This window comes from Cannabis sativa, chromosome 4, assembly GCF_029168945.1.
Source record: "Cannabis sativa cultivar Pink pepper isolate KNU-18-1 chromosome 4, ASM2916894v1, whole genome shotgun sequence".
NCBI classification, from domain to species: domain Eukaryota; kingdom Viridiplantae; phylum Streptophyta; class Magnoliopsida; order Rosales; family Cannabaceae; genus Cannabis; species Cannabis sativa.
In genome coordinates, this window is record NC_083604.1 from 16,756,971 (window position 1) to 16,829,059 (window position 72,089).

Consider the following 72,089-nt stretch of genomic DNA (forward strand, 5'->3'; position numbering starts at 1 on the left):
ATAACTCAAACCGATTACAATTAAAAAACGTAGAGAAAATCAGTTCCTAAAACACTGAAACATAAATTACAAACAAAACTAGTTCCACAACAAAATACATCATAACACATAATACATCATAAAATCGATTATAATTTTTTTAAAAAAATTATGGGGATCAATGCCAAAAAATATTGAGGCATAAATATGAAAAGAATCGGTTCCCTAACAAAATAAATAAACACAAAAAATAACACACAATAACTCAAATATAGTATATTTCAGTAAAAAAAACTCAAGTATAATATAAAGAAACCGGTTATATTTAGGGAAATTTACACCCCATACTGTTTATTCCTATTTTATTTCAATTTTATTGTTGTAATAAAAATATTACATTTTTACTGTATTTTTCTATCCTATGTATGTGTACTGTTTTTTATTTATTTATTTTTTACTTTTTTAGTTTTGACAACCTTTCTATCCACATTATATATAAATATATATATATATATATATATATATATATATATATATTATATAAACTAACAAAAGTAAAAAACGTGTGGTAGTGGCACATTTCTTTTTCATTTTCTTTTTTTTTTTTAATTTTTTTGATTAAAATTATATTATATTTTAAATGATATAAAAGTGTGATGTGATTTGTGTTGTCACTTTAGTGATATATTTTTTTTTTAATTTTCTTTTAATTAAAATTAATGATAAAAATATGATACCTATATTTAATACAACCCATTCCTTTCACTTTAATCTCACTTTCCCATTATTCTCTCTTACTATTCATCATATTCTTCCTTTTTTTTCACCCTCTACTTCCTCAAGTTATCTTTATTTTTCTCCATTAACATATATTTTTTTCTTGTCCAGTTCTTCTTCATCTTCATTTTTTTTTTATTTATTTTTTGAAGTTCTTAGTCACGTTTTTGGAAAATATAAGAGTTAGTGTTGTTTTTTTTTTTGTTATAATATTCCAAAACTTTCTTGCAAATATAGTGCATCTAGTATTAAGGATGTGCAGAAAATAGTTAATTTTTTAATTATTTTTTTTATTTTTTATTTATTTTAGTGTTGTTTTACTGTTGTTTTTTATAATTTATTTATTCGATGCCGATTTCACTGCTCTTGCTCCATCTCGCTGGAATTAATAGTTATTTTCTGGGTGTTCTCGTGTTGTTGTGGTGGTTATGTCCGTGGGTGTGGAAGATGGAGGCTATAAATGCATTTCTTCTTCGTTCTCTTTGGCTATTTTTGTATTTTTTTATTCTGGTTCTCCTATAAATACATTTGACGAGCTCACTGACAAAAAAGTTTTAAGGTGTGTGGTTCTTTTATATTTTTTTAAGTGGTTATATTTGCTTCATTTGTTTTTACATTTGTTTGTTTGTTTTTTTAATCATTTTTTTCTTTTGTTTTGTTTGATTTGTTTTAGTGTTGTTTTACAGTTGTTTTGCCATGATTATTTATTTGACGTCAATTTCACTACTTTTGCTCAATCTTGTTGGAATTAATGGTTATTTTCTGGCTGTCCTGATGTTGCTGTGGTGGTTCTTCTGTGGTTGTGAAAGATGGAGGCCTCATACTTTTTTTTTTTGGTATTTACAGTATAAAAGAAAAAAAAGGGGGAGGACAGTATAAATATAATTTCTGATGTGTTATTTATTTTTATTCATTATGTTACAGAACCAGTTATATTTCAATTATAACCGATTTAAGTTATTTTGTGTTATTTGTTTTTATTTACTATGTTATAGAACCGGTACTATTTTTGTTTATATTTCAGACCTACTTCTCGTGACTTTTCCAGTGACTTTTTTTTAGCGACGGTAACTTTTTTGGTACCGGCAACTTTTCCAGCGCCGGTAACTTTTCTGGCAAAACTTATTATTATTTTACAAATATAGAATTTTTATCTTTTTTTATAAAAATATGGCATAAAAAATCTCATATTAATGTAAAAAAATAGAAACCTATAACTAAGGACGGAGCCAGGATTAAATATCAAGGAGGCCAATAACCAGCGACACATGCAAAAATAAAACTTCATATTTATGAATTTTAGTGACAAATATTTTTATTTCTAGATGGTGTTAATTATATTTATTGGTGATCCAATATATTATTCTCCTAAATTTAATTTAAAATTTTTATAAATATTATAAATCGAGATTAATATATATGAATCATTTAATTAAAAATATCATACATAAGTATCTTTAATTTATTATGTTAATTTATATAAAACCACACTTATACACATTCATTTAACTAATATTATATATATATATTGTCTTTTTGAAATGTAATTAATATTTTATTAGTATAAAAGAAAATTGTATTTCATTATATATATTAAAATATTATTTTTATCTTTTTGAAATGCACAGTTAGCAATTGAATTAATTTATTCCTATTAATTTTACTACAGTTCCATTGACTTTTTAACTTAGTTTTCTTTATTTAATATTGATTGTTAATTATTATTATATAAGACTTATATTTCACTTGTACAAAGCTAGGGGAGTCATGGCCACTATAAGTTTTAATGTACATCTGCCCCTACCTATAATCTTATAATGTTATTTATATTTATACCATAAAAAAAAAAGTAAACTCTTATAATTTTGTATAACTTCTACTATTAGAAAATGATTCATCTTCTAAGAATTTTCTAATAACACACACCTAACTATTTTTGGCCTCATGTATACCAGTCTTAATTACAATTAAAATAGACTTATTAATCTGGGACAAGCGTATAACGCGTACACCAAAAAATTGATACATCTATTCGAGAGAATTAGAGTAATATCTCCAATCAAAATATGATAAATATATTTGTTGAAAAAAAAAATTAATAAATATATATAAAATGAGTGACACATTTACATATATTATATATAATACTTTTCAAAGTCTCTATTTTCTACGAGTATACACATATTACTAATTAAGTAATACAGTTCTCAAAAAAATATTGGAATTAAAATCAAATGAACTGAGCAATATATATATAGTCAATGCATATAGGATCATATAGTTGAAATTACCGTGAAACTAGTGGAGACAATAATTAAGTAGGTGTTGACCGCCACCACTTACTCGATATATATTCTAAACTTTCTCCTCCTATACATATAATTCTAAGTTTCTTCCGACCTCTTTGATCTAGCTCTTTCGGTAATTAAGTTCCTCTCTTCTTTTAAATATTTTTCCCTTGACAATATTTGAGAATATGTATCTATATATAGGTGAAGAATAAGATTAACTTAATTAAGTATTGTGATAGTGTATAAAATATATATATATATTCTTGATATATAAATATATGTGTATATAATATATGTATAAGGTGTTACGTAGTGTTGAAGCTTTATTTATTACAATAATATTACGTAGAGGTTAATTTGAATTAACGTAGGAGTAGTTTGAATATGTGGAAGATCAAGTATGGAAGTGGAGCAGGAGAGGCATACTTGTTTAGTACCAACAATTTCTTAGGGAGACAAACATTTGAGTTTGATCCAAAGGCAGGGAGTCCTGAAGAACGAGCTCAAATCGAAGAGGCTCGTCTCAATTTCTACGCAAATCGCCACAAGGTGAAGCCTAGTAGCGACCTTATTTGCCGACTCCAGGTAATATTCTAATATCCATATATATTATAGATACTTATAGTTCCATAAATTTATGTGCATGTAGACATATATAAGTCAATATTCTAATAATATTCTTTATATTTATATATATATATATATATATTTATATAATAGTAGCAAATACTAAAATAGTTTCTATACCTACTTTGATTTTAGCTTTACATATTAAAATGTTGGGTTAATTTATTAGATAGAACTTTTTTTATCATATATGTATATATATATATACTAGGTGTTAAAAACGTTTTGGCACTTAACTCCTGTTAAAATTAATGGATTAATCATAGTTTTTATTTTTATCTATTGTATTTAAATAAAGACAGATAAAATATCTAATTAAATTAGCATTTGATTAGATGTAAAAAAAAAAAAAATTCTAATTAAAGTTACTAAAGATAAGTACATATTAATATTAGTGCTAATTAATTATTGGCTACCAGAACAATATAGTATTGAACATCTTAAAGTGTCACATAGTAATAATAATGAAAAAATTATTTACCAAAAAAATAGTACAAAGATTATTCATAAAAAGTAAAATTAAAAAAAAAAAAAAGACAAAAAAATTACTAACCAATTATTGGGTACCAATATAGCATTAAGTACATGAAGAGTACCAATAACAAGTACAAAAAATCATTTTAAAAAAAATAAAACAAAAAACATAAAAATTAAAAAAAATAGTAAATGGTACAAAAATTATTCATAAAAAATTACTAACTAATTAATAATTATTTACCAAAAATAATAGTAAATAGTACAAAGATCATCCACACAAATGAAAAAAAAATACAAGAGACAAAAAAAAAAAAAATTACAAACTACTTATTGAGTATCATACCGATATGACATTAAGTACATTAAAAATACTAATAGCAAGCACAAAAAAATTTAAAAAAATAAAATTAAAACAAATTTAAAAAAGTACAAAAAAATGGGACTACACTAATATGGCATTAAACACATTAACGATAAGGCAGTAACCATATTAAGACACTACAAGAAATGTCACTTTTACCAGCACATTTTTGTGCTGGAAAAAGTTAGATTACGCTGGTAAAATAGAATTTACTTGTGCTGTGTTGGCAAATCAATGTTAGTATTAGAACTTTTGCCAGCATAAAATAAAAAGTGTTGGCAAAGATGATTTTTCCCAACACGTAAATGCGCTGGTAAAAGTTAGATTTTAGCCACTGTAAATGTACGCTGGTAAAACTTTGACTTCTTTGCCAGTGCAGTTTGCGAAATGCGCTGGTAAAAGTTACTTTTACCAGCACAGTTCGCTAAAGTGACATTTCTTGTAGTGAGAGTACAAATAATAAGTAAAAAAATTATTTACCAAAAAATAAATAAAAAACAAAATTAAAAAAAAAATAAACAAAACAAACTTAGAAAAAAAAAAGCACAAAATAAAATAAAATATTATAAAAAAATTATAAAATAAATATTATAAAAAATTATAATAAAAAAATATTCACAAAAAAACAAAAACAAATCCTTTTTTGGTCAAAGTTTATTGGAAGTACAAAATTATAGAAACTTTCAAAAAAGGCATTTCAATTATATACATAAATAATTGAGCATTGCTATTAGGCACGAGTAGTGCCTAGCACTTTCTCGATATGTCGCGTTGCGATTGGCTAGCGATACTCCCTAAAAGCTATTATATTAAATTATATAGGACCAAATACTGAATTGGACCAATAGCGATATTGACACATAGGAGGGTGCTAGACACTACTGGTGTCCTTTAGCATTTCTCTAAATAATTAGTGGTAACATCAAAAGATCCCTAAAAGGCTTATTTCATTATCAGTGTAAATATATTCAGTTAATTAAAATAACTATAGTGATAATTGAATTAAAAGTTAAAAAAAAATTTACAGGTAAGTGGAGCCTTACTTAGAATTATTGCTCGCTATAGGAACATGTTTAAACAAAAATATTACAAAGAAAAGAATCGAAGAGAAGGAAAAACATGAAACTTTACCATTTTAATTACAAAATGGTCCCTAATAATAGCCATATATGCACAAGGAGATAATAGACAATAACACTCTACCACCAGATAGTAGATAATACCATGCAATATCTTCAACAAATTATCACTAATTTTTACTTCTAATAATCTTAAAATCATTCCACCAAGTATTTAACAGAGATGCAAGGTTAGCAAAAAGGAGTCTTAATCTTGCTTACGGAGATAATAGGCAACAACACTCTACCACCAGATAATAGATAATACCCAGCAATATCTCCAACAAATTATTATCAATTTTTACTTATATTAATCTTAAAATCATTACACCAAGTACTTAGCATAGATGCAAGGTTAGTAAAAAGGGAGCCTTAATTTTACTCAAGGAGATAATAGACAATAAAACTCTACCACCAGATAGTAGATATACCCCGCAATATGTCCAACAAATTATCATCAATTTTCACTTTTAATAGTCTTAAAATCATTCCACTAAGAACTTAGCAGAGATGCAAGGTTAGCAAAAAGGGAACCTTAATCTTGCTCATAATCTTGCTCATGGTGTATATGAAACTTTACCATTTTACAACTAAAATAAATTCAGTTATCTTCTTATTATATATAGTTGGAGTTAAGAAATCACAATATTAGCAACAAATGAATTAGCAGTAAAAACAAGGTTAGATATTTGTGTATTCCGCTCTCTTATTAATACTAATATAAGTAAGCAAACAAATAAGTAGAAATTCCTACTAATTTTAAAATTCTTGTCAGATTCTATTAACTCTGATCTGTAATCAACATCCTTTGTCTTGGTACAAGACCAAAAAAAAATTCAGAGAATATACTTGGGTAATGATAGGAGAAAACAAACTAAAATTGTAAGGTACGAACCTTTGTCCTCATCAGTTTCTTTATAGGTGATTAAAGGATTAGACTCTCCATCAATATCAAGAACCCGACGGTAGACTCCTTTCGCATAGTTCGTAGATGAATTGCCAATGGAATAGATCATACTGTTTTTTTTCCACGTGATCCTGCATAAATATAGGAGAGGGTTAATACACAAATTTCTCACTTTTAGCCAACAATTTATACTATTTGTTTTCTTTTTAAAATACTATAAATATTAAGCTATGATAAAAAACATAAAAATTGAGATGAGATGTAAATGACAAAAATAATTAATAGTTGTGGTAGTAATTGAGATGAGATGTAAATGACAAAAATAATTAATAGTTGTAGTAGTAAGAGAATAATTAATTATATGTGATAAAAAATATGAAAGTAAAATAAAATAAAAAAGTACTATACCAAAAAATAAGAATGAAAGCATATAGCAGAACCAATACTATACATAATAGATTATTTTTTTTTTTTATGGGTAAATGGCGACAAAATCTCCAATACTTTCGTTTTGGTTTCATTAAACCCTCAAAACCTAAATTTCTGCGGGTAAACCCCCAAAACTAGGAAACTGTTAACAATTTAACACTTCGTCCAAATTTAGCTGTTAACTGCCAGGTTAGATTGTCCACGTGGACACAATAAACACGTGGCACAATTTTATGGGTCCACGTAAATAATTATTTAAGAAAAATAAAAAATTAATTTAAAATTAAAAAAATTAAATAATATTTCTTTTTTTTCTTTCTTTTTTTTTCTTTCTTTTCTTTCTTCTTCTCTCTCTCTCTCTCTCTCTCTCTCTCTCTCTCTCTCTCTCTCTCTCTCTCTCTCTCTCTCTCTCTCTCTCTCTCTCTCTCTCTCTCTAATACGCAGAGGCAGGCAACACCAACCCAGACAACCGCCCACACCACAACCACCCTTCCTCCGCCCAGACCACCGCCCAGACCACCCTTCCTCCGCTCGAACCACCACATCTGCCCACCACTAGGGGTGTTCACAAAGTATCCGATCCAATCCAATCCGCACGATCCAATCCAATCCGCAAAATACGGATATCCGCACTTGTGCGGATTGGATTGGATTGAAAAATCTAAAATCCGCACTTGTGCGGATTGGATGTTGTTTGACCTCAAAAAGTAACCGATCCAATCCAATCCGCACTTAATTATATATATTTTTAAAAAATTATAATATGTAGTACATATTAATTAAAAAAAGACACAAACTTTTAATTTCTTAATCTTTTTTAGTAATATATAGAGTTGGTGCATTTTATTTATTTTGTAATAAAAAACACAAGAAAAATAATTCTTATTCACATAGACACACACATAAAGTTTAAATATATATATATATATTAGCTTATTTATTTTAGTAATTAGATACATATATATATTTTAGTGTAAATCTAAAAATAAGTATATATATATTGATATATATATGTATATTGGTTTAATTTGTATATAAATAGAGATGCAAATAGATTATTATTGGAGATTAAGAAACAGTAGTCTTTTTTTAATTTTTTTCTATGAAATATTAAATAATTTATTATTAAAAAAATAACCGATCCAATCCGCACTATTGCGGATTGGATTGGATTGGATTTAAACTCTTATCCGGATCGGATTGGATCCAAAATATGAAATCCGCACTTAGTGCGGATTGGATGTTGTTTGACCAAAAAAGTGCGTATTGGATCGGATGAACACCCCTACCCACCACCACCATAACCCCACATCTCAGATCCAAACACATCAAAGAGACCTAAACACCTACCAAAATTTGGATCCCGATTCCATAAAAACAAATAAACACAAATTAAATCCACAAGAAAAAAAAGAAACTTCAGATTAAAGAGAAAGAAAATCGCAAGGGTGAGAGAGAGAGCTCACTGAAAATCCCAAGGAGTCTGTCGATGTGGGGCTCGTGAGATCTGAGATCCTGAACTCCAGCAGTGGTGGCGTTCCTCAGTCGCCTGCTGCTTCCATCTCCCGGCAGTGGTGGCGTTCGTCCCAGAGCCTTGGTGATGAAGATGAAGAGGAGGATGAAGATGATGAGGTTGAGAAGTTTATTAGGTTGAGAAGTTGAGAAGTTGATCTGGACTGAGAGAGAAAGAGAGAGGAGATCGAGAGAGAGTGATAGAGAGAAGAGAGAGAGAGAGAGAGAGAGAGAGAGAGAGAGAGAGAGAGAGAGAGAGAGAGAGAGAGAGAGAGAGAGAGAGAGAGAGAGAGAGAGTGAGAGAGAGAGAGAGAATCGTTTCGGAGGAAAAAGAAAGAGAAAGAAAAGAAAAAAAAAGAAAGAAAAAGAAAAAAAAGAAAAAAAAGAAAATTATTTATTTTTTTATTTATATTTTTTTTTTAATTTTAAATTAATTTTCTATTTTTTTAAATAATTTTTTACGTGGACCAATAAAATTGTGCTACGTGTTTATTGTGTCCACGTGGACAATCCAACTTGGCAGTTAACAACTAAATTTGGACGGAAGTATTAAGTTGCTAACAGTTTCCTGGTTTTGGGGGTTTACCCGCAGAAATTTGAGTTGTGGGGGTTTAATGAAACTAAAACGAAAGTATTGGGAGTTTTACCGCCATTTACTTTTTTTTTATATATATAAAAAATAAAAAATAAATAAATAAAAGAAATAAATAAGATATATAAGATTATGATAGAAGGCTAAATTCAGTTAAATATATATATATAAATATAAATGAGTAAATGAGAGTCGAGTTATTAACAGAGTTATATATATACTAGTGTAGGGCACGTGCGTTGCACGTACTCCTACAATCTTAGTGGAAAATGAATGAAAAATTAATTAGAGACTAAGAACATCTTTAATGGAAAACTATAAATATAGTGTATTGTTATTTTTTGAATATTTTATTAAAACTTAATTTTAATAGTGATTTAAAATATGTGCAAAATTTGATCAAAACTAAAAATTGTACCAAATTTGGCACAAAAGATAGCATGAGCTAAATTTTAGTCCACAATAAATATCACATTTTTTAGTTACCTCTTTGACATTCATTAATACTATTCATTAATAAAAAAATTATATTTATAAGATATTAAAATAATATAATATAATTAATTGTTTTGTATATTTTCAATGAACATTAATGATAGTATTAATTTTATAGCTAATTTGCACATTGGAGCACAAATACAAAAATTGAGCTAAATATAGTTCTATAATATATATATATATTTTAGTCAAATCTAACCCAAAATATATACCATCTATTAAAAATGGTGTAAGCTAATACTTAAAACGAATCAATGTTTCCTATTTTTTTCTTATAAAAAGGCAATCCAAAAACAACAAATCTGACTGATAGAACATCCTGCTACAAGTTTTTTCACGAACAAACATCTTATATAGTGAATATATATTACATTTACATTACACAATATTATCTATATGAATGAGCTTGACTATAATCATGCAAAGAGGTCAAAGAAGGTGACATGTAACACAGTAAATGAAAAAATAGTGTGTTAATATTATCCTCCAAAGTAATTGTATGTAATAGTACTGGAGACTGGAGATAACCACAAGTTAAAGACTTTGATCTTTGATCTTATGATATGAAAAGTCCATCTACGCATCTAAAAGATAGTAGGTTTTGGAGAACTAATTAATGCTAAACAATGACACGATATATGTTTCTCTTATAACACAGTATAACTTAAATTCAATAAATCCATGGAACAAAGCTTAAATAAAATAAAAGAAAATCAACACAAATAAGTTGTTCCTTATTTTCCGTAGAAACATATACAACATATATAGTATACCTTTAATCAAATAATTATACTATGTCTAAGTTATCATATTAAAACATACACAAATAAACTCAACAAATTCAAAACACATCAAACCACTAAATTAATTGGGAGAATTTTCAATAACAAAAACAAAATATAATGTATTTTTAGCTAGGGCCAAATTTGGCACACATTACATCACCCTTAGAGTTAAGTTTTAGTAAAATATTCTAAAAATGATAATACACCATATTTATAGCTCTCTATTGGAGATGCTCTAATATCTCAAATTTAACTAATTTGATGGAAGACCACTTTTACCACTTTATATATATAAATATATATATATTATATATTAGAGAATGAGCTATAATAACTCAAATTTAGCTCATTTGATTAGAGTGCTCTAAGAGCATCTCCAATGGAGAGTTATATATGTGGTGTATTTCTATTTTTTAGAATATTTTGCTAAAATTTAACTCCAATGGTGATGTAAAAACTCAGAAAATATACACCCTCTACTGAAGATAGTCTAAGATAGAGATTGTAAACCTCCTTAATAAATCAAAAGTTCAAATAGACAAGTAGAATTCCTAAATGTCCTAATTTAATTGATCTTCATCAGTAAACTATAGGTGTTGAGAGAAATGGCAACACGTAGCAAAAGTGTAGGTGATTGGTAGGTCTGTACATAAATTTTTGTAAACCGCCTAATCCGAATAACCCGCCCAAACTAAACCGAGATAACCCAACGAAAAATATAAACTGAAAAACCCGACGAAAATATAACTCGTCAAACTAACCCGAACAACCCGATTAAGAGGGTTTTTTATATATATATATATATATTTATATGTTTTATTATATATATCATATAATTTATATGACTATTTTAAAATATAAATTTTAAACTAATATATTTTTTTATGGTGGTTGATTTGAACATTAAATTTAATCTATATATTTGTCTCATTATTACAATTAATTAAAATATAATAATTGTATGTAAACAAAAAATATTAGTGGTCGGTTTGGACTGGTTAACCCGACCAAGCCGACAAATTTTATTGGGTAGGTTACTATTTTTTTTTTAATTGGACGGGTTGCACTTAGATTTTTGTAACCCGATATTTATATTGAGTTGAATAAAATATAGCATAAACCGACCGACGAAAAATGAGTATAAAGTTGGCCAAGATAAATTTAAAAAAAAATGAAATACATAAAAACTATTTTGATAAATAAAAGAAAATACTATTGTAAAAAAAATATTAGTGGTCGGTTTGGACTGATTAACCCGACCAAACTGACAAATTTTATTGGGTGGGTTACTATTTTTTTCTCTTAATTGGACGGGTTGGACTTAGATTTTTGTAACACGATATTTATATTGAGTTGAATAAAATATAGCATAAACCGACCGACGGAAAATGAGTATGAAGTTGGCCAAGATAAATTTTTTAAAAAAATGAAATACATAAAAACTATTTTGATAAATAAAAGAAAATACTATTGTAAGAAAAAAATATTAGTGGTCGGTTTGGACTGATTAACCCGACCAAACTGACAAATTTTATTGGGTAGGTTACTATTTTTTTTCTTAATTGGACGAGTTGGACTTAGATTTTTGTAACCTGATATTTATATTGAGTTGAATAAAATATAGCATAAACCGACCGACGGAAAATGGGTATGAAGTTGGCCAACATAAATTTAAAAAAAAAAAATGAAATACATAAAAACTATTTTGATAAATAAAAGAAAATACTATTGATAAAATAAATGTACTATAATGCCCTCTTAAAAAATTAAAATAGAAGGGTAATGTTGTATAATAAGCAGGAGGTAAATAAAAGAAAATACTATTGATAAAATAAATGTACTATAATGCCCTCTTAAAAAATTAAAATAGAAGGGTAATGTTGTATAATAAGCAGGAGGTGAAGAAGTCTCTTATTATATATAAGAAATGACTAAATGAGAGTCGAGTTCTTAAGAGAGTTGACCAGTACTTAATTGACAACTTTATAAGATAGGTATTAGGGTATAAATAAGTGGATTTATTATCAAACAGACAGAGAAAATTGGCAGAATTAAAACAGAGAGAAAACGAAAAAGAGAGAGTTATCAATATTTAACCAGTCAATATAAGGATAAAGTTATTAATTTCTGATTTTATTAAGGACAAAATTGTCTTAAAACTATTACCTTATTAAGACACTTTTATAATAGTAAGATATATATTTTAAATTTAATTAAAGCATATTATATATATATATATACATAATTTTGAGTTACATAATTGGAATTCGTTCAAAAGCATTCCCAATAATGTGGCTATGACCATTTAAGCTAGCCAATATAATTTGAGATAATTTTGTCATTCTGATTCATTATATTTTAACTTTTTGGAATACTTTAATCAATGGTATAAGTAATAAAAAAGAAAATTAAAACATTGCATTTAATTTTTTTTTTCTCTAATAATTTATTATAATCAAATATTATTAATAATTAATTTTATTTATTGTGTTGTTTCCTTAATATTTTTTTTTTCTTTATCAAAATTAGAAGAAAAATATATATGTGTTTAGATGTCCCACTAAATAATTGATTTATGCTTTAAATTCTATAAATATATTTTTTTTTTTATGTTTTATTTACAATTTTACGATATAAATTTTTTATTTACAGTTTCGTAAATTTAATTTTTTAAAAATAATTAAGATTTTAATGTTTTAAAATTACTAAAATATGACTTTCTCATTAGAAAAAAAATAAGCGTGAGAAAACAACAAAAAATGAAATCAATCTCACAATAATTGTAAACAAACTATAAAATAATAAAAAAATAATAAAAAAAAATAACCTCATGATAACTATAAATAAACTATAAAATAACAAAAAAAAAAAAAATATCGAATAGTTTATCATTTTACTAAAGAATGTGTCTTTGTAAATAAAAAAAAATTCACACTATAGAAATTGAAATTTTTTCCGTATTAACGTATTTTTGTAAATTTTTTTTTTCAAATTTTTAGTGCATTAAGTAAAAATTTCTTCAAAACCATTGTTTTGTCTTTAACATCTCCCTAAAATTTAACTAGTAGAAGATAATCTTGAGCTAGTTCATCTTCTTCATCCTCATCCTCATTCTGCTCTTGTTCGACAGATTTTTTTTTTTTAACAGATTTGATTTTTGCTTTTAATTTATCAATATCTCACTCTTTCTGAGCCACAACATTAGAAATTTCTCTTTTCTTCCTACCAAAAATTAAAGACGTCTTGGCAATGAACTTGCAAAGTAATAAATAAAGTTAACGAATGTCATTTTGGAAGGAATGTCATTCGTTAACTTTATTTCCAGCAGCATTGACACGTCCAGGATGCTCTATTGCCCCGAGCGCCTGAGTGAGAATGTCATTTCGGCCATGGCCTTAAACTTGTCCCTAACTAACTTATTCCTCCAATTGAGCCTATAGTGCACATATTCAACGATTATATATATTAACTCATTATTACTTTATCAACGATTAATAATTACTATCTTAGCGGTAATTTCCTTGTCGTAATCAGTGATAGGTTTTGTTTTCTATTGTCAAGATGATACAAACACGGTGGCGTGAGGGATCATGAACCTCAAGTTCCTTAATCTGCATTATTTTACACAACTTAAATGAGTACTATTACAGTTTGATGTACATTGCTAGAAATTCGTTATAGTAATTACTTACCACATCTTCTCTTACATTTTCTTTTTTTTGTTTATCTTTCCCTAATTCACATTAATTGACTCATATTCCCTCATTGATATCATTTCTAATGTATTGACCATCTTCTTCTTCAAAGGTTACACTTAATTTCCATAACTTGTTCATGAATTAGTTGCCCAACAATGAAGTCATCATAACATAAATCAAGATTCTCCTCATCCTCTTCATTCTCTAAGAATTTCTTTTCTAGTGTTGATAAAACAACAAACCATTTATCATTCATCGGATTAGAAATGTAAAAAACTTGTACTGCTTCACTAGCCATGATGGATGGATCGTTCTTGCTTCCTCTCTTACTTAAATAAACCAAAGTAAAACCAAGTTTGTTAGTTTTTACTCCAACATTCTTTTCGACCCAAGAACATTTAAAAAGTGGAATTCAAATGCAAAGTAATTGAGCTCCCATATTTCTTCAATAATCCCATAATACGTCATGGTACCTAAAACATGGTTTTTATCTTTTGCACTTGCAAAAAGCATGGCTTCTATGACGATACTTATGCTACTATTTTGAACCTCTCGAGCATCATCTCTTGATTTTGTATGAAAATATTGACCCCTTACAATGTACACTTCATGAACTTTACTCCAACAGCAATACGACTCAACTCATAGGATACTCCATGATTCGCTTCGTTCACCTTTACTAGAATGGTATTCTTCAACCATTGAATGAAAATTTAACGATGCTCGTCTGCAATCAATTTTTTTTTATATGTATGATGTCTTGGAATCCATTAATTGTAATAACTCCTTATAGTCACTACAAATCATAAATGTGAAATTAGAATGAAAAGGTAATGTTGATCTAGTTATTGTTCATCTTGACTAATTAATGTTAAATAAAGGAAAAACTACCTATAACGTATGTTATATCACTACTACAAAAATAGGTTTTCCCGACGTTTTTAAATAGTCGTTTAACGTATTCCCGTCGGTTTCTATAACCGTCGCCTATTCGACCGTCATAAATCGGGCATAATAGGCAACGGTTCAAAACCGTCGCTAATGTGGGTTTCTCAACGGTTTTAAACCGTCGCCTATAACTGGGTATAGGCGACGGTTTATAACCGTACCCTATACTATAGGGCACAGTTTAAAACCGTCGCCTATACCTTGTTATAGGCGACGATTTTAAACCGTCGGGAATGTAAAAAAAAAAATTGCAGATTAATGGCAGAAAAATCTGTATTTTCCCCCATTTTTTTCCTCCATTAGCTTTATAATTTTATCTAAATTAAAATAAAACAACTAATAAATTTTGTTACAATAACAACTAACTTTAAAACACATTAAATTTATACAATGACAAAATAAATATACATAATGCATAAAAAAGTATATAAATAAATAAATGTATTTATACCGAGCTCGGAGAGAGAGAAAGAGACGAACGGGAGGTGGTGGTGGTCCGACGTATGCAATGAAGAGTAGAGGGAGACCGACGGGAGGAGGGTTGGGTGGAGATCGATGGACGAAAGAGACAAGAAGAAAGGGAGATCGAGAGAGGGAGGAAGACGGCGAGAGAGGAGCGCGATGGTGCAGAGGCGTGGGTGGGTTTTTGAGAGTTAAGATTTTCGTTTTAGGGTGTGGGAAATGGTGAAGAAATAGGTGAGAAGATATAGGTGGGCATGTGGGAAATAGAAAAAAAAAGTAGGTGGACACGTGGAAAATGTGGCAAGAAGTAGGTGATGATTTTTTAATGGACCCTTATAGGCGACGGTTTTTAACCGTCGCCTATAAGGGTCCATTAAAAAATCGCATTTTATTAAAAAATCGTGGCCTATTTTGTTTACTACGATTATAAACTGTCGGGAATACTAAATTTTTCCCGACGGTTTTAAATAGCTACTTAATTTTTTTAGCGACGGTCCCCAAAAAAATTATTTTTCGGACCGTCGCGAATTCTGATATTTGTATTAGTGTATATGGCCAAATCTCTACATTATTGTTCATCACAACTAATTAAGCTTGATCTAGTTCAAACTTTGACACAGTTACCTTTGTTCCTTTCCTCCATAATTCTCTATCAATCTCATCTAGGTCAGTTCTTGGTTTGCTAATGCCCATTGCCTCAACTTCAACCATGTACTCTGAAACAAAATTCCATAGCCTACTCAGATATGTAGCACTCAACCATAAATGCTTCTAGGCGATAGTGGTTACTCACATAATTTTTAAGTACCTTTATCTTTCTTTCAAATGGATATATCCATCTTGCCCATACTGGCCCAAACAACCTTGTTTATCTCGCTAGATGAACTATTAAATGTGTCATGATATCAAAAAATCAAAGATGGCAGATAAAAGTTTTCAAGGTTGCACAATGATTTTACTACATTTTTATGTAATGCATCTAATTTATCTATTTCTAATTCTTTCTTGCATAACTTATTAAAAAAATGCAAATATTTTTCAATAACTCTAGAATATGTTTTTTTGCAAAACTGATCTAATGGCAATCAAAAGCAAAAGTTGTATTAATGCATGACAATTATGTGATTTCATACTCATTACTTTCAATTCATCCTTATTTCGTTATTTATCAAATTTTTGATGTTAGACAAGTGTCCATCAAGTACTTTAATATTTGAAAATAATTTTTATAAATTGTGATTTTTGTGACTAATACCGTTTGTCATGGATATTTTAGTCACAATATATGAATATTAATTTATAATTAGCCACAAATTTTTTACTTTTAGTCACAAGTTTTATTATGAATAAAAGTAAAAAAAAAATTTAGTGCCCAATAAGGGCCCATTTATTTTTATTTATTTATTATTATCTTTAATTATAATACATATATCTTTTATGTGCTTTCGTAAGTAATTAGTAAATATTTTAATTTTATTTTAAATAATATTGTATATTTTAGATGTTTTGAGGTCAATTTTAGATTATTAAAAAATATATATAATAATTTAATTTTGCTATAATTTATCCTTTTCATTTATAATTTCATTTGTTTCTAAATAAAACTAAATAAAAGGATCTACTCTAAGTTTTACCTGCCCGTCCCTGATGGAGAATATTCAAAGATGGAGGATGAGGATGGGAACCTATTATTTACCCCATTTTATTCCTAATCAGCTGTCACAAGATTAAAATATTAGAAAACTCTCACTATTGATCTGTCGTGCCACCTTGAAACCTAACTTAGAAAATTTTTTACTTTTAGTCACAGCAAAACTTGTGACTAAAAGTAAAAAAATTGTGACTAATTATAAATTATTATTCTTATGTTGTGATTAAAAGGTCCGTGACTAAAGGTATTAGTCACGAAAATTACAATTTCCTGTGACTACATGTATTTTTAGTCACAATACTTGTTGTGACTAAAATAAATTAGTGACGACTTGTAACTAAATACTATGTTTTAGTCACAAGTAACATTTTGTTGTAACTAAAAATCACATTTAGTCACAAAAAAATTGTGTGACTAAAAAGTTATTACTAAAATTTACAGTTTTTTGTAGTTCTTCTTAAAAAGTATCGGGCTTAGCTATATTTAATTCATCCTTATTATAAATTTGGCAAGAATTAAATAATAACAACGTTTTTCATCCAGTGTAGTAGAAGTAGCCTCACCATATTCATGTGAAGTTGTGAAATTGATCAACATACATGCAAAGTCCCCTAGCCCCCACATCCATTGTGAGACTATTCGGGTTACAAAAAGACATTCCTAACACACTACTATCTATTAGACATTAGAAAAGCAAGAAAGAAAAAAGAAAAAAACACAATTCAATTAACACTACTCATTTATTATTACATGTCAGTAAAAAAAATGTATTCTTAATAATCAATATATGTAAAATTTTTGTGCAAAAGTTATTATTTATAAGAAGTAGTACTATTGAGTAATGCTTGATTTTTCTTTGTTTTTTGAGTAATTTTTAGATGCTAAGAGAAAGTAATTTTAAGCAAGATATTGGGCAAGTGAAAGTGGATGAGGATGTTGAGGACATCAAATATGAAATAGCTGATGCAGCCATGAGGAGGTCCATTAAGTTTTGGTCAGCTCTTCAGTCACCACATGGGCATTGGCCTGCTCAAAATGCTGGGATAATGTTCTACATCCCTCCACTAGTAAGTTTATATAAATCTCAACATTATATATTAATTAATTGTATCTATCTTTGAAATCACGAAGCATTATCATTTCCACAATTTTGCAAATTTTAGCTTGCATATGTGAGAGTTTCAATTTAATTTGATTTTTTTTTTCAATTTTTTTATTTATATATAGTTGTTGATTCAATGTCTTATGTTTGTTCATAATTTGATTTACTTTAAAAATCAAAGTGTAACTAATATTTTCTTATTGTAGTTTATATTGAAGATATATCATTATGGTCTTTTTTTTGATAATTAAAAATACATTAATTTTCAATTTAGGTTTAATACAAATTTGTTGATTGATTTAGAGAACCATTTTTTCAATGTTTCAACTGGTCATTGAACTAGTTATATATTGTAATTCGATCGATGATAATTTATTGATGTTGCATTATAATTTTTACTTTGTAAAATGATACATTTTTCTAAATTTAAAAATTCTTATGTATATTAGAATAAAAAAATTATTTAGTTAGATAGGTTTTCTAAATTAGCATAGGTATTTTAATGTAATGCTTGGCTGTGAAGGAGATTAGTTAGTTATGTCTGTTATTTCCGTTTCTTGATTAGTTACAGCTGTTAGTTAGTTTGTTAGTTTTGCTGTAACTGTTTTCTGTTTCATCAATTGTATATATATCACACCTTGTATCAATTCATAATATCAAGAAGCTATTCTTTCAGCTCTGTGTTTTCTCTCTTTCTTCCTCTTTGTCTTCTTCCTTTCGTTCTTCATGGCTAGGTACAATACCAGATCAAACATGGTATCAGAGCCTTTTCCTCCATTAATGGCAAACGCTGCTGTTAATGGTGTAGGCAACTCCACCTCCTCCGATCCTCAGCCCGCACAATCGAATCCCCCTGCAAATCCATGGAGTCGAACCCGTGAAACAGAGCAATCTCGCAGTCCTATATACTTTAGCCATTCTCTCTCTGTAAAACTTAATGACCACAATTTTCTACTCTGGAAGCAACAACTTCTAGCTGCAATCCGTGGACATCAGCTTCAAAGGTTCATTCAAGAAATTGCTCCTCCACCACAGTTTCTCTCAGATGCTGATCAAGCAGCTCAAAAATACAATCCGGAGTTCTTAAACTGGGAAACTCAAGATCAGTTATTGGTCTCTTGGCTCCTGTCATCTATGAACGAGAACCTCCTCATTCGAATGGTTGGGTGTAACACTGCTCGACAAATATGGCGTACACTGGAGAAGCACTTCACTCTACAAGTCTCCTCTAAAATTCTTGAGTTCAAGACTAAACTTCAGAATCTCAAGAAAGGTTCTCTGTCATTGGATGAATATTTGCTAAAGGTTAAGCAACATGTTGATCTCTTGGCTTCTGTGGGTGAAAATCTGTTCTCTCGAGATCACATTGCAGCAATTTTCAAAGGATTACCCAGCGATTATGATACCTTCATTATTTCCTCAAACACTCGAATTGAGGAATATTCAGTGGGTGAAATTGAAGCTCTACTCTTGGCTTCAGAATCAAGAATCGAGAAGTCTGAAAAAGATGTGGAGCCGACTCTTAATCTTGCCATTGCTGACTCAACATCACGATCCTCTGAAAATTTGCTGCAACTTGAAGCAAATCTTGCTCAATTCAACAGGAATTTCAGAAATCCTATGCCACAAAGAGGTCAGTATTATCCTCCATACTCAAATTTTCCTCCTCCAAATTTTCCTAACTTCTCTTCTAATCGAGCTCCCTATTCTGGTAATTCCTTTTGAGGATCACCTTCCTTTTACAACTCTGGGAGAGGCTCTATTCCTGGCACTAGAGGAGGCAAACCATCTCAGCATCACAACAGAATTCAATGCCAGCTATGCCATAAAATTGGTCATAATGTTATTGACTGCTTTTATCGCTTTGATAAAAGCTTTACAGGTGCTGTTACACCAGCTGAGTCTACTCCAATGCAAGCCAATATTGCTCAATCGACTCCTATTGATGACAATCATTGGTATCCCGATTCTGGTGCTACAAGTCACTACACACCAGATCTGCAAAACATAGTGACTCCAGCTGATTACAATGGCCAGGATCAGATATTTGTGGGCAATGGAGCAGGTCTATCTATCAAACATTGTGGTCAATCTTTTGTTACTTCCAATAACTGTGCTAAGCCTCTACTTCTCAAGAATTTGTTGCATGTGCCTGAGATAACTAAGAATTTACTTAGTGTTTCTAAGTTTGCTTATGATAATAATGTCCTGTGTTTGAATTTCATGCTCATGCTTGCTATGTTAAGGACCAGGTTACCAAGGAAATTTTGTTGACTGGGACTCTCCACAATGGCTTGTATACTTTTGATCCAGGTCATTTCAAGATAATTCCTTCCTCACATCCTACTGTCAGCACAGATACTCATTCCATCAACCAAAAATCTGCCTTCCTTGTCTCTAATGATTCTGCTACTTCTGAACCAAGCTCCCAGTCATGCACTCACTGTAATAAATCCTTAGTTTCTGATTTTAATCTGTGGCATAACAGACTTGGCCACCCTTCTCCAAAGGTGGTCACATCTGTGTTGCAATCTTGTAACATTCCATGTAATAAAACTTCACATAGTGTTTGTGCAGCTTGTTGTTTAGGCAAGATACACAAACTGCCTTTTCCAAAATTTTCCAATACAATGTATTCTGAGCCATTGCAGCTTGTTGTATCTGACCTATGGGGCCCTTCACACACACTATCACATAATGGTTATAAATATTACATGAGTTTTGTGGATGCCTTTAGTAGATTCACTTGGATTTACTTGCTGAAAACCAAGTCTGAGGCCTTAAAAACCTTTCTCCACTTTAAAACCGAAGTAGAATTACAATTGGGAAAGAAAATCAAAGTGTTTCAATCTGATTGGGGTGGGGAATATAGGAGTTTTTCTGACCCTCTTAGACAAGCAGGTATCATTCATAGGCATCCTTGCCCAACTACTCATGAACAAAATGGATTGGTTGAAAGAAAACATAGGCAAATTGTTGAACATGGCTTATGTCTACTTGCACAAGCCTCTATGCCACTAAAATTTTGGGATGAGGCCTTTAGGTGTGCTGTTTATTTGCATAACCGGTTACCAACCCCTGTGCTTAATCAATTATCCCCAATTGAAATTCTGTTCAACACTAAACCGGTTTACACTAATCTCAAAGTGTTTGGATGCCTATGTTACCCTAATATTAGGCCTTATAATAAGCACAAGTTGGAGTTTAGATCCTCCCCATGTACCTTCCTTGGTTATAGTCTTAATCACAAAGGGTATAAGTGCATTGACTCAAATGGTAGGTTGTACATCTCTAGAGATGTTATTTTTGATGAACTCAAATTTCCATATGCCTCCATCTCTACAGATGTTTCAAGTCATGATTCTGAGTCTTCTACTTCAGGTGCTATTCCTCTTACTTCTCTCAGTTATACTGTTGAGTCTCTCTTCTCCAATTTTAATTCTTCTACACCATCTGACACTCTAGCACCTGATGTATCTCATTCTGGTTTGAATGAACATCCTGCACCATCTGTCTTACCAAGTTTCCATTCAAATCTGCCTCAAACTTCTGATGCTTCACAATCTGCACCAACATCTCTAAATACTCCAACAATTTCCACTAATCCCACTACTGAACATGCATCATTACCTAATACACCTGGTCCCATAACAAACAGGCACAACATGCAAACACGGGCTAAGTCAGGGATTCATAAGCCTAAAGCTTTTCTGGTTTCACAAGAACCAACCAATGTCAAGGCTGCTTTGAAAGAGCAAAAATGGTGCAATGCTATGAATGAGGAAATGTTTGCTCTTAAACGAAATGGCACATGGTCGTATGTTCCTTTACCTGCTGGAAGAACACCAATCGGTTGTAAGTGGGTATATAAAGAAAAATTGAATGCTGATGGTACTGTCAATCGAAACAAAGCTCGGCTTGTGGCTAAGGGGTTCCATCAACAAGCTGGTTTCGATTTCACTGAGACGTTTAGTCCTGTTGTGAAACCGATTACCATTCGAACAGTCCTTTCTCTTGCCTTGACAAACAACTGGCCTATCCAACAGCGTGATGTAAATAACGCATTTTTAAATGGTGATTTGAAAGAGGAAGTCTATATGACTCAGCCCCCGGGTTTTGAACTCCCTGATGCTCCTCATTTGGTTTGTAAACTCCATAAAGCTCTTTATGGCCTTAAACAAGCACCTCGTGCTTGGTTCGAAAAGTTACACAACTGCCTGGACAATCTTGGGTTTCAATCATCAAAATCTGATCACAGCTTGTTCATCAAGCACACTTCCTCCTCAGTTACTCTCATCCTAGTCTATGTTGATGATATTATCATCACAGGGAGTGACTCATCACTCATTTCGTCCATTATCAGTGAGCTGCACTCAAAATTTTCATTGAAAAATCTAGGCCAGTTACACTACTTTCTCGGTATTGAAGTGCAAACCACTTCAACGGGGCTGCACTTGTCTCAAGCTAAATACATACGAGATTTACTGATTAAAGCTCAAATGGAAGGAGCTAAACCAGTGCCAACACCAATGATTAGCACCTTGAAACTGTCTGCATATGAAGGGGAACCAGTTCCCAATCCCCAGTTGTATAGATCAATCGTTGGTGCTCTACAATATTTGACCATGACTCGGCCAGACATTTCCTTTAGTGTCAATCGAGTATGTCAATTCATGGCTAATCCTCTATTGCCTCATTGGAATGCAGTGAAACGTATCTTACGATACTTAAGTGGATCGATTTCCCTTGGTTTGACTCTGAAGCCTCTTACTGAGTTCGAAATTTCTGCATTTAGTGATGCCGATTGGGCCAGTGATCCTAATGATCGTCGTTCCACTTCTGGGTTTTCCATCTTCTTTGGGTCAAATCTCATTGCGTGGCAATGCAAGAAACAACAGACAGTTTCTCGGTCTAGCACCGAAGCAGAATATCGCAGTGTTGCTCAAGCTGTCTCTGAGCTTACATGGCTGCATTCTCTGTTCACTGAACTGCGCATTACACTATCTCGAACACCAGTACTTTGGTGTGATAATCTCAGCACGGTTCTATTGACAGCAAACCCTGTTCTTCATGCTCGAACAAAACATATCGAGCTAGATTTGTACTTTGTTCGTGAAAAGATCTCTCAGCAACTTGTTCGTGTCAACCATGTTCCAGCTTTAGATCAAATTGCTGATGGATTTACTAAAGCCATTTCTAGCTCTAGATTTGCTGTCTTTTGTGACAAACTTGGTCTTGCTGTATGCAACAATTCCAAGTTTGGGGGGGAGTGTGAAGGAGATTAGTTAGTTATGTCTGTTATTTCCGTTTCTTGATTAGTTACAGCTGTTAGTTAGTTTGTTAGTTTTGCTGTAACTGTTTTCTGTTTCATCAGCTGTATATATATCACACCTTGTATCAATTCATAATATCAAGAAGCTATTCTTTCAGCTCTGTGTTTTCTCTCTTTCTTCCTCTTTGTCTTCTTCCTTTCGTTCTTCATGGCTAGGTACAATACCAGATCAAACATTGGCTATTATAAGTTATTTTTTTTTTCTTTTTTGATACAAATCAAATATCATTGAATTGTTATTATTATTAATATTTTTTGAGTGTAGTCGTGATATTACAATATATTAATAATGTATTGAATTGTTATTAATTATCACAACTTTTGATTATTGTCAAAAAAAATTGAACCTTTTAAACTAGGTAAATACTATTTTGGACCTTGTGTTTTGCAAAAGTTATCAATTGGATCTTCTGTTTTGTTAAATGACAAAATGAACCTTGTATTTTCTAAAATGGTACAAATAGGACCTTGAATTGATTTTTTGTCAAAATAAAATTTAATTATAATCCGATCGAAAAGTGTTATGACAAAATTGTTTACATTTTCTGTATCTGTTCGTATTAGGAATTGTTTTCAAGTTGATTATATTAAAAAGTAAAAGTTATCAAAAATTAAGCTCAGGGTCCTATTTTTACTATTTTAGAAAATACAAGGTCTAATTTATCATTTAACAAAACACAGGGTCCAATCGATAACTTTTGCAAAATAGAGGGTCCAAAATTGTATTTAACCTTTAAACTAATATATGTACTAAATTAATTTTCCTCACACATCTATGATAATATTAAAATAAACAAATATGTCATGAGTTACAAACTAATTAAAAATCTAAAAAATTTGCTTGGTATCATAAAGAAATGAAAAGCAGGAAAAAAAAAAGAAGATATATATAACACTGATGGAAAAAAGTATGGTACGTAATTTCATGAATTGAATGCTATTTTGCTTCAAACTAGAACAGAATCGTGTACATATATCTATACATTGAGCATTTGAAAATATCAAAAGTTCATGTAAGGGGTATTTCATTTTCTAGTTTTTTCCTATTCAAAACTTATTGTATATAGGTAGATCATTTTCTAACATGAATATATATATATATATATATTGTATACATATATAGGTGTTTTGCACATACATTACAGGTCATATGGACACAGTATTCAACGAACATCATAAAAGAGAAATGTTGTGGTACATGTATTGTCATCAAAACAAAGACGGAGGATGGGGACTGCATATTGAAGGTCCAAGCACGATGATGTGCACAGTTCTAAACTATCTTGCCATGCGCATTCTTGGAGAAGGACGTGATGGTGGTCTTGATAATGCATGCTTCCGAGCTCGAAAATGGATTCTTAACCATGGTGGAGCAACTGGATCTGCTTCTTGGGGAAAGATTTGGATGTCTGTAAGTTCTTCTACATATCATTGATTAATTAGTTGGTACCTAACACTATTTCACATGGTTGGCCTATATCCCTAGTAAAAAAATTACCTATAACATATTAAATTAAAAAAATATATATACATAATTTAATAAACATTATGAAATAAATGTGAATTGCAGTTTTCAACAATTTTGTGATAGTTTTTTATTTTGTTTGTAACATGATTACGAACATGAAAATTTTAATTGGCAACAAATTTGTATATTTCAGTTGAAAATTAAAAGTAATTATTGTTACAAAACATATTTTTTTTAGAGCAAAATAACCTATTTATTATTTTACGACTATGTGAACGGTTCACCTCTACATTTTTACAAAATTTTCCATATATTTTGTAAAATAATTTTGCGATCATGTTAAATAAACTATATATGTTGGATTACAAAATTTGTTTTTCCTTATTGATATAACTCAGTATAAAAATTTATATATTTTAATAAGATATAGATATATAATGGTGCAATTTAGTACTTAATTGTAATTAATATATATTAGTAAGTATTGAATGGCATAATATGCCATAGACCAATGCACTTTGTATATATATAAGCAATTTCACTGCTAGCATTAAGTCATTTCACTTTATTGATTTAGTTATCATTTTGTAGATACTTGGTGTATATAGCTGGGACGGATGCAATCCAATGCCACCAGAGTTTTGGTTCTACCCTTCTATTTTTCATCCATGTAATGTTCCTATATGTTTCTCTCAAACATTTAGTTATTTTGTGCTTAAGTACGTATATGTATTTATGTATGATAAATAAAAATTATATTTATGACAATTAATGCAGCAAAAATGTTTTGCTATTGCCGAATGACATACTTGCCAATGTCGTATCTTTATGGGATAAAGTACGTTGGCCCAATCACACCTTTGATTCGAGAACTCAGAGAAGAGATCTACAATGAGCCTTACCAACAAATCAGATGGAGCAAGATGAGGCATCTTTGCGTCCAGGTGATGATATATATAAATAATTATTATATTTGATCAATACTATTTTGATATGGATTAAAAACTACTTATAAGTACCAATAAATATATTTATAGATGAGATCCCCTTGTAACAATATTAATGAGTTTATAATGGAATTCAATGAGGTTCCATTTCAAAATTAATTGGCAAAAATAAGAGTAGCCATTCATCTTATGTATTTTATTATTTTTTTACACGTTACTAATGTAAGACTCTCTAACAACCCTATAAAAGCACAGGCTGATAACTACTACCCACATGGTAGAATACAACGTCTCTTGTGGGATAGTGTCTACTACGTTGCTGAGACTCTTATTAGTACTTGGCCTTTTACGAAGATAAGAGAACAGTCACTTCATAAAGCAATGGAACATATCCATTACGAAGATGAAAATAGTCGATATATTACAATTGGATGTGTTGAGAAGGTAAATCTTACCTCACTATTACTTGAGTACAAATATAGCTAATATTTATTATTACTAACTATATATATTCATGATGTTAACCTTACTATATATGCAGCCCTTAATGATGCTCGCTTGTTGGGCAGAAGATCCAAATGGAGAATATTTCAAGAAACATATTCCTAGAATTGCAGATTATTTATGGGTTGCGGAAGATGGAATCAACATGCAAGTTAGTAATCCAGCATATATAAAGTTTATTTAACATGATCCCAATATTATTCATTTGTTCTTAATTAATTTTTTTTGATATATTAATTTGTTGTATTTACAATTGTTATAAAATTACATGAAAGTGCAGAGTTTTGGTAGTCAAGTATGGGATTGTAGTCTCTCTGTACAAGCATTACTTGCTGCAAATATTAGTGAAGAGATTGGGCAAGTACTGAAGAAAGCACATGAGTTCTTGAAGCAATCACAAGTCAGGGTTGACCCTCCTGAACATTCAAAATATTTTCGACATATTTCGAAAGGATCATGGACTTTTTCTGATCGAGATCATGGATGGCAAGTTTCTGATTGTACTAGTGAAGCTCTAAAGGTATATTATAATATAATTATTATTCTATCATGTTAATAAGAGTGTGGCTTTCACCTTAGTTTCACTTGTGTCTTTTTTCTTGTATTATTTTATTAGTGTTGCCTATTGCTCTCAATGTTGTCACCTGATATTGTGGGAGAGCCAATGGAAGTAGAGCACTTGTACGACTCTGTCAATATTATTCTTTCACTACAGGTGAGAAGATACAATAGATTGTGTTACCAAAATTACTTATATATAATATCTGTTTAGTGTACACTATTATCACTATTTGATATCCATTGTCGTATCTAAAAAACAGAGTGAAAATGGTGGTGTATCAGCTTGGGAGAAGGCAGGAGCTCCAAAAATATTGGAAGTAATTCAAAAGAAAACCCTTTTATATCGAACTACTTTTTCTCTTAATTGAAATACTCATTTTCACAATAAGTAGTAAGCATTTCAAATCTGAACTCACACATTGCAAATAGTAACCAATCAATATTTATTTATATTAGCCTAGAACCTATATCCTATAATTAAAATCAGTGTCATATCATTTCAAATAATATTTTAATGCACACTTTTTTTTTAAAAAAAAATAAGTAAATAAAAATAGCTATAAAATGCTTATTATTTATTTCTTTTTTTCTATTTCAGTGGCTCAATCCAGTGGAATGTATGGAGGATCTAGTCATTGAATACGAGTATGTAAAACTACACATAATTTTTTCAGATTAATTATTTAGATATAGTAATTAAACAACCAAAAGTACAAAAGCATATTTACTTATATATGTTCACACATATGTATGTATATATTATATACATAATACAGGTATGTAGAGTGTACCTCTTCCTCAATACAAGCATTAACTCTATTTAGGAAGTTATATCCGAACCATAGGAGAAAGGAGATAGACAATTTCATTGCCAAGGCTGTGAGATACCTTGAAGAGACACAAATGGCTGATGGGTCTTGGTATGGATGTTGGGGAATTTGCTTCATATATGGTACATGGTTTGCGATTAAAGGTTTGGAGGCTGCAGGAAAACACTACTATAATTGTCAAGCTATTCGTCGAGCCATTGATTTTTTACTTAACACACAGAGAGAAGATGGCGGTTGGTCAGAAAGTTACACTTCTTGCACTAATAAGGTAACCGAAACTACTATTAACTTTTCCATGTTAAGTAAAATTGAAATTAATCTAGTGAATTGAGAATTATTCTTTTAAGTTAGATCTTATCTTAGTTTCGTTGGTCTAAATAATAATAAATAAATAAACAAAACAAAACAACAATATGATTTGCGTTAAAAGAAAAATAAAAATTTAATCTTGATCTCCTCATGAACTTATTATAATAGTACTCTCTTGCAGGTATATACTCCTTTGGAAGGAGAAAACTCACATTTGGTGCATACTTCTTTTGCATTGATGGCATTGATTCATGCTAGACAGGTTTGTAATTAAGTAGCGTTTTTAAGAAAAGAATTCTTTTTTCTTCAAAAAAAATATAAATACATTGATTTATTTTATTAATTTACATATATAGGCTGAAAGAGACCCCACTCCTATTCATCGTGCTGCCAAAGTGTTGATCAATTCACAATTAGAGGATGGTGATTTTCCTCAACAGGTACGCTATAAAATAATTGTTCTTAATTTTTATATAAGTACATTAATATGCAACAAAATGAGGGAGAGAATAATCAAGAATACCAACTATTGTACTAGCTCATTCGAAACTTTTCTGGACTAGTTTTTCTATTTTTTTTATTGGTTAATTAGGATTTTTGTTCCTTAAATTTTTACATTTACTAATTTATGTTAGATTTTTATACTTTTGAATTTTCATCCATCTTAGACATTTTTATTAAAATTGAACAAAATTCTTTAAATCCAACAATCTCAATAATAGTTCAGGAGTATTTTTATTATTTTAAATGCACGTTAATATGTATTCGATCAAACTAAAATTAATCCAACTAATTATTATTTTGTGCAAATAATTCGTTTAATAAAAGCCAAAGGTATCTGATCATATATTAGAACAAATTCAAATTTTATTCATATAATTAATAAATTAGTACGTTTATGTTAGTGGTCTCTATTTAGTCTAATCTATATAATTAGCAGAAACTCGAAACTAAACTAATGACTGCCACTGGTATTATTATTTTTGCAGGAACTTGTGGGTGTTTTCATGAAAACTTGCATGTTACATTACGCAGCGTATAGGAATATCTTCCCCATTTGGGCAATTGCAGAGTATCGTAATTTAGTTACACTTCGAAATGAAGAAAATTAACTAATAGAGTAATTTTTATAAATTCAATTAGTTAAATATGTATTTTTTTAAAAAAAGAAAAATTAACTTTTAAATGTAAATTTTTTTTTTTTTTTTTTTTTTTTTTTTTATGATTTAGAGAATTATACTCCACAAAACCAATTTACAACTTAAGAGCACTCTAAAAAAAATCAAATATTCAATATTCAATATTTAATATTCACCGTTTTTATTGTTAGTATGTTTAGTGGTTAGTTGTGTAAACCCCAAGTTCTAACCTATCTTTTTCATATTTAGATTGATTTTATCTTGATTTAAGCTTGAATATAAAAAACAAAATCAAATATTCAACAACAAAATTTTACAAGCTTCACCTACTCTATAAACTCATTCTAGGCGGCTAGTGCTTGGGTTCCCCGAACTAGGGTAATAACTTTCACTATATTCAAAGATGTATCTTACAAAAACTAACAATATTGTAAATAATACACTCTTTTACAAAATACAGTGAATCTATACCCATACCAACCAAGACCCTTGATTGGAGACACAAGATCCCCTTGTGTGAATGATGAGCTCTCTTCAACAGTTTTATTCAATCTGAACTCCCTTCAGATCTGGTGATGAAGATGATACTAAAAATTCCTTCAGTGTGAACTCAACATCTTCAAGCTCTGATCTGCAACTTTGAATTAATACCTCCAAGTTCAAAGATCACCTGCCATGGAACATATAGACGAAACAAGAAAGAAACGTAATTCCTAATCACCAATAAAAAGGTTCATCAACATAATACCAAGAAGTTGTATTTATACCCAGCTAAACTAAGAATACCGAAATAGACAGATGTTACCATTTGAACAATTAAAACCTAAAATATCTTTGCTGACGTGGACTAACACTAACATTACAAACTTCAGACAAAACACTATGAATCTCAGACGCAACTGGATATAACTTGTCACTACAGAAAATACTGGTTCTTACAAGTTGGAATATTGAGTCGGTTTTCTTTGTGTTAGTTAAGCTCTACGATTATTCATTTGTTATTAGTTTACTTATTCGGTTAGTTAGTCAACTCCCCTTTGACCTACATATACTTGATACTACATTGTCATTCATTCATCTAGTTCAATAATTATATAACTTTCTTCATTTCCTAATTCTTTTCATTCCGCAATATTGTATATGTTGAATTTTATACCCTAAATAAAACTCATTTCAATATAATCTTATTTTTTATTAATAAAAGATTAGAAGTCATTTATGTTTATATGTATTTTTCATGATTATGGTTTAAATCCAAAATATATAGTTATTCACAATTAAAGTGACGTCAACACGGTGGAAAGTAATTGTGATTATATGCTTCAAAAGTTTCTGTCCCATAATTTATTAGTGCGCTGGATTTACACTAATGTGATAGTCAGCAATAAAGCTTACTTACACCTTGGATAAGTATTATGTTCTTTCTAGGATATTGGCAAAGTATGCTAGTATCAGATGTATGGAGTAGACATTGGACTGGGATCGATATTGATCTTGGTAAAAATATTATAATCTTACTGTTGTATCTTTCTAAGTCAATATCACTGATTGATCTTAGATCAAAAGATCTTAATCTTGATATGGTTAGGTTCGATCTCAAGAGTGTTATTTATGTTCTTATAATTGTTCATTGAAGCTCGTACGGGTGAACACATACACCTTGGGAACATGATAGTGAGTGGGAGTGCTAATCATAGATACGGAATCTATAGCTTCTATTTGGACATAGAAGTGAAATAATGATTTCCTTCGAGCTTGACTTAATAGAGATAAATGGAAGAGCTCTTATTTCAGTAATTATATTGGTTTACTGAAATATCATTCATAGGAAGCTAAGTATTTTAATGATAAAATACATTAAGGGGTGGAATGGTAAATTTACACTACTACAAAAACCCCCTTTAGAGGCAGTTTTTTAGCCCTTTCAGCCTCAGTTTTGGCGAAATTCGCTACCGATGCTCATTAGGGTGACGCTAAAGGGTTACCAAACAACCGACGCCATATGTACCCTATGGCATCGATTATTAGCTAGGAACCGACGTCATAGGGTACATATGGCGTCAGTTCCTAGCTATTAACCGACGCCATATATGAGCAATTTTCAGTTTTTTTAATTTATATAAATTATTAAATTATATATTTATTAATTTATATATTATTTTATTTAATTTAAATTTAAATTACATATTTATTTTTTAAAAGTTAAATTAAATGTTATTTAAATTAATTTAAAAATTGGCTAAAATACATAATTTCATTTCATAAAAGTAATTAAATATTACACAAACATTGTAACATTAGTCCAAGTATTAATAAGTTAATAAATCTAACTACAAGTTAATTAATCTAAAAAATAGCATAGGGAAGAAAAATTCTTGGGCCTCTCAGCCTCAATCGTCATCGTGAATCACCGCCATCAACCGTTCTATCCACTGCCGCTGTAATGGTAACAATTCAGTTTTTAGATTGTATTGTCGCTTACCCCCAAACTGTTAAAAAAATTAAAAAATTTATATTAGTTTATATATATGTATATTATATATTTGTTATTATAATAAATACTATAATCAATAATTAAAACTTACAGCTTTTTGATCATGTATGTAACGGTTGGGGTTTGCACGTGCGACGATGTCAGTCATGTGTTTCAAAATATAAAAACCACATTCTTGGCTTTTAGGTTGTCTTGGACAATTTGCTAGTGAAATTCCTTGCAACGGGCCAAGATACTCATGTGCGTCCCTTATATATTTGAATGCACTCTTTGAAAAATTATATTAGCATTTCAATTCATTAGTTAATTTAAATTTGTTACATAAGAAGTCATTAAATTATTACCTTCCGATCATTTGAGTAATTTCTTCGGGAATTGGGCAGCCAAGTACAGGGTCTAAATGGATAATTTTCTTTGGCGTAACGACCTCTAGCATCCAATGCACACTAGAAAATTATATTGGAATATAAGTAAGATAGTATAAAAATAATTTGAACTCATAATATAGAAATGAACAATTAGCACTAGAGAATTAAATAGAGTTTACCCGTTATTCTAAGGAATAAAGAACATTTGGTGGTTGTTATTCATCAATGATAACCAAGCAGCCAATCGTCTTGCCGCATTGTCAAAAGACTGACTCTTCTCTTCATCGGTTATCCCATTCACTGCGAGAAGCTCTGGGTCGTAAAACTTGAAAATTTTTCTCATACCGTTGATGCTCTCCCAGATGTGCCTGCCAAAAAAATTGTTAAGTATTAGTGTCTTATAATAATTTGACTAGAATTTGATATATAAGGTTAATTAGATTAAAGAAGAGTATACATCATTCCAAACAGCATTCCCTGGTTGCCGATGAAGTCACACATAGCAACCTGCTGCAAATCCTCTCCAGATAATGAGATCTGTGTACGCGGTGCTATGAATCCTCGGGGTACAAGACTTGTGATTATATCACGTTTATCTTTGAGGTTTAGGAATTCAACAACCATCCATTTTAGCGATTCAGGGATCAAGTCCATCTTCTCTTTCGAGAATAATTCATCTTCCCGTGCACCACCGCCTTGTGGAGAAAGCATCGGAGCTTTCCCCTTCGACGCATCACGTCTTGAAGGCGGTTGAGCGAGTGGTCCCTAAATAAAATAGAACATAATATATCAAATTTTATCCAAATTCTACTGAAATTTCAGCAGCATAACGGCTGTAATTGAATGCCCCCAAAAATTTTAAACATGCTTGTATAATGACAAAAAACACAGATATAACAGTAGTTTGTTCATCCATCACCGCAGCACATATATTCGCAGAACCTACTTCACTATGGTTGAATATTGAAGATATTCAAACTCCACTCATCATTAATAATTAATTTATAAGAGAAGTTACCTCGGATGTTACAATTAAGTGTTTAGGCCAAGGAAGGAACATGTGTGGTACGTCCCTAACATATCTGCACCCTTCAATTGGGATTGGGATTTTAGCGTCCTCTTGTCGCATTTCCGTAATCAGAACCTAGGCATGTGAACCATCGTAAGGCGTGCAGTGAACAATGATTTCGCCCTCATGCTCGTACAGATACGCTCGGGCCACAATGTTGCCGATGTTGTCAGAGCAGAGATATACTTGTTGATCAAGGGCCGCATGGTCATCGAAATTGTACAGGAGCGCTGGCTCGTTGAGAGAAATAAATTCCTCAGCATATGTTTGTGGTTGACCCTCATCCTCACGAGCGTATGGTTGTGGAACATACGCCTCACCGACCACCTCTCGTTCTTCCTCTTGTTCGGCAGTGTTTCTCTTCTAAGTGGGAGCACTAATACAAAATTTATAGCTTCTATCTAGACATAGAAGTGAAATGATGATTTCCTTCAAAGCTTGGCTTAATAGAGATAAATGGTTGAGTACTCATTTCAGTAATTATATTAGTTTACTGAAATATCATTTATAGGTAACTAAGTGTTTTAAGGATAAAATACATTGAAGGGTGTAACGGTATATTTATCCCTACTCGATATAGATCATCTATAGAGGATCATTGATTATTAGGATTATAACACTGGATAATTCATAGCGTATCTATATCGTGGAATATATAGAGCGTTCTATATAATTAAGAGAGCAATTCTGAATCTATAATTGCGCAAGGAGGAATTATAAGTTAGAGAATTTACATGGTAAATTCTAGAGCTCTTTATTGGAAGATTGATTATATAGGCACATGGTCCCCACTGTAGTTAAGACAATACAGCTTGTAAGACTCAGTTAATTAGTTTTAATTAATCAATTATAATTCTAAAACTAAACTATGTCTTATTTATGAATTTTCACTAAGCAATGACTTAATTGAAGAACATAAACACTACAACTGAACATGGTAGATTAGCTATAAATTGAACTACCATGTCCCTAATTTGTATGTCACGAGAAGATCTATTAGTCGACTTTAACGAACAAATTGAAGAACATAAACAATACAATTGAACTAGAACCTAACCATCTTAGGATTGAGATCATTTTGATCTAAGATCAACTAGGTCATATTGAATTAGATAGATGTTAAGGTAAGTTTAGTACATCTTATCCAAGTTCAATATCGGTTCCTTCCGATATAATGACATCCAACCCAATCTTACTTTAACCAATGCCCTAGAAAGGACATAGAACTTATCCAAGGTGCAAGGAAACTACAATGTAGATTATCATATCAGTGAAATCATATAATCTTGATTACTTTCCACTGTATTGACATCACAATAAACAAGAATATCAATGTGATAAGGATTTAAAAGAATTTATAAATCAAATAATTCATCATGAAATAAACACGTGAACTAAATAACACATTAAACAAGTAATAAAATAAATATGTTTCTTATTGATAAAGGAATATTCAAGATTACATTGAAGTAGAGTTTTATTTAGGGCACAAAACCCAACACCAACCGCCATAGGATGTTTGGGATGTATAGAACGCAAAAAAAGACCCAAGTTCAAATTTTTTTCTACCTCAAACGGACAACCAAATCAAAAGTTATTAATGTTTAAAGTTTTTGAAAAACTTTATGATAGTTTCGGTCTTTCTCTTATTTTATCCATTCATTTTGTACCTTCACTTATTGTTTCATTGTATTGGTCTCAAAAAATTGTATAAAATTGAGTGGTCACATTGCAATATTTGTTAAGAATGAAAAAATTATGCCATTTCAAACCTGCTATCTGCCCTCTACTCAACTTAGTTTCTGCACTCCATAATTTTGGTCATTCTCTTATTTTTTTTTTCCATTTTTTTTGTTATTATTTCATTGCATACAACTTATTTTTTTTATTCTATTAAAATTTTAGTACAAAGTTTCTTTATGATGTCTCGTACACACATCATCATTTGGTATGTGGTATATTCCTTTATATGAATATATTTTTTTTTTTCATATTTAGATAATCCTTAAATAGTTAAAGTAATTTTAGAATAATATTAGTCTAATACAATACATATGCTTAAAGTAAAGTTTTTTTTTTTAAAAAAAAATATTCAATGTGTAAAATATAAAATTACATAAAATTAAAATATTACACATTATCTATTATTCAATATACTAGTTTATACAAAACATAATTTAAAAAAGGCTAATTAGGATTTTTGGCCCTGAACTTTGACATGTACCAAATCATGCCCCTTGAACTTTTAAGGTCATTGAAAGTGCCCCCCGAACTATTGAGATTGTTGGATTTATCGACTTTTTTCTAATTTTAGTAAAAAAGTCTAACGTGGTTGAAAGTTCAGGGGGCATAATTTAGTGCATGTCAAAGTTCGAAGGGCATGATTGATGGAAATATTTTACCAGGATCTAGATTTACTACCATGTGTGTTTCATTAACATCCTAATATGAATTCTAAAACAATGAAAATAAACACATATAAAGTTTAGAAAACCTTACATTTGGTGCAGCGGAATATAATGACTCCTTCGGTTCAGATCTCTAGCGCTTGATTCCTTTCTGTAGCAGAACATAATCAAGATCTGAACCTGGATCTCTTTCTCTCATTCCTTTGATGCTGATTCTCCTTCTTGTTGTTTAGAATCTCCTACAGTCTTACACACTATGATTGAGATACCACTTGATGTGTGTGGGCACTACTCTATCACTCAAGGATTTTGAAATTGAAGAAGAAAAGAAGAGGGAAAGTGGTTCGGATATAGAGAAAAGAATAAGAGGCTCAACTTTTCATCAGACAGAATTAACAAAGTTCAGTGTGAATGAGAGCCATCACTATCTATTTATAGGTAACCACCTAGGTTTAAGTTAGAATTATTTGGCATTAAAATAATGAAAAAATAAATGATAAAACCCATTAAGTGTGGCCGACCATGGGCTTTGGCTAATGGGCCTCACTTATGCAATTTTGTTGTTTTATCATTTCTGCATCTCATTTTCTCAAAAACGCTAATTTTCAAATTCAATCATTTAAATGTCAATTCTAATTATTTAATAACTAAAAATTAATTATTAAATAATATTGTCATTTAATATATTTATTAATTAGACATATAAAGTCTCTTAATTAACAAATAAAACATAGAATCTCTTTTCTTACAATTTCGCCCTTGCTTAGTGAAAATTCACAAAGTAGACATAGTCTAACTTTAGAATTATAATTGATTAATCAAAATCAATTAACTGAGTCTTACAAGCAGTATGGTCTCAACTAGTATGGGGACCATGGGCCTATATAACCGAGCTTCCAATAAGTCGAACCGAATTTACCAAGTAAATTCCCTAACTTATTAATTCTTATTAAATCCACACTTAGAACTTGAAATTGCACTCTCAGTTATATAGAACGCTCTATATGTTCCACGATATAGATACGTCATTAGTTATCCATTATTATAATCCTAATTTGATCAATGACCCTCTAATAGATGATCTACATTGAATAGGCACTAAGTTACGGTTACACCTTGAATGTATTTTATCCTTAAAACACTTAGTTCCGTATAAATGATATTTCAGCGAAGTGAAATGAGATCTCCATCATTTATCTCTGTGTAGCCAAGCTCGAAGGATATCATCGTTTCACTTCTAAATTCCTATAGAAGTTATAGACTCCATATTTATGTTAGCGCTCTCACTCAATTATACTATCATGTTCCCAAAATGTACGTATCACCCTGACTTAAAAGTAGGCTTAACTAACAAATCAAAGAACATGTATAATACTCTTGAGATCGAATCTAAACATATCAGGATTAAGATCATTTGATCTAGGATCAACGGGTGATATTGAATTGAATAGATATTACGGTAAATTTTAATATATCTAATCAAAGTTCAATATCGGTCCCTTCCGATGTATACTCCATACATTCGATACTGGTAAACTTTGCCAATGCCATGGAAAGGACATAACACTTATCCAAGGTGTAAGAATACCTATCGCTGATTATACCATGTCAGTCTAAATCCAGTGTTCTGACAAATCATGGAATAAACTTTCGAACATATAATCAAGATTATATTGCACTCTGCTGACAACACTATAATCATTAACAAATTCATATGTTCTGGACTTAAATAGAATTCATACACTATATATATAATCATGAAATAAATCATGTGAACCATGCAACATAAAATGTTATTTCTGATCTTTATTAATAAGTAAATCTGATTATATTGAAATGAGTTTTATTTAGGGCATAAAACCCAACAAACTCCCACTTGCACTAATATAAAACAAAATGTGCATTTCAAATAATCTCAACACCTTGATATACAAATCAAGTGTAGTAGTAGTATACTCCTCCTAATAGGATCTGACAGGTTGAATTAACCACAACCTTTTCTCCACCATTACTCTTCCTTAATCACAAAATCCTTGATATTGTGAAATTCCTCTCTATATGTCTACTCTCTCGGGATACTGGATTCTATACTTTTGGCAACTACTTTATGGTTATTCCGGAAGTAACACTAGTAGTTAAGACAAGTTGGAACGGTGCCACAAATGTATAGAACTTTCCTTAGACTGAATAAGTAGCTTTCCTGCATCTTTAACATTCAGTCTCTCTCTGGTAGACCGAGAGACTTTAGATAGGTTTTTACACTTCTCCAAAATCACTACTCCACCCCAGAGTAATCACCATTTTATCAGCAGACTTTCTAGCACAAAGACAAGTCTCAAAATCTGATGTGGTGTAGTCTAAGAGTTTTAAAACTCACCCTTATCGACTAACATATAGTTCCTCTTCTTAATCTTAAGATTTACTTGATTGTCTTCCAATGTTCCTCTCATGGATTAATCTGATACCTACTCTTTACTCCCACTCAACAGCAGGTGTCTGGTCTAAGGCATACTAAAGCATATCTGAGACCTCTCACTGTTGATTTAAGAAATTCTTTCATGGCTTTATCTTTTCTGGAATAGTTGAGACTTTCCTTAGATAAATAAAATCTGTGCCTAGAAGTTGTGAAGCTTCTATAGATTTCCATTAGAAAGAAAATGCTTCAGCATCTTACTAAAGTAAGTTGCTTGCATTAGAGTAAGTAATTACCAGGTATACCACAAGCCATAGGTTTAGATAAACTCAAACCTATAATACTAGGAACAGGAAGTTTTGTTAAGTCCATTGAATAGACTTATTAACGAAAATTTCCTTTTATGTCCTTGTAATAGAAAACTTTAGGTTATTCCATGTGAATGGATCAAACCATAGTTCTATTGGCTTTTCTTCTTAGTTTCTTATCTTGACAATCCATTACTTATTTATACTTACAATGGATTTTAATCACTAGTGTCTTCCAAGTCATAAGAGGTGAAGTTCCTTGAAACTCTCCCACTACGACAAGGTACTGTGAATTATTTCTAAGAAAACTAAATGGTATTGACCTCTTTTAAGTCAAGACAAGAGAGGCAGTTGGATCATCATATGTCAAATAAGATGATAGAACACTTTTGGAATCAAGAAAAAAATATCTCCTTTATTTGTTACTTTATTTTCAGACTTAGTCATTTTCTTAGAAAAGTAGTATTTGTTTAAACAAACACTTTCTTATCTATTGACTATGGGATGTTCCACCCCTAATCACTTAGAATAGCTAACAAACATGCAAACCATGGTTAACAGTTCTAGCCTTTCTTAAGATTTCGATTAGGTCATCCATGAATCTAGTAATGGTTTACACTAAGTACACAACCATTGCATCATTCTGAAATTGTATTACCATAGAAGGACTTAGGCAACGACTAGTAACTAATCATCAATATGCAACTCGAATTTCTGGGGAGGTAAGTTTGGATATAATTCACAATCAACTTAATGATCTTTGAATTGCATATCTACTAACTATTTCTCCACCCCTATCAGTTCGTAAGATCTTTAACCACTTACCATAATGGTTTATCACCATTGCTAGAAATTCATGAAATTTTTCAAACATTTCAAATTTTTTTTGCATAAGGTAAAATCTAGAGTGATCGTATTAAGAATATAACGAAAAACTCATATTTACCTCTAAATGTACATCCATCTGCGAATGAGATGAACTTACTTTCAGTGGATATAGGCATAATGACTCTTTGCAAAGAATGATCTTGTCAAAACCACTATGAACAAGATACAAATGCCATAGATTTACAAAATATGTGGTTTCTTTCGATGACTTAGGTATAGTTACATTAAAGAGTTATTATAATAGTCCAAGTGGATCCTGGTCACAGAATACTAAACTCATATTCATACTAACATACATTTTGAATCCATTGATAGAAAATGGTTATTAAACACTTGTGAAAGTGAAACTGTATTGTATTAAAAAAAATGATTTGGAATCTAAAATTTAAAGTCAAAGACTTAAATTTATACCAAATATACATGAGTAATTCTTTCTTGGACCACCACTACTAATTTAACTCTAAGTCTTATTTGCCCATACAAGTAGGAGATTTTTAAGATTGAGGATTTATATCATTTTGGGATAGAATTTTGGGAATATAATCATATGCGTCATTTAATTTCTTAAGAGAAAATATAGAATGACATGAAATGATTTATAGACCATTCATCCAATGATATGGTATTGAGCTAATTCGAAATGAATAAGCTAAGAGGAATTACGATAATTTCGCATTTAAATAAGAATTCAACGATGCTCCGATTAGCGAGAGTCAAAGTAATCTTATTTATACAATCTTCTTGTTTCATATTGTAAATACTAGTCTAAGGTGTCATCAATTGATGAACAACTAGATGTTGCATTTATAATATTTATCATTTGAGATCTAACACTATTATGTTTGTCTAATGTTGACAATCCATTAGGGATTTGTCCCATTAGAACAACAAACCAAGTTAGACCAACAATGAAGATTCGAAATTAAATTACAACTTAATAACAGAAAATAACATGGTTCAATATAAATTCATACACAATTCAGAAATTATCAAACATATAGCAAATAATAAAGACATGTGAAAATACAAAACAGGCACATCTTATATAATTTCCAAGGTCTTCAACAAACTGATATCAGTGTCCCGTTTAGGCGAGAGTCAGTGATACCACCCATTGAATAGAGTTGTCAACTCATCTAAAATGATAAATATTCTAGCAACCTTTTATTCGATGAAGATTGGAATCCAGCGTTGTCCCGTTTAGGCGAGAGTCAAGGCTATTCTATTTTATGAGCTTCTACCATTATTTCATATTTTGTAAGTCAAATACAGTCGCCACCATTATGGTGATCAATACTATATAAAACACTTACAAATATACTTATCTTTCGAGATTAAACGGTGCTAACTTGCTAATGAACGTTCCTCCATTAGGGAGGATTACTCACTAAAACAAAAGCTATGTAAAACCAACAATGAAGATCGAATATCCTAATAATAAAGCTCATTATTTAAAGTGTATTTTCTTCTAATATTTATTTTAAATATGTATATTTATTTAATAAAAATTTCCAATTTAGAATGAAAAATTCTAAATATAAATTTTAATTTAATATTTATAAATTTTACTTAGATGGATATGAAAATAACATGAATTATTTCCATCTTAGTAATAATTTCCAATAAATATTTAGAAAAATATTCAATTTAAGTTGTTTCAAAATTAATTTAATTTAAATTAATTTACAGCTAAAATTTAATTTTCTATAAATATATATTGCATTTTGAAAAATTGAAGTATTTAAGAATACAATTTTCGAAATTGCTTGTTAAAATAAAATAAAAATAAATCCTGGAAAAAATTATTCTAATTTTATGTTGGCCAAAAATTAATTAATAAAATTAATTTACAACAAAAAAACATATAATTTTCCTATTTAATTAAATATTTTAAAAAAAATTAAAATATTTAAGTATCATGATTAAGAATCAACTTAAATATTAAATTTTTATTTAATTAAATACACTAGAAAAAATACTTCAAGTAAAATAGATAATATCTATCTAGACTTTCATTGACTAATTAATTCATTTTCTAATTAAATATATTTTACTTCATTTATTTTAATTAATCATTAAATGAAAAAATTATTGACTTAAATTGGTCCAAAATTAAAATAAATAATTTTCAACTTTAATCTACTTTTCAAATAAAATTCGAAATTTCTGCATTTAAGAAATGCAATTTCGAAATTGTGGGAAAAAGATTAATAAAATAAAATAAAATATATTTTGAAAATTATTCAAATTTAAGTTATTCTGAAATAAGATTTCAAACTTAAAATAATTTTCAATTTTAATTAAATAACATGAAAATAATAATATTTAAGTATCATTATGAAAATCAACTTAGATATTTTAATTTTCAATTTAATTAAATGCATTAAGTTCAAGAAATAAATACTTAAGTATAGAGGAGACTTATTTATTAATTCTAGTTTAATACTAGGAAAAATATACTTAACTTAGATTGTACCAAAATTAATTATTAAATAATATATTTCATTTACTAAGTGTTTTTCTAAAATTAACTTTAAAATATTAAATGAAAAATAAATTTAATATATTTTAAAAGTTAATTATGTTGCTAATTCAATTTTAATTAGGTTAGACTAATATAATTAACCTAATACAATTATTTAAATAAGGCAAATGGGTCTTCACAATTGGGGTAGTTCATGTGAGGGGGAGCTGGGTTCAGTATGTCGTACCCACTTCTATTGGCCCCCAACTCTCACACAAGGCCCAAAAGAGAGGAATTTAACCTTTAAATAAACAGTTGTTATTCATTGAATAAGCCCAAATCTAATTGGGCCTAAATAAATTTACTTATGTAAAAATTTATTTTAGCAACCTAGTCCATTTACTTAGTAAAACTTAAATGAGCTTCCTATATGCATCTAATCCCAATAGCAAACATATAGGCTCACACAGGTCAAATGATTTGGATGGGCCCTATCATGTTACTAGGTTTACACAGATGAAAGAAATAGCAAAAATTACCTGTTACAAATTATTTATAAGATCTATTGACAATTGGACTATGATTAAAATCAGATCATTAGATCTGTTAACAAGTTAATCATAGCAATTTAGATCAAATAAATAATAGGTTTGAAAAAAAAATTTGAATACATAATAATATAATCAAACAATACGAACCATAACAAGTAACTGATCTGGAATATCTGGAAAGTAAGCTAAAATATCTCAATTTTAAATTTTTTAAAAAAAATTAAATTTTAAAATAAATATCTTAACTAGAATTCAAATTTAGGTTGTTATAGAATATTTGAAAAAAATTCAATATTCAACAAACTCCTAAATTTTCTAAATTCTAACAAAAAATCAAAAATATCTAACCAATTTTTTAAATCTCAAGTTTATTCAAAATTTAAATTAATTTAAAATTTTTTATAAGATAATATAATAAAATATCTTGAATTTTAAATTTAGATATTTCATTATTATATTCTACGTCTTATAATTTAATAAATTTAAATATTACATAAATAAACTAATTAAAAAATAAGATATTTTATATGGTTAGAATATTTAAAACAAAAAAAAAATAATAAGTTTGAAAAATTTAAGGTTTGAAACCCTAAAATATCTATTCAAACTAAACTAACCAATTTTTCAAATTTCATGTTATTTTTGCCAAAATATAATTTTAATAAAAAAATGTCTAATAAGATAAAATGTTAAACCTAACATATTCTTAATCTTATAATTTAAATTAATAAAATATATTTCAAAAATAACAAATTTGAAAAAAAAAAATATATGGTTAGCAAACTTTGAAATTTGAACAAGATTATTTAAAAAAATAATATTTTAATATCAAAGTAAGATCATTCAAATTTTAATAAAAAATAATATCTGATCTTATAATTAAAATAAATAAAATAATCTAAAATTTCAAAATTAACCATAAGGCTCCTTTGTGAGATATCAAATTTTCAAAAATCAAAGCCTACATCTGAAACTAATTTTAATTAATTAAAAAAAATAAAAATTAATTTTATTCTGACAATTAGATTTTTGATTGAAAATTCACATTCTACACAAAATTCTACCAAAAATTGGCTTTTGTTTCAATGAAAAACGATTTTTGAATCAAAAGGTATGAAGAAAACAAGTTTGGTGCACAGGGGTATGCATTGCATACCCCTGCGCGCGCGGAATGGGCCATCTCACCGAGATAGGAGGCTGCATGCAGCCTCCATAGCCGAGAAACATGGGCGTGACACAGGGGAAGCTTCGAACAAGGCTTTGTCTGAAGGGATTTTGTCCCATGAGCGTGCGCGAGTGTGCTTTCAAACCCTGATCTTTTCGTTCAACTTCAAAAAATCATAACTAATTCATAAAAAATCCAAATTAGGTTCTGTACAAGCCTAAATTTATTATTTTTTATGTCTTTTTTCTAGAAAAAATAATTCCAGATCAAAATTAAAAAAATTTCAGTAACATATATTGCGATTTCTAAACTCTCATCAAATAAGCACATAAACCACATGAAACCATCCAAATCAACACATAACATCGTTTTAATTCATATTTCATGAAAGTAAATTATTACCATGGCTGTGAGGCCAGTTGTTGGAAATATTTTACCAGGATCTAAATTTACTACCATGTATGTGTTGGAAATTATTTTACCAGGATCTTAGATCTACTCACAAGTATGTTGATTAACACCCTAAATATGAACTTTCTAAAACGATGAAATAAACACATATAAAGTTTAAGAAACCTTACATTGGGTGCAGCGGAATTAAATGACTCCTTCCGTTCAGATCTCTAACCCTTGTATCCTTTCTGTCGCAGAGTATTATCAAGATCTGAACCTGGATCTCTTCTTCTGATTCTTTGGTGCTGAAACTCCTTCTTGCTGAAAGTCTTTCTTCACGATCTTCCTCACTATGATTGAGGTATCACTTGCTGTGTGTGGGCACTACTCTAATCACTAAGTGTTTCGAAATCTTAAGGAAGAAGAGAGAGAGAGAGTGGGCGGCCAAGGTAGAGAGAGAAGGCTCAGGTTTATTCTGAATGAAAAGTGTAATTTTCCTGAAGCCTTCACTATCTATTTATAGCATTCCACTAGGGTTAGGTTTGAATTATTTGGCATTAAAATAATGAAAATATCAGAGGATAAATCCTATAAAAGTGGCCGGCCATGGCAGTATGGATTTGGGCCTCACTTTTTGCAATTTTGTAGTTTTATCACTTTTGTATCTGATTTTCTCAAAAACGTCAATTTTCTAATTCAACCATTTAAATGCCAATTCTAACTATTTAATAACTATAAATAATTATTAAATAAATTGTTATTTATCATATTTATTAATTGAACCATACAAAGTATCATAATTAACAAATATGCCCCTAAAAACTCTTTCTTTACAATTTCGCCCTTAATTGAACCATACAAAGTAAGCATACAAAGTATCATATTTATAACTAACAAATATGCCCCTAAAAACTCTTTCTTTACAATGTATCATATTTATTGTCATTTATCATATTTATTAATTGAACCATACAAAGTATCATAATTAACAAATATGCCCCTAAAAACTCTTTCTTTACAATTTCGCCATTACTTAGTGAAAAATTCACAAATAGACATAGTCTAATTTGAGAATTATAATTGATTAAACAAAACCAATTACATGAGTCTTACAAGAAATATTATCTCAACTAGTGGGGGGACCATGGGTCTATATAACCGAGCTTCCAATAAGTAGATCAAGAATTTATTACTTAAATTCACTAACTTATTAATTCTTCGTTGAATCCACGCATAGAACTTAGAATTGCACTCTCAGTATATAGAATGCTCTATATGTTCCACCATATAGACACATCATTAGTTATCCATTGTTATAATCCTAATTTGATCAATGATCCTCTATATGAATGATCTACACTGTAAAGGGATTAGATTACCGTTACACCCTACTATGTATTTTATCCTTAAAACACTTGCCCCGTATAAATGATATTTCAACTTATGTGAAATGAGTATCCACCATTTATTTTCGTTTGGTCAAGCTCGAAGGAGATCATCCTTTGCTTACTATTCTCCAGATAGAAGCTATAGATTCCATGTTTATGTTAGCGCTCCCACTCAATTGCACTACCGTGTTCCCAAAATGTACGTATCACCCTGACCTAAAAGTAGGCTTACCTAACAAATCAAAGAACACGAATAGCCTTTCAAGATTGAGCCTAATCATAACAGGATTAAGATCATTTGATCTAGGATCAACTAGGCGATATTGACTTGAATAGATTTTACGGTAAGTTTAATAAATCTAAGTCAAAGTTCAATATCGGTCCCTTCCGATGCATACTCCATGCATCCAACCTGAGCTTTAATTTAACCAATGTTCTGGAAAGAACATAGCATTTCTCCAAATGCAAGTAAACTCTTGTTGTAGATTATCATATCAGTAAAACCCTGTGTCTGATAAATCTAGGAAACTTTATTCACATAGTCATGTTTACTTTCCAAAGTGTTGACAACACAATAAACAGGATCAAGTATGTGAAAAGGGTTTCAGATGAATTTATAAATCAAATAGACAAGCAATTGATAAGGTGAACCAAAACATACACAAATGAATGAAAAATACTTCTGTTTCTTTATTGATGTTTAATAAAATAGATTACATTGAAATTAAGTTTTATTTAGGGCATAAAACCCAACAAACTCCCACTTGCACTAATATATAACTAATCAGTACATATCAATTAATCCTAAATTCTGACGGTGCTTTTCAAATGCTGTCACGGCCAAGACTTTGGTAAATGGATCAGCTAGGTTGTCCTCTGTGTCTAGTTTCTCAACTAGTACATCCCCTCTTGCCACGTATTCTCTGATAATGTGATACTTCCTTTCAATGTGTTTGCTTCTCTTGTGGCTTCAAGGTTCCTTACTATTAGCTATCGCTCCATTATTATCACAAAGTAGGACCAGAGGCTTTTCCATTCCAGGGACGACACCGATGCTGGTGAAGAACTTTCTTAGCCAGACAAGTTCTTTAGCAGCTTCGGCTGCAGCTATGTATTCAGCTTCCATAGTCGAGTCCAATATCGCGGTTTGTTTTGCACTTCTCCAAACCACTGCTCCACCCCCAAGAGTAAACACCATCCCAGATGTAGATTTCCTGTCTTCAAGACTTGTCTGGAAATCTGAATCAGTGTAGCCTATGGGATTTAAAGCACCACCCTTGTAGACTAACACAAGATTCCTTATACTCTTTAAGTATTTCAGAATATACTTAACTGCATTCCAATGTTCCTGTCCTGGATTAGACTGATACCTACTCACAATGCCCACTGCATAGCAGCTGTCAAGTCTAGTGCATAACATTGCATACATTAGACTTCCAACTGCAGAAGCATAGGGAATTTTTGCCATGTCCTCTATCTCTTGAGGATCAGTAGGAGACTGTTCCTTAGATAGACGAATACCATATCTAGAAGGCATGTTTGCCCCATTGGTGTTGTTCATGGAGAATCTCTCTAAAACTTTGTCAATGTAAGTTGTTTGAGAGAGAGCAAGAGATATGTTCTTCCGGTTTCTGATAATCTGAATACCAAGAACATAGGCTACTTCACCCAAATCTTTCATATCGAATTGAGTGTTGAGCCATTCCTTGATGTGAGTCATTTTCTTGACATTGTTTCCAATAATCAAAATGTCATCAACATAAAGGACCAGGAATACTACTACTTGGTCTTCCTTGAGTTGGTAAACACAAGGTTCATCTTCATTCTGAAGAAAGCCGTAGGTCTTGATGATTTCATCAAACCTTTTGTTCCATGAGCGAGAAGCTTGCTTAAGTCCATAGATAGACCTATTTAGTTTGCAAACTTTCTTTTCCTGCCCAGGAAGAACATAGCCTTCTGGTTGCTCCATATAGATGGTTTCTTCAAGTACCCCATTAAGGAAGGCAGTCTTGTCATCCATTTGCCAGATTTCATAATAGAAAGCAGCAGCTATGGAGAGAAGAATTCGGATGGATTTGAGAATAGGACTAAAAGTTTCCTCATAGTCCATGCCTTCTCTTTGGGTATAACCCTTGGCTACAAGTCTAGCTTTAAAAGTTTCGGCTTCGCCTCCTGCTCCTCTTTTCTTCTTGTAAACCCACTTGCATCCTATTGGATGATAGTCGTCAAGTGCGTCTACATATTTCCAGACTTTGTTCTTTTTCATGGAATCCATTTCTGAATCCATGCCGGCTGACCATCGTTTCCGTTGCAGATTAGCCATTGCCTGTTTATAGGTCAATGGATCGTCTTCAATACCCTCACCAACGACCATATTGATTTCACCATCCAAGCCATAGCGAGCTGGTTTTGTTGAAACCCTCCCACTACGACGAGGAGCGGTGATCTTCTGAACAGAAACTTTAGTAGTAGATTTCTCAGTTTGTTCGACTGAGGGAGTGGGATTGTCCTCTTCACGATTGGAAGAGGACGGAACATTGGAAGGACTTATATTTGAAAGCAATTCCTCTAGAACAACTTTACTTTTTGGTTTGTTGTCTTTGATATAGTTCTCTTCAAGGAAAGTAGCATTTGTAGAAACAAACACGTTGTTATCCTTGTGACTATAAAATAGTCCACCCCTAGTCTCTTTAGAATTTCCGACAAACATGCATACTTCGGTACGTGATTCAAGTTTGCCTTCTTTCTTTCTTAAGACATGAGCAAGGCACCCCCAAATTCTGTAGGTGGCGTAAACTAGGTGTACGACCATTCTAAAGTTCGACGGGTGTCTTAGGGAGTGCTTTAGATGGAACAACATTTAAAATGTCATTTGCCATCTGTATAGCATATCCCCAAAAGGACGTAGACAGAGTTGAATAACTCAGCATAGACCTAACCATTTCCAAAAGAGTGCGATTTCTTCTTTCTGCAACTCCATTTTGTTGTGGAGTGCCTGCGGCAGTGTATTGGGATTCAATTCCAAGTTCAATTAAATGATCTTTAAACTGCATATCCATATATTCTCCACGCCTATCAGTTCGCAAGATCTTTAATGATTTACCTAATTGGTTTTGAGCCAAAGCATGAAACTCCTGAAACTTTTCAAACGTTTTACATTTCTTTTGCATTAGGTAAAGAAAACTATATCTAGAGTAATCGTTAATGAAAGTGACAAAATACTCATAACCACCTCGGGCTTTTACATTCAAAGGTTCGCAGACATCAGAATGCACTAACCCTAGGGGGATTTTGGCACGCTCTCCCTTTGTAGAGAAAGAACGTTTAGTCATTTTTCCTTCTAGGCAGGACTCGCATAGTGTCAGTTTACCTAAGACGACATTTTTCAATGGACCGCCTTTGGTTAGCCTATTGAGTCTATCAAAGCCTATATGACCTAAACGTAAATGCCATAGATAAGTTTGATCATCATTATCAATCTCTTTTCTTTTGAGGTTTCTAGGTTTAGCTACATTGAAAAGTTCACTGTTTAGTGAGATTTGTGTATTCGGTCTTAAAACATAAAGCCCTTGTTCCATGGTAGCAACACATATTTGAAATCCATTACGAGAAATTGAACAATTTGTACTCGAAAAATTCAATATATAAGATTGTGTTTGCAAACATGAGACACTAATCAAGTTTCTACTAAAGTTTGGAATAAATAAAATATTTTCTAAAATTAAAAATCTTTGTTGAAACTTGATGCGGGCTTTTCCTCTAGCTTTGACCGACACTAACTCGCCATTGCCATCTTTAAGCTTTAACTCTCCTGGAAGCAGATTTTCCCAAGTTTCAAGCAGCTGCAGTGAAGAACATACATGGTTAGTAGACCCGGAATCAACAATCCAGACGGATTTGTCGTTCTCTAAAACACATGATTCAAAGACAAAAGCATTACCTTCGTTTGAATTGTTTAGAAGCCTGGGACATCGTTCTTCTTGATGTCCCATTTCATTACAATTTGAACATAGAAGATTATGTCTGATAATTGTACTTGAAGAAGCAGCTTTGCTAGAGCCTTCATGCTTAATCCTTTTCCTCTGATTATGAATTGCAAACCCAGGGGGACCTATTGCAATCAGATTCCGTTCATGGGCTCGTAATTCTGCTTCGAGCTTGTCCATGTCGGAGGAGTTGAAATTGTTGATCATGTAAGAAATAACAAATTCATTATACTCCGGAGGAAGACTATTAAGAATGAGTTGGACCCATTGTTCTCTTGATAAATCAATTCCTAGTAGATTTGCCTTTGGGAACTTCAGATTCATCATCAACAGGTGCGAGTTTATGCAACTACCAGGATGCATTTTCACACTATAAGGTTCTTTTGCTAAGATATTAACTAGGAGAGGATCGGGGTGAGGGTTATTCATAATGACACTACAGCACATCAATAAAACAGAAGTAAGATTTTGGTTCATAAATTCACACACATGTTCAGAAAATAACAAATAATCACATATGTTATAAAAATACTAAATCTAACATAGTTTATTTTCCAAGGTCTTTCAACAAACTGATACAGTGTCCCGTTTAGGCGAGAGTCAAAGCATCATCCATTGAATAGAGTTGTCAACTCATCTAAAATGATAATCATTCTAGCAACCTTTTTTTCGATCAAGATTGGAATTCAACGTTGTCCCGTTTAGGCGAGAGTCAAGGCAATTCTATCTTATGAGCTTCCACCATTGTTTCATAATTTGCAAGTCAAATATGGTCGCCGCCATTAGGGTGATCCATACCATATAAAACACTTACAAACTACATATCTTTCGAGATTAAACGGTGTGAAATTGCTAATGAACGTTCCTCCATTAGGGAGGATTACTCACTAAAACAAACGCGATGTAAAACCAACAATGGAGATCGAATGTCTCTTGATTAAAAGCTCATTATTTTAAAATATGTATTTTGTATAATCATTTATTCCATATTATAATAATAAAAAATTACAAATTAAAGTTGGTTTAAATAAAAAATCAACTTCAATTAATTTTCAATTATTATTTAAATTCAAAAAATAAATTCGAATAAATATCGAATAAATTTGAAAGTATCTTGTTCAAGTTGTTTTAGAAGAATCTAAAAAATCAACTTAAATATCTTTCAAATTAGACTTAATTAAATTAAAATTAAGTTGTAACCACTTAATTTGAAAATATTCCATTTTAAGTTAATATTTGAAAAAATATCAACTTAAAAAATATCTAAAGAATCTTAATAACCAATGCCTAAAATTCCTCAACTTAATTTAAAATTTTAAATCCAAAAGATATTCAGATTTAAGTTGGTTAGTTATAGATAACTAAATGTCAACTTAAATATTAATATTTAATGAAAAATTTAAATTAAGCTTCAGAAAGAATCTAGATGGTTATAATTCTATATTTAATTAAATACAAGAAAATACATATAGTTTAGCTTAGAATATAAAATTCTTTAAACTATAGTTTTCTTAAATTAATTTCAAAATAAATGAAATTAATTATGTTGCTAATCAATTTTATTAGGTTAAACTAATTTAATTAACCTAGTACATTTATTCATATTAGGCAAATGGGCCTTCACAATTGGGGTGGTTCATGTGAGGGGGTGCTAGGTTCAGTATGTCGTACCCACTTTTATGGCTCCCAACTCTCACAAGGCCCAAAAGAGAGGAATTTAACCTTAAAATGAACAACTGTTATTAATTGAATAGGCCCAAAAAACTAAATGGGCCTAAATAAAAACTATCAAGAACTCTGATATTTTATTTAACAACAACAACCTATATGCATCTATAATGAAATTAAACACATAGGCTCACACAGGCCCACAATTTGGAGGGATCCTATCATGTTGCTAGGTCATACACAGATGAAAGAAGATTGTAAATATACATGTTACAAATTATTTACTTGACCAAGGGAGCCATGAGTTAAAATCAGATCATTGGATCTGTCAACAAGTTCACCATGGCTATTTGCAATCAAGCAATAATAGGTTTTAAAAACTTACAAAGAAGCTAAAACACATACTCCTGCAACAAGGTTAGCTGGATAGTTGGATGTAGGATTTATTTAATTTTAAATAAATAATTTCGAAAAATTAATTAAATAAAAAAAAATTATTTTCGAAAATAATAAAATAAAATAAAATTTAAAAATTTCGAAATTAATAAAAAAAATATTTAAAATTAAACCTACAATTTTGAAAAATTAGGTTTCAACCAACCTAAATATCATTTCAAAATTTGCTAACTACTTTTAAAAATTTAATGTTATTTTATAAATAACAAATTAAAAAAGATAAATAAATATCTTTTCAGATTTTAAATGTAATTTAAATAAATAAAATAACAAAATTTAAAAGTTAGCAAAATATCTTACATCTATTTAAAATTACATGATTATAGTTATCTTATTTTAAATTTAAATAAGGTCAAATTATTTAAAAAAAATTTAATTTAAAAAATTTAATATCTGACCTTAAATTTAAAAATAAGATAAGATATAATCAAATTTAAAAATAAGATAGATAATTAAGCAAAAAAGATAGACATTTACTATTTTTCAAATTCAAATTACACTAATATCATGAATTAAATTAAAAAATATTAATTAAATTAATTATGATAATTAGAATTGAATTAGGAATAGTAAATGTATAAATACAGAACTACACAAAAAATCGGAACTTAAATCCATGAAATAGCATGAAAAATCGAAGAAAAACGAAAAATTTGTGAGTTGTACAGATAGTATGCTAAGCATACTGCCCGCGCGCATCAGAGGGTGCATGGGCGAGGGATTCAGAAAAATCTTTGTCTGCGCGCGTGCTGTCCGAGGGACAAGCCTCGTGCGCGCACGCGTGTGTAGTTGCACGACTCCGATATTTTTCGAAACTTCAAAAAATCATAACTAATTCAAATTAAATCGAAATTGAGTTCTGTAAAAAAGTAAATTGCTTAATTTTTTCCATACTATCCAATAAAAATAATTTCAGAAACAGATATTCAATTATTTTTCACGAAAATTCACAAACATCAATCAATCATCATATAACACTCAATACAACATGATACTATCCAAAACATCAAACATTCGTTTTAAAGTCCAAATTTCTTGCAAGAAAATCAATTACCATGGCTCTGAGGCCAGTTGGTGGAAATTATTTTACCAGGATCTTAGATCTACTCACAAGTATGTTGATTAACACCCTAAATATGAACTTTCTAAAACGATGAAATAAACACATAAAGTTTAGGAAACCTTACATTTGTGAGTAGATCTAAGATCCTGGTAAAATAAATTCCAACAAATGACTCCTTCTGTTCAAATCTCTAGCCCTTGATTCCTTTCTGTAGCAGAACATAATCAAGATCTGAACCTGGATCTCTTTCTCTCCTTCCTTTGATGCTGATTCTCCTTCTTGTTGTTTGGAATCTCCTACAGTCTTACACACTATGATTGAGATACCACTTGATGTGTGTGGGAACTACTCTATCACTCAAGGATTTTGAAATTGAAGAAGAAAAGAAGAGGGAAAGTGGTTCGGCTATAGAGAAAAGAATAGGAGGCTCAACTTTTCATCTGACAGAATTAACAAAGTTCAGTGTGAATGAGAGCCATCACTATCTATTTATAGGTAACCACCTAGGTTTAAGTTAGAATTATTTGGCATTAAAATAATGAAAAAATAAATGATAAAACCCATTAAGTGTGGCCGGCCATGGGCTTTGGATAATGGGCCTCACTTATGCAATTTTGCTATTTTATCATTTCTGCATCTCATTTTCTCAAAAACGTCAATTTTCAAATTCAACCATTTAAATATCAATTCTAATTATTTAATAACTAAAAATTAATTATTAAATAATATTGTCATTTAATATATTTATTAATTAGACATATAAAGTCTCTTAATTAACAAATAAAACCTAGAATCTCTTTTCTTACAATTTTGCCCTTGCTTAGTGAAAATTCACAAAGTAGACATAGTCTAACTTTAGAATTATAATTGATTAATCAAAATCAATTAACTGAGTCTTCAAGCAGTATGGTCTCAACTAGTATGGGGACCATGGGCCTATATAACCGAGCTTCCAATAAGTCGAACCGAATTTACCAAGTAAATTCCCTAACTTATTAATTCCTTATTGAATCCACACTTAGAACTTGGAATTGCACTCTCAGTCATATAGAACGCTCTATATGTTCCACGATATAGATACATCATTAGTTATCCATTGTTATAATCCTAATTTGATCAATGACCCTCTAATAGATGATCTACATTGAATAGGCACTAAGTTACCGTTACACCTTCAATGTATTTTATCCTTAAAACACTTAGCTCCGTATAAATGATATTTCAGCGAAGTGAAATGAGATCTCCATCATTTATCTCTGTTTAGCCAAGCTCGAAGGATATCATCGTTTCACTTCTAAATTCCTATAGAAGTTATAGACTCCATATTTATGTTAGCGCTCCCACTCAATTATACTATCATGTTCCCAAAATGTACGTATCACCCTGACCTAAAAGTAGGCTTAACTAACAAATCAAAGAACATGTATAATACTCTTGAGATCGAACCTAAACATATCAGGATTAAGATCATTTGATCTAGGATCAACGGGTGATATTGAATTGAATAGATATTACGGTAAATTTTAATATATCTAATCAAAGTTCAATATCGGTCCCTTTCGATGTATACTCCATACATTCGATACTGGTAAACTTTGCCAATGCCATAGAAAGGACATAACACTTATCCAAGGTGTAAGAATACCTATTGCTGATTATACCATGTCAGTCTAAATCCAGTGTTCTAACAAATCAGGGAATAAACTTTCGAACATATAATCAAGATTATATTCCACTGTGCTGACAACACTATAATCATTAACAAATTCATATGTTCTGGACTTAAATAATATTCATACACTATATATATAATCATGAAATAAATCATGTGAACCATGCAACATAAAATGTTATTTCTGATCTTTATTAATAAGTAAATCTAATTATATTGAAATGAGTTTTATTTAGGACATAAAACCCAACAATGATTTGGTAGATATTAAAGTCTGGGGAACATGGTTTAGTACATAAACAATCATTGAAATAGTAAAATTGAATAAAATTAGACAAAAGTCCTTAAATCCAACAGTCTCAATAGTTCAGGGGGCATTTTCAATGGCCTTAAAAGTTCAGGGGGCATGATTTGGTACATGTCAAAGTTCAGGGGGCAAAAATCCTAATTAGCCTTTAAAAAATTATAAAAATAACACTAATTATATACTAGAAAAATACAAACTCATATTATAAAATTTAAATGTATAAAAATATTAAATTACATTAAAATTAAAATATTACACATTAGTTATTATTCAATATACTAATTATTATACAAAACATAATTTAAAAATTATAAAAATTATACTAAAATACTAAAAAATACAAACACATATTTTAAATTATAAAATATTAATAAAAAGATAGTTTATATACAAACACTTAGAGCAATGTAAATGTGTACTTATTTATCTTTTTAATTTTATTTTATTTATGTTTAATTTTAATTATATTAATAATAAATAATATATATATGTAAAAAATAAATTTAAATTTTTAATAAAAGTTAAAAAAAAATTATGTTAATTAAAGCTGAAAAAAAAAACATAGATTAGCGATGGTTATTTCATACCGCTTTAGTATCGTCTAGATTAGCGTCGGTAGTGAATTTTACAAAAACTACTGTTGAAAGCCCTTAAAGACTGTCTTTAAAGCTCAATTTTCTAGTAGTGACTTTGTAACTTTGTAAATTCGAAATTACCAGAAAGTTATTTTACTGAGGAAAAGTCTACGCTGTATTATCTCAATTCCATATTTTAAAATATGAGAGATATGTCTTCTGTTTATTCAGATGTACTTTAAACAGTAAGGATTTCAGTATCCCTTGATGAGTAATGCATATAGTAAAGGATGTTTCATAAATGTATTTATGAACTAGTTTCCAGAAGTTTTGTTGGATTCAAATATACTACACTTGATCTGAAGATCAAGACAACAGATTGATTAATTTGCACAGTTTGTTTTATGTTAGTGCAAGTGGGAGTTTGTTGGGTTTTGTGCCCTAAATAAAACTCATTTCATATAATCAGATTTACTTATTAATAAAGATCAGAAATAACATTTTATGTTGCATGGTTCACATTATTTATTTCATGATTATATGTTTATTACATTTACACACAAAATCTGTTAAGTCCAGATCATATGTTTATTCACAATTATAGTATTGTCAACACAGTGGAATGTGATTGTGATTATATGAATTAAAAGACTAAGTCCCTGTTTCACCAGTGTTTTAGATTTACACTGATGTGATAATGAGCGATGATGTGTACTTACACTTGGAGTAAGTGTTATGTTCTTTCCAGGTTATTGGTAAAGTATACTAGTTACGAATGTATGGAGTATACATTGGACTGGACCGATATTGAACTTAGTTAAGATATTATAAACTTACCGTTGTATCTTTCCAAGTCAATATCAGTAGTTGATCTTAAGATTAAAAGAATCTAAATCCTGATATGCTTATGGTCAACTCAGGAGTACTATTCATGTTCTTTGATTTATTAGTTAAGCCTACTTTTGGGTCAGGGTGATACGTATATTTTGGGAACATGATAGTATGATTGAGTGGGAGTGCTAAACATAAATATGGAATCTATAGCTTCTACTGGTGTATAGAAGTCAAGTGATGATTCCCTTCGAGCTTAGCTAAATAGAAGTAAATGGATGAGCTCTTGTTTAAGTGACTAATTCTTAGATCACTAAATATCATTTACAGGTAGCTAAGTGTTTTAAGGGGCAAAATACGTTGAGGGGTGAGAACGGTAAAATTATCCCATCTCGATGTAAATCATCTATATAGAGGATCTTTGATCACAATAAGATTATAACAATGGTTAAATGAGATAGCATATCTATATCGTGGAACATATAATATGCTCTATATAAGTCTGAGAGTGCAATTCTAAGTTCTAAGAGTGGATTCAACGAGGAATTAATAAGTAGGGATTTACTTAGTAAATTCGGTTCACTTATTGGAAGCTCAGCATATAGATTCATGGTTCCCATTCTAGTTGAGACTATACTGCTTGTAAGACTCAATAATTGATTTGTGATTAATCAATTATAATTCTAAAGTTAGACTATGTCTAATTTGTGAATTTTCACTAAGTAGGGGTGAAATTGTAAAGAAAAGAGATTCTAGGTTTATTTATTAATTAAGACACTCTATATGTCTAATTAATAATTAAATTAAATGACAATATTATTTAATAATCTATTTTAGTTATTAAATAATTAGTTTTGGCATTTAAAAGGTTAGAATTGGAAAATTGGAGTTTTTGAGAAAATAGAAATAAAAATTGTGAAAACTGCAAAAACCAAGTGAGGCCTAATAAACACCTTGGCCGGCCACTTAAGCAGGTTTTTCTAATTAATATTTTCATTATTTAAATGCCAAATAATTACTAACCTAAACCTAGTAGTTGCCTATAAATAGAAAGTAATGGCTCAGTTCGAAATAACCTTTTTCTCAGAAAATAAAAGTTTTCAACAAGTTTTCAAGCCTTTTTGTTAGAAAATCAAAAATTGCCTTTTTCAGAAAAAATGAGCCTTCCACTTCTCTCTCGATACCCGACTCTATACCTCTCTCTTTTCCTCTTCATAATTTCGAACCTTAGTGATAGAGTAGTGCCCACACACAGCAAGTGGTACCTCAATCATAGATTGGAAGACTGTGAAGGATCACACACAAAGAGAAGGACATTCGGGCTCAGATCTTGATAATACTCTGCGACAGAAAGGATACAAGGGTTAGAGATCTGAGTGGAAGGAGACATTATTCCGCTGCATCAATGTAAGGTTTTCTTAACTTTATATATGTGTTTAATTATCGTTTACAAAAGTTCATATTTAGGGTGTTAAACAACATACTTGTGAGTAGATCTAAGATCCTGGTAAAATAAATTCCAACAACTGGCCTCAGAGCCATGGTAATTGATTTTCTTGCAAGAAATTTGGACTTTAAAACGATTTTTTGTGTTTTGGATGGTTTCATGTTGTGTTGTATGTTATATGATGATTGATTGATGTTTGTAAATTTTCGTAAAAATAATTGAAATTTTTTTTCTGGAATTATTTTTGTTGGATAGTATGGAAACAATTAAGCAATTTAATTTTTTTACAGAACTCCATTTCGATTTAATTTGAATTAGTTATGATTTTTTGAAGTTTCAAAAAAATATCGGGATGATGCACTCACCCACGCGCGCGGAACCGAGTGATCCTCGGTCAGGCGCATGGTCAGACAAGATTTTGTCCGAGCAACACACCCAGGGGTGTCTGAAACCCCTCTTCCACGCGCAGACATGCTGCAGGTTTCCCCCTGCGCCGAGTTTTCTCGGTCGTCCACTCCCCCTGCGCGCGCGGGCAGTATGCAATGCATACTGTCCGTACAGCTCGCAATTTTCTCGTTTTTCTTCGTTTTTTCGTGCTACTTCATGGAATTAACTTCTGATTTTTTGTGTAGTTTTGTATTTAGATTTTTATTTTTCAATTTTCAAATCTAATATTCGAAATAAATTAATTTATTTTTTTTAAGAAAATTAATATTAGATATTAGTGTAACTTGAATTTGAAAACTAGTAAAAATCTATCTTTTTGCTTGTTTTTTTAATCTTATTTTTAAATTTGATTATATCTTATCTTATTTTTAAATTTAAGGTCAGATATTAATTTTTTTAAATTAAATATTTTTTTAAATAATTAGACCTTATTTAAATTTAAAACAAGATAACTATAATCATGATATTTTGAATAGAAATAAGATATTTTGCTAACTTTTGAATTTTGTTATTTTATTTATTTAAATTAAATTATAAAATCTGAAAAAGATATTTATTTATATTTTTTAATTTTTTTTAATATTTAATTTATAAAATAACATTAATTTTTTAAAAGTAGTTAGCAAATTTTGAAATGATATTTATGTTAGTTAAAACCTAATTTTTCAAAATTGTAGGTTTAATATTAAATATTACTTTATTAATTTCGAAAAAATATATTTTTTTTATTATATATATATTATTTTTTATTTTATTATTTAATTATTTTTTTCAAAATTTAATTATTTAAAATTAAATAAATCCTACATCCAACTATCAAGTTAACCTTGTTGCAGGAGTATGTGTTTTAGCTTATGTGTAAGTTTTATAAAACCTATTATTGCTTGATCTAAATTGCCATGGTTAACTTGTTGACAGATCCAATGATCTGATTTTAATCCATGTTTCAATTGTCAATAGGTGAAGTAAATAATTTGTAACAGGTAAATTTTACAATCTGTGTATGACCTAGCAACATGATAGGATCTAACCAAATGTGTGCCTGTGTGAGCATATATGTTTATTTTATTATATAGATGCATATAGGTTGTTGCTAAAAAAAATGTCACACCATGATAGATTTTATTTAGGTCCATTTAGTTTTTGGACATATTAATTTAATAACAGTTATTTATTTTAAGGTTAAATTCCTCTCTTTTGGGCCTTGTGTGAGAGTTGGTGTAACACCCTAACTAGCATAGGCGTATTACGTGATTTTTAAACATGCTGTGCAGCTCGTTGCTAATCAACGAGATTTATGGAAAACGTGATTAATTAAAATTTTTGCTTTTTAATTAAACTTGTAAAATATTTATACAAAAGACTCGGGATCCCGATTACAAAATCATTTACAAAAGTTAACTATTCATACACAATAATTGTCGCCCAGCGACTAGTTACAAAAATAGCCTTGGTGTCCCGAGGATCGTACGCTCCAGGCCTCACCGGCCCGACATGTACAATCTTCATAGGCTCGTTCACGGTCCATCAGCTCTAGCCTTGCCTTTACCTACACATAAACATAGCACTATGAGTCGACAGACTCAGTAAGAAAAGCATAATAATACTCATACATAAATCCCGGTCATGATCAGACGCCCATACCCCTGATCATAACCCTAATTGTCGTGTCCAACACGATACTGAGTCCCCCTAACTGCCATGTCCAACACGCATCGAGTTCCGAACGTTCATAGGGATGGTACTATTGACAAGTAACGACTGATCGGTTGAACCGGTCATACTCCGCCGTCGGTCATACTCCACCGTACCGACGTGTTACGATATCACGATCGGCCGAACCGGTCATACTCCGTCATTGGTCATACTCCACTTCGTACCGACGTGATACGTCAAATAGTACGGAACCACCAACCTAAGTATCAGCCTAATCGGTCGAACCGGTCATACTCCGGCTGCTGGTCATACTTCAGCCTATACCGACGTGATACAGTGTCAGCCTAATCGGTCGAACCGGTCATACTCCGGCTGCTGGTCATACTCCAGCCTGTACCGACGTGACACAGTTGGATGGTTCAAAGCCAACATACATATCTAATGTAATCTAACAGGCTTCCTACATGCACGCTAAACATGTAATCTACATATGCATATTGTTATACTAATCTTACCTGGATTCCGAATTGAGGTGTGCCTGTCAACATGACTGGAACTATCTGCGCGGCGGATTACAGGCTCCTAAACCATAAAAATCACAACACTATAAGTGATACGCTAAATTACTTCCCGGGGACTTAAACTAGGAACTAAAAGTTTTCCTATCGATAAAAAGCATGGCAATACCCCAAAAACATAAAATCGAGGAAAACTAGGGTTCCTGAATTTTCCCCAACCGGTAGACCGGTTGCCCAACCAGAATTCCGGTTTTGGGAAATTTCAGAACCCCATTCGGAATTCCAGATGCACAACCGGAATTCCGGTTCCTCGCAGGCAGATTTTCAAAATTTCACACATTGCTCAAATCAACTCCAAACCATACCAAAACCTCCAAACCTGTTCTATACCTCCCCTAGAACATTTCTAAAGCATCAAATCCACCCAGAAAGTACAGAAACGAAAATCACCATTAAAGCCCAAGCTTTGAGTTCTAAACTCAAACTTGGTTAAAAACAACTAACATGCATCCAAATCATGAATCAAACTCATAAACAAGCATATAACAACTACAGAAACTAAAACCTAACTCATGCAAACACTATAGCAACCAAAACCTCAATTTTTCTTTGAAAGCTCAAGCTTTTTAACAAGAAATCTATCCAACTAGAGCAAGAAACACTAGCATGCAATTCAACCTAATTAAACATACTTAAATCAACATTTTCAACATAAAAAGAACAACAATAATTTGCAGCAGCAACAACATCAATTAATCCATGCATAACTCATAGTTTTCATCATTTTTTTCAAGAAAACAAAGGAAGGAAAGCTAGAGAGAACATACCACAACAAGAGTTCACAAATTTGACTAGAGAGAGCTTGAAAATCAAAGAAAACTCAGCCCTAGAATCCACACAACCAGCCGAGAGAGAGAGAGGAAAAGAGAGAGCCACTTACTCCTATTTTACTTCAGCCAAAACATAATAAAATAAACATTTATTTTTCAATTATTAAGTCACAAAAGACAAACTAACAATGGGGCAAAATGACCATTTTGCCCCTTCACACTAAAATCACATAAATAACACTAAAGGGGTATTTTTGGGAAATTCTAAATTCCCGGCCATTCCCGACATTCCCAATGTCTAATAAACCGTCCCAAACTACTAACATACTAAGTTGTGATTTTACTGAGCCAAACACCGAGTTCCATGTTACCGGGCACCGGAAATGCAAAATTATGAAAACTACTACATGACATAAAAATGCATCTCTGAATTCAAAAATAACAGTATAAATAATTATTTAAATAGCTATAAATAATTTCATAATTAAACGTGATTAACTACTAATTTCCAAATTAAACTAAGCGGTCTTTACAGTTGGTGGCCAATAGAAGTGGGTACGACATACGGAACCCAGCTCCCCCTCAAATGAACTACCCCAATTGTGAAGGCCCATTTGCGTGATTTGAATAACTGTGTTAGGTTAATTAAATTACTTTAACCTAATAAAATTGATTAGCAACATAATTAACTTTTAAAATATATGACATTTATTTTCATTTTAATATTTTAAAGTTAATTTAAGAAAAACACTCTTAGTTTTAGATATTATTTCAAGACAAACTATTTGTATTTTTCTTGTATTTAATTAAATAAAGAATTTTAACTAACTAGATTCTTTCTGAAGCTTATTTAATTAAATATTCCTATTTAACTTATAAATTAGTTATATTAACTGATTTTTTTTATCTAACTTAAATTTGAATATTTTATTTAAATTAAAATTAAGTTGAGGAATTCTAAGCATTAGTTATTAAAGATTCTTAAGATATTTTTTAAGTTAGTTTTAAACATAAAATGAAATATTTTTCAAATTAAGTGGTTACAACTTAATTTTTGATATTTAATTAAATTTAAATTTGAAAATATTTAAGTTCTAGATTTTTTCTATAACAACTTAAATTAGAGATTTTTTCAAATTTTTGTGGAAAAGATACTTGGTAAAATAAGATATTTTTCTAGATAGTTATTTCTAGACTACTTATTATTTCTAATATTAAATAGGAAATTATTATACATTGTGAAATTAATTATTTAAATAATTAATTTTGGTACAATTTAATTTAAGTATATTTTTTCCTAGTATTAAACTAGAAATTAATAATTAAGCCTTCTCTACACTTAGTTATTTATTTCTTGAATTTAATACATTTAATTAAATTGAAAAATTAAATATCTAAGTTGATTTTCATCATGATACGTAAATATTTCTTTTTCATGACACTTAATTAAATAGAAAATTATTTTTTAGTTGAAATTTAATTTTTCAACTTAAATTTAAATAATTTTCAAAATATATTTTCTTTATTTTATTAATCAATTTCGAAATTGCATTTAATTATGCAAGATGATTTTGAATTTATCTTGAAAAATAGATTAAGTTGTAAATTAATTATTTATTTTAATTAATTATTGGACCAACTTAAATCAGTGATTTTTTCATTTAATGATTAATTTAAAATAAATGAATTAAAGTATATTATTAGAAATTGAATTAATTAGTCAAAGGAAAATCTAGATAGGTGATATTTTTGCTTGAAGTATTTTTTCTAAGTAATAATTATTTAAGTATTTCGAAAATAGTATAGTTTTATACTTTCTTTTTCGAAAATATAATAAATATATTCTCATGAAAATTTAATTTGAGTTCCAAATTAATTTAAATTAATACAACTTAAATAATTTTCTTAATATTTATATATAAAAATTACTACTAAGATGGAAATAATTCAATTTATTTCAATCACCATCTAAGTATAATTTTATAAATATTAAATTAAATTCTAATTTAGAATTTTCATTCTAAATTCGATATTTAATGAATATATTTTATTATAAATAATAAAGAAAATATATTTTAAAGAATGAGCGTTATTATTATTATTATTAAGATATTCGATCTCCATTGTTGGTTTTACATAGCTTTTGTTTTAGTGAGTAATCCTCCCTAATGGAGGAACGTTAATTAGCAAGTTAGCACCGTTTAATCTCGAAAGATAAGTAGTTTTGTAAGTGTTTTATATGGTATGGATCACCCTAATTGTGGCAACTGTATTTGACTTACAAAATATGAAACAATGGTAGAAGCTCATAAGATAGAATAGCCTTGACTCTCGCCTAAACGGGACAACGCTGGATTCCAATCTTGATCGAATAAAAGGTTGCTAGAATGTTTAACATTTTAAATGAGCTGACAACTCTATTCAATGGATGGTAGCTTTGACTCTCGCCTAAACGGGACACTGATATCAGTTTGTTGAAAATCTTGGAAATTATTTAGGATTGTATTTTTTAGTATTTTCTCTTATCATTCCTACATGCTATGTGCTTATAATTTCTGAATTGGATTTTGTGTTAAACCATTATTGATTTCTATTTATTATTTTGTAGTATCCTGTATAACCATGATGAATCCCATGTTATCACTCTTGACCGAAAATAAGCTAAATGGATCTAACTTTCCAAAATGGAATGAGAACATTAATATTGCTCTCATAGGAGAAAGTTCCTTGTTTGTGTTAACTGAGCCGTCTCCTGAAGTGTCGGGGGACAATGCAACCAAAGTTGTTAAAGAGAAGTACGAGCGTTGGCAGAATGCTAACAATAAAGCTCTGTACTTCATGCTTTCCAGCATGGTTGACACCCTTAAAACTCGGCTTTTTAAAACCGAAAAGGCTGCTGAAGTTATGACGAAGTTAACTGAACTATTCGGTAGGGCATCTCTTCAGTCTCGCTTTGACGCGACTAAGAAATACATCAATGCGTGAATGGAACCCCATCAAAATGTGTGTGACTATGTTCTCCTAATGGCAAGTTATTTCCAAGAAGCCCAGGATAATGGTGCTGAAATGGACCACACTAGTCAAGTAAGCCTTATCTTGAATAGTCTGACTCCATCATTTCGGCCCTATACATCAAATTATGTCATGAATAAAAAGGACATAGACTTTCATGAGTTAGTCAATGACCTTCAAAAATATAAAAATTTGATTGGAGGCCCTAAGAAGAAAGGGGGTAAACCTCAAAATTCTGGCAATGGTAATGGGACGGTCAAACCTGAGGCAAATGTTGCCTCTACTTCAAAACCCAAATCTAAGAAGAAGTGGAGAAACACCAAGAAGCGTGCCAACGCCATGAAAAACAAAAAGGTTGCTGCTTCTAGTGATGCACTAAAAGGAAAGTGTTTCTACTGCAATGAAAAAGGTCATTGGAAACCCCAATGTCCTAAGCTTCTTGCAAAGAAACAAGGTATTTCTTTCTATAAACTTTAAAAGTTTTAGTGAATTATTATCCAATTGGATTATTGATTCTGGACTAACTTTGTTTATTTATTTCTTCTTCTTATAGGCCGAGCTACTTGAACTCAGATACTATTTTAGTGAGTTGGATCGGAAAGCTGGACAAAAGGGTGAAGATCGTCTAAGATAAAGATGAAGCTCATTTATTTTTGAATTAATTGTTTTAGTTTAAAAATAATTTAGATTTCGAATTTTTTAGTTTGGGATTTTTATCCTTATTTTTCTCATAATGTTGCAATACATTTTTTTTTATTATTAATAATATTTTTTTTTATTCAAATAGATTGCATTTTATGAGATTAAGCTTCATTTACTTTATCTTAAACCACAATTACCACATTATATTTATATGTTTGTATGTGTAAGTGTTTTTATTATTGATACAAATTCTATAATATTTACAACTGTTCATAGAGTTATATTAAATAAACACTAGAAATTATTTCTATGTTTATTGATAATTGTTAATTCTAATACAATTATTGAGAATTTGTTTAATAAAAGGATCTCTTGATCTGATAGGGGTGGAGAAAAGTTAAGGAAACTATGCAGTTCAACGATCTTTTATATCTAATGAACTCTAGATTGTATTCAACTCCACATAATCTCTATAACACTTAGAGAATCATGATCTTTATAACCTTTAGGGGTGGATCATAATCTCTATATACTTAGGGGTGGAATTTATCCACAATACCTTATGTAACACATATTTTCTTTAAACATGGAAGTAATATAATGAATTAGCTATTATCAGTATAAATCCTTGATCTTGATTGTATGTTCCAATTTAGTTTTACTGTTGTAGTAAATAATGATACCTATAAAAGTTCTTTGATAATGTATCACACTACCTTAATTGAGTGGGAGAATTTTAAAATTCTTTACCCATCTTCATTAGGTTGACACTTGTGATAGGAACTTAAGAACACTACTGAAAAGCAAATCTAACCATTAATGGGGATAGATATAACTTATCAGAATTATGAGAATAAGATAAAAGAATTCTAGAACAGTCTATTCGAATGACTTGAGCTAAGATTTCTTAATCCTCATAACATTTTATGGTATCTTAATTTTGATTACTTAATCTCTAGCAAGTATTTTTCACTTCAAATACTAATCTGCTATGTTGATGATTTAGTCTTAAAAGAAACATATAGTTTCTGACTAATACAATAAGTCACAACTAGATATCTCTCCAAACAATAAAGAGGTTAAAAGTATTATTTAACCAGACATCTACTATTGAGTGGGAGCTATCTGAGACGTAATCAAATAAGGAACGTTAGAAGATATTCAAGAAAGATTTATGAAAGTGATCTTTATGTTAGATATTAAGGAACTGTATATCAGTTATCCTTGTATCTACCCCAACTCATTCAAATTTTGAGATGGTGGTTACTCTAGGGGTGGAGGAGTTATTCTATAATAATTCAAGCTCTACCGGAGAAGATTTATAGCTTTGTAAATTCAAAATTACCATAAAGTTATTTTACTGAGGAAAGTCTACGCTGTATTATCTCAATTTCATATTTTAAAATATGAGAGATATGTCTTCTGTTTATTCAGATGTACTTTAAACAGTAAGGATTTCAGTATCCATTGATGAGTAATGCATATAGTAAAGGATGTTTCATAAATGTATTTATGAACTAGTTTCCAGAAGTTTGGTTGGATTCAAATATACTACAATTGATCTGAAGATCAAGACAACAGATTGATTAATTTGCACAGTTTGTTTTATGTTAGTGCAAGTGGGAGTTTGTTGGGTTTTGTGCCCTAAATAAAACCCTTTACAATCTGATTAGTTATCAATATAAGAAATTTGAAGTGATTTATGTTTGCATGAATTTTACATGCTAATGGTTTAATATGTTTATTACATTTACACACAAAATCTGTTAAGTCCAGATCATATGTTTATTCACAATTACAGTATTGTCAACACAGTAGAATGTGATTGTGATTATATGAATCAAAAGACTAAGTCCCTGTTTCATCAGTGTTTTGGATTTACACTGATGTGATAATCAGCGATGATGTGTACTAACACTTGGAGTAAGTGTTATGTTCTTTCCAGGACATTGGTAAAGTATACTAGTTTCGAATGTATGGAGTATACATTGGACTGGACCAGTATTGAACTTAGTTAAGATATTATAAACTTATCGTTGTATCTTTCCTAATCAATATCAGTAGTTGATCTTAAGATTAAAAGAATCTAAAACCTGATATGCTTAGGCTTCACTCAGGAGTACTATTCATGTTCATTGATTTATTAGTTAACCCTACTTTAGGTCAGGGTAATACTTATATTTTAGGAACATAATAGTATGATTGAGTGGGAGTATTGAACATAAATATGGAATCTACAGCTTTGGTGTATAGAAGTCAATTGATGATTCCCTTCGAGCTTAGCTAAATAGAAGTAAATGGATGAGCTCTTGTTTAAGTGACTAATTCTTAGATCACTAAACATCATTTACAGGTAGCTAAGTGTTTTAAGGGGCAAAATACGTTGAGGGGTGAGAACGGTAAAATTATCCCATCTCGATGTAAATCATCTATATAGAGGATCTTTGATCACAATAAGATTATAACAATGGTTAAATGAGATAGCATATCTATATCATGGAACATATAATATACTCTATATAAGTCTGAGAGTGCAATTCTAAGTTCTAAGAGTGGATTCAACGAGGAATTAATAAGTAGGGATTTACTTAGTAAATTTGGTTCACTTATTAGAAGCTCAGCATATAGATCCATGGTCCCCATTCTAGTTGAGACTATACTGCTTGTAAGACTCAATAATTGATTTGTGATTAATCAATTATAATTCTAAAGTTAGACTATGTCTAATTTGTGAATTTTCACTAAGTAGGGGTGAAATTGTAAAGAAAAGAGATTCTAGGTTTATTTATTAATTAAGACACTATATATGTCTAATTAATAATTAAATTAAATGACAATATTATTTAATAATCTATTTTAGTTATTAAATAATTAGTTTTGGCATTTAAAAGGTTAGAATTGGAAAATTAGAGTTTTTGAGAAAATAGAAATAAAAATTGGGAAAACTGCAAAAACCAAGTTAGGCCCAATAAACACCTTGGTCGGCCACTTAAGCAGGTTTTTCCAATTAATATTTTTATTATTTTAATGCCAAATAATTACTAACCTAAACCTAGTAGTTATCTAAAAATAGAAAGTGATGGCTCAGTTCAAAATAACCTTTTTCCCAGAAAATAAAAGTTTTCAACAAGTTTTCAAGCCTTTTTGTCAGAAAATCAGAAATTGCCTTTTTCAGAAAACTGAGCCTTCCACTTCTCTCTCTATAGCCGACCCTATACCTCTCTCTTTTCCTCTTCATAATTTCGAACCTTAGTGATAGAGTCGTGCCCGCACACAGCAAGTGGTACCTCAATCATAGATTGGAAGACTGTAAAGGATCACACACAAAGAGAAGGACATTCGGGCTCAGATCTTGATAATACTCTGCGACAGAAAGGATACAAGGGTTAGAGATCTGAGTGGAAGGAGACATTATTCCGCTGCATCAATGTAAGGTTTTCTTAACTTTATATGTGTTTAATTATCGTTTTCAAAAGTTCATATTTAGGGTGTTAAACAACATACTTGTGAGTAGATCTAAGATCCTGGTAAAATAAATTTTAACACTCAATGCTTCTTTAATGCCTACTATCTCAGCAATATCAGGTTGAACACATCCAATCTTCCCCTTCTTGAATGCTTCTACCATAGAACCATGATGATTTCGAGCTACACAACCCATGCCAAAAGACAAGACTCGAACAAAAAAAAAATAAAAGGACAAGACTAAAAAACCATGTCAAAAGACAAGACTAAAGAACCATGTCAAAAGACAAGACTAATGGAAAAATTAAATTAGTTTCAACACATAAACACGATCACAGTATTAAAATTAATTAAGGAATGAACTCCTTATAATTCTATATACCCCATAAAAATATTAATTAGAATTAAACTAATAATAGTAAATTAATAAATGAAAAAAAAATTGAAATGGAGGACGTGGTTGAGCCGAATTGAACCACTCTCAGACGACTGTTCTTGAACCCTTCACACATTTATATGCATATTTTAAGTATATATAATTTTTTTCGAACTAAGTATATCTATATATACTAGATTGAAGTTACGTGCAATGCACGTATACTTAGTTACATTTTTAGGTTTTTTTATTATTATAACTTTTAATTATTATAATATACAATATTATTTAAAAAAAATGTAGGCAAATATTAGAAGTAGTTGTCATATCAGTAAAGTCACTCAAGGAATGTATTTTCAACCGTAACCCAAAAGACAATAATGAGTAAAAAAAATAGCAAGGAAGAGAGCAATGATAAAGCTCTTAGTGGACAGCAAATTAGTACAATAAAAGTCTAATTTTTTTGAAATGTTATTATTGCCCTTTATAATAAAGAATATTATAAGATGGAAAAGAGAAAAAAAAATTGATTCAACAACAAAGTATTATAGATAAAAATAATAGAATTTGTAAAGTACATGCCATTTCTATATGGTTATTATGTTGAAACTAAAAAATGGACGCGTACATTTTCAAGTAATTGCATGATTATTTGGCGGAATATATTTGTCATTGTTAGTTCATGAACTATATGGTTTTGAGGAACATTACGAAAGGCGCACTTAGCCTGCAACAATAGTTAAAATGAGTTAGTCAGAAGAATAAAAGAAGATATTTGATATACATATACCTAAGTATCTAGCATTGAAAATTCATTACTTAGCTAGCAATGAAAAAGAAAACAAAAGATTAAAAGGTCTTGTAGGCAGCATAACTGATCTGCGTACAATTTCAAAAAAAAATTATGCTTGAAGTAAAAGGAGAATTAGTTTTGATCAAAAATGTTTTACCCTCAATCTCAAAGTACAAGTATGTCATTGTTTGTTATTTAAATAAATAGTTTATCGATAGTTTAGTAGTGGAAAGATAACATGAGTTAACTAGCAAGCATTAGTTTTGTTTTATTATCACTCAACTCATTTACGCATTAATTGGCTTCAAGCTATGTGAGAAAAAATTCATGTTACAACAAAAAAAGAGGAAAAATTCAATACCTTTAGCATGAAGTCATTAACAAATATTTGCTTCCCACCTAAAGAACAGTATTAAGCAGAAGAGATTTAATCACAAAATAAATTTTGAAGATTAAAGCTAATGTGGATTAACTTGCTTACTCCATAAGTTTAACAACACATGAATCTCCACAGAAGCTATGACATTGTTACATAATATGTATAAAATGGATCAATGACTTGTATAAGAACATAAAAACTATGACATTGTTACATAATTTAAAAGGTTTTAGCATGTGTTTAGTAATTGAGGTTTACCCCAACATAGTTTACATATATTCCATTATAGTCTTGCTGTCCGTAAACTTGAGAAGTTGTACAAGAGCAAAAGGAATTAGCTCAAATATATAAAATAATAAAATTCATAAAATATCATACAGAAGCAATAATGAACCTTCTAGTCCTAACAGAGCCTCCAATGAGTGCAACTATTAAACTGGGTGCTACAACAACCAGATCGAGGGGTCAAAAAAGAAAGGTCTATTCTTTTTAAGAAAAACATGTTATCAAAAAGGGATATGCGAAAAAACTTCTATTATAAGAATTTTTCTAGCTTTTAGAGGATCAATTATTAATGAAGAATGAATTATACAATCTAATTTTATAACATAACTCCCTGCATATGTTCCTGTGATGGTGGAACTCTGATCTGAAGTTTCTTTAATCTTGTTCTAGTATGGACATAGTTGTAAAGCCAAAAAATTTCACTGGTAGGAAGATGTCTAATAGCATGAACAAGGGCTACATTGATAGATGTAACATGACAGATAAAACATCCAGTTACCCAACTCGAATTTCATAATTAAAACCACACAAAGATGTATATTATATATAAACATATTGCCAGTGGTGCAACCATCACATAGATCATATACCTTTGAGGCAATAGTGCAATACCACAGATCTAAATTAAGCAAAGATATACCAACCATGTATTTGACAAAGAAACCAATACTATAAAAGTAGAATTTCTTCACCAAACATAACAGGGAGACACATTTATGCTCCTAAGAATTTTGTATGACTTTCTATTACAATCTTCATTACTGTTTTCCCAAATTATGAGTAATCAAATTGGTAACTCCAACAATATATCGACTGTGGACAAAACTAACATCACAAAAGCTCACTATCGTCCAGTCAAGCAAAATTGGTTGTTGTTTGTTATCTCCCAAAATACGCAGGGTTCAATCGTGAAGTTAATAAAGTAGAATAATCAAACAAAGTACACGATCGTTACTATGGCTAATAAAGCTTCATAACCAGTAAAAAAAAAAAAAGAAGTTGGATCTTACAGGAGGTGTGATCCGATACTCCAGCTTTATAGTTACACGTATACCCAATCCAACTACAAATTCAGAAAACAAAGAAAATAAAAAAGTTGGTCAAATTTTCAATAATAAACATCTGATCGATCAACAATAAGACATACATACCTATCCAAAAATTTCCTAACCCTAACCCTAACAAAAAAAAAATTAAATTTGTAGACTCACAAGAAGCAAAAGAGGGCGGAGGTGGGTTCTAGTGTTGGGGAATCGCCATACCACATTTGATGGAGATGAGCCCAGGCTGCTTAGAATTTGAGGTCATGATATTAGGATTGGCTTCGATAATACGATTGGCTTCATGGGCATCCACCAACGAATCGAACTTGAATTTCAGGTGTGGAGGGCTTACAATCGGTTGGGAGTGGGAGTGAGAGATCCTAGTTAGGTTAGGGCTTTTGAAACTAATCGTAAGGTTACCGAAGGATGGTCGTATAAGATTAGAGAAGTGTTAACTTTAAAGGTTAATCTTCAGTTAGATTTAACAGAATATTTTTTTTATTTTTGAAGTATATTCTGTTAAACCAAGAAATCAAAAAATGTCGTTAGGCACTTTTAATATATAAAGATATCATTATTGTTTCTTCTAAGCATATTTAAGTTATGTATTGTTGAATATATTTGTTTAGCGTTTCTACCAATTTAAGAATATATTTGTTTAGCACTTTGGTTAAAATTTGCAAATAAGAATTTTCCTAGTGATTTCTAGGGTGATTATATACGAGAAAATTATTTTTTTTTTATTATTTATTTATTTATTTTTCCTGAAAGAGAAAATGCAACATGACCAGTCCCCTAATTAGAGCGCCTATCAAGGTTCAAAGTTGGTGGAAGTAGAGTTATGGTCAAACTGAACTTTGAACATGAAAATTATCAGAGTTCCAAAGAGTCACCCTATTTTTTATGATCATATTATTTCTCTTAAATAAAATATATATTTTTTATTTATTATTTAGAGGAGTTTTTTAAAATAATGATTGCTATCCTTCAAATCACTATTAACTGAGACTCCATACCTAACACTATAAGACTACGAAGACACCCAATTATTAACGATTCTTATTAATTAAAACATTCATTATTATTTCCCCATTTATAATGTTTACATCACATTTATGTGTTTATTCGTGTATTTCACATCCAAATTTAAAACCGGCATTTAAAACATATCTATTTAATTGTGAGCTGGTTTAAACACTAATTTGATATGTAATTTTTAACCCCAAATTTCATTATGTGTGTTGAATATGACTTCTAAACAAGAGAATGATATTTGGGTTTATAATTATTTTTTACAGTAGAGTCATAGAGTTGCTACCCAAATTTCTACACCTCAAACAATTTTCGCATATCTAATAAAGAAAAGCAGAAGAGAGGTAGAGAAATAGAAGGTTGCTATTATAAATTTACAGTAAAAAAAAGAAA

At 30.4% G+C, this 72,089-nt stretch overlaps 1 protein-coding gene across 5 annotated transcripts; it reads left to right on the top strand.

The window, feature by feature from the left end:
- Nucleotides 1-2,956: 2,956 nt before the first annotated feature.
- LOC115715193 (lupeol synthase) lies at nucleotides 2,957-29,371 on the top strand. Of its 5 annotated transcripts, none has more exons than XM_030644023.2 (16): nucleotides 2,957-3,177; nucleotides 3,399-3,632; nucleotides 17,991-18,179; nucleotides 24,670-24,957; nucleotides 25,606-25,684; nucleotides 25,792-25,958; nucleotides 26,217-26,405; nucleotides 26,503-26,616; nucleotides 26,746-26,985; nucleotides 27,082-27,180; nucleotides 27,287-27,343; nucleotides 27,625-27,671; nucleotides 27,803-28,124; nucleotides 28,347-28,427; nucleotides 28,522-28,605; nucleotides 29,155-29,371. In XM_030644023.2, the coding sequence occupies exons 2-16, from the start codon at nucleotides 3,432-3,434 to the stop codon at nucleotides 29,275-29,277; spliced, it is 2,280 nt and encodes a 759-aa protein (XP_030499883.2). In that variant the 5' UTR covers nucleotides 2,957-3,177; nucleotides 3,399-3,431; the 3' UTR covers nucleotides 29,278-29,371. The 5 variants fall into 5 exon arrangements, with proteins under 5 accessions (XP_030499883.2, XP_060969357.1, XP_030499884.2 ...); XM_061113374.1 differs by having other exon boundaries at nucleotides 3,419-3,632; XM_030644024.2 differs by having other exon boundaries at nucleotides 2,958-3,177; nucleotides 3,425-3,632.
- The last annotated feature ends 42,718 nt before the right edge of the window (nucleotides 29,372-72,089 follow it).

Bases quoted from the DNA above. Each gene is read 5' to 3' on its own strand.
- LOC115715193 (XM_030644023.2), top strand. From the start codon at position 3,432: ATGTGGAAGATCAAGTATGGAAGTGGAGCAGGAGAGGCATACTTGTTT. The intron at 18,180-24,669 runs GTAAGTTTATAT...ATACATATATAG, and splicing joins TGTTCTACATCCCTCCACTA to GTGTTTTGCACATACATTAC. The intron at 26,986-27,081 runs GTATATTATAAT...TTATTTTATTAG, and splicing joins GTACTAGTGAAGCTCTAAAG to TGTTGCCTATTGCTCTCAAT.